The sequence below is a fragment of the Pectinophora gossypiella genome, chromosome 2 (assembly GCF_024362695.1).
Source record: "Pectinophora gossypiella chromosome 2, ilPecGoss1.1, whole genome shotgun sequence".
NCBI classification, from domain to species: Eukaryota; Metazoa; Arthropoda; class Insecta; order Lepidoptera; family Gelechiidae; genus Pectinophora; species Pectinophora gossypiella.
The window spans coordinates 16888152-16960240 of NC_065405.1; the positions used below are offsets into that span (position 1 = coordinate 16888152).

General features: G+C 38.7%; 1 protein-coding gene across 1 annotated transcript; it reads left to right on the top strand.

Moving 5' to 3' along the window:
* The first annotated feature begins 24529 nt into the window (after positions 1–24529).
* Positions 24530–25345, top strand: LOC126378857 (alpha-crystallin A chain-like). The gene has a single exon (XM_050027333.1). The coding sequence runs from the start codon at positions 24594–24596 to the stop codon at positions 25275–25277; it is 684 nt and encodes a 227-aa protein (XP_049883290.1). The 5' UTR covers positions 24530–24593; the 3' UTR covers positions 25278–25345.
* The last annotated feature ends 46744 nt before the right edge of the window (positions 25346–72089 follow it).

The window sequence follows — 72089 nt, forward strand, 5'->3', positions numbered from 1 at the left end:
TTCGTATAGAAACGTCTCTACAGACTGTCCTATTTAGCGTCCTAGCGATCGCGTGCTGCTGTGAACGTTTCCGCGCGTTTTTACACTAACTAGAAGAGTTTGATTTTTCCGCGTTCACATGTTAATGTGGTCGAAGCCTTAAGGCGCTTTCCCTGAGTCAAGACGCCAGGACGCCCCTTATCGTCGATGTTCACTAACCCATAAGCCGAACTTGAAAAGATCTTGTTACGAGTATTTCAATTTTCAAAAGCAACGACATTTCCGTGAAATACGATTTTTTTATGTACTCTTAGTTGGGATTTCGAGCAAGATACATAAGTAGAGGCACACATAAACTCACACTCGTAATCCCTAATGAGGTTGGCAGAGCTACAAATGAGCAAAGGAATTCCCGGGAATCATAATAATAATAAACCCTTGGGCCAATACAATGTAAAAACCATAACTTATGTATATCATTAAAAAAAATAGTCCCACATCTGGGCACAGGTCCCCCCTCGATATCGGAGGAGGTATCAAGCATACTCCATCACTAGGGACGTGCCTTTCAAAGCATGGAATTCATCTTCTTTTTTGGATAGTCAGGTATTCAGACTGCAATGTCCTAGCCAAATAAAAGACAATCTCACAAAGTAATTTTCGACGGTGTCCGCCACCGGGAAACGAGCTCTTTATCCATTAGACCACGAAAGCTGTTTAAAAAATGACATGAAAATCTAATTTATGTTGACACATTTTTTAACTGTATACTTAAATAAAAAAAAATGTGCCCCTTCGATGATACACAGTGGTCGCTCCCATTCCGCTTAGTTCAACTTCAGAGAAGACCATAAATTAATATCAGTTCAACGTAATGGTTAACTGGGATGAAAAAAAAACAAATTAAAAGTACAAACTTATTTTAATTAATAGGTACCCAAGGTTTATATTTCCACTAGTGACAAGTAGGTGTAGTACAAATTCCCTCTCTGCCATTTGAGAGATCCTCTTAAGCAACTTAAGTAGTCACGTCACTGTGCCCCTCTACGGGGTCACCATACCCCTGCATGACGTTACTGTGCCCCTAAATAACGTCACTATACCCCTCAATGACGTCACTATGCGATTGTTTTATATAACAGATTTTCAGATTCCACTTAGCAAAAGCCACATGGATCGATTACTAAAGTGGTTATATATTTTTTTTTTTTTGATGTAATTTATTGTAGATTTGCCGCAAACTTGAGCTCTGAGGGCTTTCACTCTATTAAAGTAGACATAATATAAAAATGTAAGAAGCTTAATTTTATTTTATCCTATTCTATTTTTAAACTCGGTATTATTCTTTATTTTATAATTATTTTCCTTATGTTGTTATAAGCATTTATGTACTGTGTCTAACGTAGAAAGGTTTCTTTTTTATTTATATTTTTATGCAAAAGAAACGAGAGACGTCATGGAGGGGCATTGTGACTATTTGTGACGTCACTTGCAATTTTTTTAATAATCATCACTTTTAACCGACTTCAAAAAGAAGGAGGTTATTTAATTACCAGTATCGGAGTATTTATCCAGCAATGTCGTATTCATCATCATCGTCAAAGACTACGCAGTGTCCTGTTCTGTACAGAACGTGAGACACATTGTTTATGTGTTCCATTTGGTTATTGTAACACATAAGGTAGCATTCGTTCATGAAAGTGATGTTGTTAGTCGCACATATAGGGAAGTACATCCTGGGGCAATACGTACAGCCCTCGACAAACGTATAGTTCATCAAGGGGAGGGGGTCGTACGAATTGGAGCTGTACATATTGAAGAAATCTTGATAAGTATAGTACGGTTCGTTGTAGGAATTCAAGAACTCGTCTACTACGTTTGTCGTCGAGTCCTCCCGTGTGATCACAATGTGTGATATAACTGAAAAAAAAATATAATTTATAAAAAAAGGAAGAAAAACATTCTATTAATATGCCTTTTTTGTAATTGTTTTGTGAAAAAAATAAATGATGTATTTTTTTTTGTTTTTGTGTGTGGCGGCGATTACTCTAGCCATAGAGGCAGCCAATCAGCGCGCGACACCAAACACTTCAGGACCCCGATACCGACCCCGCCGGCGTGGTCGACGATTTCCCTCAACCAGCGCTTATCGCTATCGACCCACGATTACATGTGACTCAGCCCACTAAGGGTTACGGGTGTGAGTTTATGTATGCACATATTAACATTTTTCTAATTTTAAAAAAATACCGCGAATTATTGATAATGAAGGTAAGGTTAATAAATAATAATAAACCCAAAAACAAAAACATTACTAAATTTATTCACAAAATAAAAAAATCCCAGTACACACCATCTAATTTTATAACATAACATAAAAAATACTAATATTTATTATTTTTTATTTTAAGTTATATCTGTCATTTTCTTATCCACCGAAAAGAAAAGGGACGGGTAATCGACAGGCATAAAATTTATCGAACACAATAATTTATTGGTGCCAATTCGGGCAGCCACCAACTTAACTAAAAACTAACTGCATCTCTTTCTTGCACGTATTGTAAGTGAAGGACGGCAACAATTGAAAAGCTGTCAAACTAAAATTAGGTTAAGTTTGTGTGCGCCCGAATAGGCACCATTATAATGTTACCAACTTACAAAAAATAACATGTATCAGCATCGCTAATCAATTAAAATTATCCCACGAATATATCAAACAACTGTTTTGCCAACATAAGTCGTACTAGTAGTGTGTACGTAAGTACTGATTGAATTTAAAAACCGGCCAAGTACGAGTCGGGCTCGCGCACGAAGGGTTCCGTTCCGAAATAAGTCAAAATTGGCGTTTTTTTTGTATGGGAGTCCTCCTTAAATATAGTAAAAATAATCTTGAGTATTTTGTGAATGTTCGAAGTGTCTACTTGTTGCCATTATTGATATCGAGCAAAAAGAGGCAAAAATATTGCGTTTGTTGTATGGGAGCCCTTCTTTAATATCAATCAGGCATGCAAAGGTCAATCAGGCAAGGCAAATAATCAGGCATGTTTGCGAGTGCGGGTGTGGATGATTTCTACGCCATCATGCGTAAAAAGAGCGCCTCGATAGTGCACAGGTTGCGGGGGAGCTCCAACGGGATCCTGAATATGATAGCGGACAGGATGGATGCGGCAGTTTTCAGGCGGTTCACTGACTTACATATACGTGTGTGAGCCGGTGGACTGCTTGGCTGCCGTTTCTGTTTAGGGTTCCGCATTGTATATTTTTAATTAGGTATTTTTATTTTATTTTTATTTAATTAATTAATTTTTCTGTCAAACTATGGACTTCTTCGTCTGATAATAAAGAATTTTTATTTTATTTTATTTTTTTATTTATTAGGCACATCAACAGTTAATATTTTACTCTCTTATAGTGCTAGTGCTTGCACCAATTACAGTCCTGCACAATTTGTGTAATTATAATTATCTTATTTTTAGTAAGTATTTATTTATTTATTTAATTGTACACAATAGAATAGACAAAATAAACTTATAAAGAAAATAGACAGTACAAGTAAGCTTATCTTATTAGGTATATTATTAAGAAAAAGATTTCTTCCAACTGACTTACGTGAGATAGTAGTATATAATACTGTAATAGGCAGTGTTAATAATTGTTATAGTGGCAACAGAAATACATCATTTGAACTGTCAAGATATCGCTGTTCTTGAGATACAGCCTGGAGACAGATGGACAGACAGACAGCGAAGTCTTAGTAATAGGGTCCTGTTTTTACCCTTTGGGTACGGAACCCTCAAAAGCAATTGAAACGCTAATGGTTCGTAAAATGTTACTAAAGGCTTCATAAATGAGAAATGGCATAAAGTAATAGAAGTCGATTGTTGGCGAACTATGCTCGGTCAAGGTTGAAACCAAAATACGGAATGTTCAGCTGGTTACAATATTGGAAACAGGGATTGGAAAACATCATTAATTTAAGAGCCATGCTCTTGCCGGTATTTTAGGGAAAAATAGAAGAAAGGAATAAAATATAACACTATGATATTGCAGTTAAACGCTGCGCCAAGGGTTATAGTGTAAAAATATACATACATAACATAAACAGCCTATATACGACCCACAGCTGGGCACAGGCCTCCCCTCAATCAACCGGAGGGGGTATGGAGCATACTCCACCACGCTGTTCCAATGCGGGTTGGTGGAGGTGTTTTTACGGCTAATAGCCGGGACCAACGGCTTAACGTATAAAAATATGACCGAAACAATATGTTTGTTTACTCAAATGGGGAATTGTCATTTAAGAACACTCAACAGTAACGAAGGGCTCACAAATTATGTCTTTACCCATAAACTGTGCATTTGGCTGTAAAATTAGCAATGACCTATTATGAAATATTTGCTATGTAATGAATAAAAGGCGCTCCGCCATTATGAGGATTCAATAGTATTGAATACAATCAGTTCAGCAATTTTGGCGCATTCAGATATTAGATGTGTGACTAGGCACATTTTAGTAGTTTATACTCATTGCTCTTTGCATCGAAGCGCACGTTAAGTAAGGTCAATAAGAGACCATAGGTCGGTTAAAATTCTGGCAAATGACTTGCAAACCCGTAATTATCCTACATTCAATGATTTCCTGGATGATATTGCTACCGTAGCAATAGGGCCGTTATTTGCACCTGATTTAAAAAAAAAAGAAATAAGTATTTATGTTTCGTTAGTGCAACAATGAGTTTTTATTATATTTCTATTTCTATTTATATTGCATTGTATGCGCAGTCTATTCAAAATAACTTATTTATTAAAAACATTCAATTTATCACATTCAGTCGACAAATTCTGCGGAAATCGTAAAATTCCATGCCAACAACTGGGTTTTTCATTTTTATAACCATAAGAGCATTTAAGTAATAAAACAAAATTGATTGCGCAAACGACGATTTCAATGAAAACTGTACTGACATGGAAAGATAAACATGGTGCTAGTGTTGCGAAGTCAACGATAGGTAGCCTATCGATAGTTTTATTTTTATTCTTAAAAAATACATAACATAGAAAGATTTAACATAGAGAAATTAAATATTAATTATTAAAAGGCGCCACAGTAATAATACCAAAACAAAAAATTAAAGAATAATTTTCACAAAATGACAATATAAAAAAAATAAAATCAATGAAGGACTTTCCAATATTACAATATAGATCGCGTTGTACGGATTGTTATAATTACCTATTTTTCCGTTGCTTGGTTACATAATTATCAAAAAATAATGGCAGAAACATTATATAAAAATAATTATTTGGCCGCCTCTATGGCTAGAGTAATCGGGTCGTCGGGATCGTATATTAAGTTCTTCTAGAGGAACTTAAACTAGGTAAATATGATCCACAAAGGATGCTTATTTTTATGAATATATATATATATATTTTAGGCATACGCAATAATAATAATAATGCACAAACACATAAACCCAGAACATGTACAGACGAATAGAATCAGTTCCACTGGGATTATACTACGTATATGACTTGTGGTATCGATTTTATCGATTGCATTACTATCGATATAAACAATCTATTTCCTCGCAGCACTAGACCAACTGATTATCATCATTACAGTTCACTGCATACGGTAATGATTGTGGAACAACAAAGGAATAATTTTTGACACCAATAATTTCAGTGCAAATGCTGCATTTAGATTAAACACGTATATATTGTAATTATTTATTACATTTCTGCTAAAAATAGTTATAATGATTTCAAAATACGAAACACAACATTTTACGAAAGTAATTTTTAATATGCGCACGTATATAATAATATTATGTGCACGTACTCTTTCACGCAATGTTTTTTTTTAAATACCTAAGAATTAAATTATACATACATACTTACTAAACTCACGCCCGTAATCCGCAATAGGTTAGGCAGAGCCACGAGTAATCAAACATAACTTGCAGCCAATGATGACAAGAGATCAGCCTATAATAACAAGCTACTTGATAACTTAGTCAAATGCGTCATTTTATTCGAAACGTCAAAATGAAATTTTTTTATGAAAATATTCTGTCATGTGACGTTATCAATAAAAGCGGTCAAACGTGGTACTCATTCTTACTTAATTTATAATAAAAAATAGAAATAAATCACAAAGAAGAATGACGTGATGACTGGCTTCTATTTCTGTATTAACATTTATAATTTAACCATAAACCCATTCAAATATCCGATTGGGTGATGTAGTAGGTTCAAAATAAATTATGAAATTCTGATAACTAAATAAAGACATGTCTAAAACTAACTAACAAAAGCAAGAACAAAGGAAGCAAGAGAATTGTGTCAGGATCGAAGCAAATGGAATTCTACAGTCTCTGCTTACCCCGGTGGGAAATAGGCGTGAGTTTATGTATGTATGTGTGTATGTAAAACTAACGAAAAACATTTTCTTCTTTCCATTTAACTTATCTTCTTCTTCTCGTGTGGGTTGTGACGTGGAATACCAACCAGGGTTATTTAACTTACTTATTTAAGAATTTTAATCATGTAACATGTAAAAATGATGGCGTGTGCTTTTTCATAAAATTTCCTTAGTAATTTCGTGTTTTGACGTTTAGTAAAAAGTAACTGATTTGTTGTTGGAAACTAGCCTATTTCCATCATGTTAGACAGGACACACCCTCTGTCGGATTTTACAACATGACTGGGAAGACAAGCGGTTGGAAGTGTTTTATGTTTTTTATTCTCTCGCAGCAGGAATTGAAGCTAAAAACAGAAGTATAAAAGGATCATTATTTATTTATTCAATCTTAATAATACTATATGTACTTATAAAAAATAAACATATAAACTGTTTTAACAATTTATCTGCAGAAAGACAATAAATATCTAATAAGGAATTGCAAAAATGTTTTCTTTTTATTATCTATGACTCATTAACAATTATCAATTATAAGTAAATACAAATAAACTTACAGCACAATAGACAATAATGTTTTAGTTTTTAAATACATTCTCGTCACAACATTAAAATAAATAAACATAAATCAATCGAGAAAGATTTTTTTTTCATCATTTTCCTACGTGGGGTCTGTCTGCCTAACAGGTCCGCGGAGGTCCGGTTTTTTAGAATAGAATAGAAACAGTTTATTATATAAGCTAAACACAAAACAGCCAATAAAATCATAACATTTCCACCAAACAATTACAAAAAAAGCAAGACGGATTTTTTTAAGAAGCGACTGCCTGTCTGACCATTCAACCCGCGAAGGGAATACCACCCCGATACAGGCTATGTCACATACCTCCGAACGCATTTCTCGGGAATGTGGGTTTCCTAAATCTTCAGGTTAGCTAAGCGGACCCTGTGGAAAACGGGATAATACTAGGGAGATGATGATAAGACTAAGTAAAAACAAATTCAAATTCAAATTCAAAAATATCTTTATTCAGTAGGTAACAACTTTGAATCGTCAATTTTACATAACGAACGTCTCATCCGCCTAAAACTACTGCAGCTTCTCACAACCTGTATAGCCGGGGAAAAGAAGCTGCAAGAAAAACCTCGGCACAGGGCCCTAGATGTTCTTTTTTGTTAAAAAATAAAAATAAAATATTTTTATACAATGGAGTAATTTAGCTGCCTAATATCAGTTCTCAAACAGTTAATCCCATGCATTCATATCTTCTAAATAATCACTAACTTTATAGTAACCTTTTTTGTAAAGATTTTGTTTAACTACTGTCTTAAAACAGTTGAATGGCAAATTCTGAATGTCAATGGGAATCTTATTGTAAAAACGTATAAATTGTCTCTCTTATGTAATCGACTGACTTGTACGTAAAACAAGTTTATTTTTATTCTGGGTATTAACAATGTGCCGATCGCAATTTTTTGCAAATTTTAGTATAACATAGAACATGATCAGCTGTTTATCTTCCCAAGCAGGTTGTGAAAGCCTCCCATCACATTGGACCATTGTATGGGCGTTCTGGGATGATCTCCACCCATCATTATGCTCAGTTATGACGATAACATACATAACATAAACAGCCTATATACGTCCCACTGCTGGGCATAGGCCTCCCCTCAATCAACCGGGAGGGGGTATCGAGCATACTCCACCACGCTGCTTCAGTGCGGGTTGGTGGAGGTGTTTTTACGGCTAATAGCCGGGATCAACGACTTAACGTGGCGACGACGTATGACGATAAGGTATCTCTTTATTACTTGCGGCTCTTCCCATCCTATTAGAGATTGTGAGTCCATGTATGTATGATTCAAATTGCAAAAATAACGACCTCAATCAGCTAACGGATGTCGCCGCGTCATTTGAAATTATTTTGCACGTTTTTGATGATTTCAAGGTAATGATTATTACTGGAAAATTAATCATTAGTCAGTACGCTATCTCTAAGGAGATGGTAATGATGATAAGGGGAATGTTGGCGGAACTTATGACGAAACTTCCGTTATTCATCTTGTTACTACGGATGTACGTATAAATATACGTAAGTACTTGTAACGCGACGTGTCCTAATTGGCTCGTGTACCAGGTTCAAGATAAATTATGAAATTCTGATTACTAAATAAAGGCAGATCTAAAAATAACGAAAAACATTTTCTTTTTTCTATTTAACTTATTTATGAATTTTAATAAAGAAAAAGTCCGACATTTTATCACGTTTTTCTATAGCGTCACAGAGTGCTTTTTCGTTTATTAAAATGTAACTGATTTGACAAGTTAGAAATTAGCCTATTTACGTATTTTCGCGAAAATAATGACTCTACAGACTTATTAACCGACTGCGGCGAAGCAAAAACGAGGGTTATTTGTTTGACCGCTATGTATGTGTGTATGCACGTCTATTCCAACCTTACTTCCAAACCGCATGTTAGAATTTAACAAATGAGATGTCACTTCAAGCGTTTTGGAAAGACGCGCATATATACATACATAGAGGTCAAATACTGAGGTAAACCTAACTTAGCAGTGGGGAGCGGAGAATTGCCGTTTAATACATAAACATGGTCACCCATCCTATGACCGGCCTTTGCGAAAGTTGCTTAACTTCAACAATCGCAGACCGAGCGCGTTTACCGCTGCGCCACCGAGCTACTCAAAAAAAAAAAGTTTTTATCTCGAGCTCCTCCGTGCTTCGGAAGGCACGTTAAGCCATTGGTCCCGGCTGCATTAGCAGTCGTTAATAACCTCCAATCCGCACTGGGCCAGCGTGGTGGTTTAAGGCCCGATCTTCCTATCCATCCATAGGGAAGGCCCGTGCCCCAGCAGTGGGGACGTTAATGGGCTGGTGATGACATAAACATAAAACATACATAAACAGCCTACATACGTCCCACTGCTAGGCACAGGCCTCCCCTCAATCAACCGGAGGGGGTATGGAGCATATTTCACCACGCTGCTCCAATGCGGGTTGGTGGAGATGTTTTTACGTGTAATAGCCAACGGCTTAACGTGCCCGAAGCACGGAATCATCATACTTTTTCGGACAATCAGGTGATTCAAGTCTGAAAAGTCCTTACCAAACAAAGGACAGTCTCACAAAGTATCAGGAATCGAACCCGGACCTCCAGATCGTAAGCCTCACGCTCGAACCACTAGACCACAGAGGCTGTTAAATACGTAGTATTATGCCTTATTCTATGACATAAGCCAAGTCAATAGCGAGTTATTGTTAACAAAAATTACATTCGAATTTGATTTTGAAAAACACATAAGTACCTTTACGCTTCTTTGCACCTTACATTTTCTTACTGACGTCGACGATATGTACAATTTGCATACAGTTTAAAATACCTTCCACAGAAATTAATGGTAAGTCAGCACGTTTGTATCCGTCGGAATGAGTCGGTCAGCGGCGACTTCGCTCGTCCTTATCTTTCTGACATTTGCGTCGACGTAGACCACAGAACGTAGACATACGCATCCGTTAGAATATCTAACTTAAGCTACGGTATTGTGTTTTGCACCCATTTTGCACCTATGTTGTTATATATATAAGCTAATGACCTCAATGGGATAGTCAGAAGTACATTTATCGCAAGACGAACTAAGTATCCACACATCACAGACCTATCTGTTAGGCCAATGTGATAAGTGGTGAGCCGTATTGCCGTCTATAATGGTCGAGCCAACTATGTTAGTCAAAACTGCACTTAAGATAAATTAATAACTACTAACCAGTTCACCCCGTTTGAGAAGCAAACTGGTGAACCATAGGACCACAAAGGTTATTGTTTTTTTATTGAAATTACATAACATACGTATTTACCTATAAACAAAACGGCCAAATACGTTCCGCTTCTGGGCACAGGCTACCTGTCCTTTGAGTCATTCCGGGCCGGAACGTCAACAGACGTTTGAATTTTCTAACATATACTTTCTTCTCCCTGCATTTATCCCACGATATCGCGGACATTAGTTCTGAAAGGAAAATATATATTACGTCCGATCCCATGACCCATGTGTGACCATTGCTCCACTGGACAATCAATTGCATTAAAATGCCAGCGACATGACGCTTCCAAATACATCACTGTCCAAAAAAGCGAACTCACTTTACAAATAGTGTCGCATATTAAAATGACAGATAAATCCCTTGTAAGTCGCGAGACCCTCACCAAAAACGCACTAAAACCTCAGATTAATCTCGTAAGGAAGTGATCAAAATCAAAAATCAAATCATTTATTCGCGTAGGATTCATGGTTTTGTATAACAGTTAATGGGTTTTATGTTCCAAGTATCACATGATCCGCTAGATATAAGCATGCGAAAATTTAGGAGGTAAGTAGGTGGGTACTTAATTATCTAATTAAATCTACTTACTAACTTAACTAACCTAACATAAATCTAATAAAAACCAAAAATAATTAAAGAAAACAAGCTTACAATAATTAACGAGAATAAATATATCCGGAAGCAATAATTAAATGGGGTTTGGATTTTAAAAGGACACTAATTGGTGTGCTAACAGTGCAGTCTAAAGTAAAAAAAATATATATATTGAAAACCCGGTCGAGTACTTTTTGACAGGGTACTGATCTGTTGCATAATCCACCAAGATCCAGGAGGTTATTTATCCTATTCTGATATAAGTATACTTATAGCAAATACGCTTGACGCTCCGCCGTGTAGATGAACACAAACAGAACTTCACGAACTAACCGGGTATTATTAGTTTGCACAGGGCAGTACTGTGGATGCTAAGGGTCTCTGTATTGACATGCTTTATACTCATAAAGCAAGGCACAGGAGTCTGTACCACCTGGAGACAAATGTCGTCATCATCATAATTAATGCAGCGCACTATGTTAGCCCAGTCAGGAACAGATGGGTTCCATGCAATTGTACGGAAGAAATCTCTCTTGGTGATGAACAGAGTTTGCGGCAGCCCGAACATAATCATCAGGTTGTCCCTTTGCTTCTTCTTCTACTATCATGTGGGTTGTGAGGTGAATTACCAACCCCATCAACCCTGGTGTCAGGGTTATTATTGAGCCGCCAAAGGCTCATGTAACGACTACATCAGTAAGTAGTAACCGGGAGCAACGGCCTAACGTGCCTTCCGAAGCACGGATCATCTTACTTTTTGAACAATCAGGTGATCAGCCTGTAATGTCCTAACCAAACTAGGGATCAAAAATGTCCTAAATGTCCTAAAAAAAAAAACATATAGGTTTATTTGCAAAAAATAGCGATCGGCACATTGTTAATACCCGGAATAAAAATAAACTTGCTTTACAAGTCAGTGGATTACATAAGATTACTAAATCTTTTAAGGGGCAATGTATACGTTTTTACAATAAGATTCCCATTGACATTCAGAATTTGCCTTTCAACTGCTTTAAGACAGTAGTTAAACAAAAACTTTACAAAAAAGGTTATTATAAAGTTAGTGATTATTTAGAAGATATGAATGCATGGGATTAACTGTCTGAGAACTGATATTAGGCAGCTAAATTACTCAATTGTATATCAATATTTTATGTTTATTTTTATTTTTTTAAAGAACGTCTAGGGCCCTGTGCCGAGGTTTTTCTTGCAGCTTCTTTTCCCCGGCTACACAGGTTGTGAGAAGCTGCAGTAGTTTTAGGCGGATGAGACGTTCGTTATGTAAAAATTGACGATTCAAAGTGTAACTATGTTACCTACTGAATAAAGATATTTTTGAATTTGAATTTGAATCACAAAGTGATTTTTGTGATGTGTCCCCACCGGAATTCGAACCCGGGACCTCCGTACCGTGAGACCAACGCTCAACCACTGGACCACAGAGGCCGTCTGAAACTTGACTCATAGCATAGAATAAAGAATAATACCACATATAATAGAACGAACACGCCGCCCCGTACCAAATCGTATCCGTAAGGCCAGGCGCGCACTACGAGATTTACGCCAGAAAAAAGCAGCGGCATAATGTCGCACTGTAATACTGAACCTTTTTTTTTGACGTGACTTATTGTAGATTTGCCGCAGATGGCATTAACTACTTGGCCGGACAAACGGGGAGCGCTGAAGGCTCTCACCCGGTACAACGTTTAAGACTACAGGCCTAAGGGTGCCCAGTTAGGCGCGAACCTCGGCTCAGGGCGTCGTCTGAAAATACTGTACCTTTTTTTTTTTTTGACGGCAGAGCCACGGCAGCGGCGCAGTATTACAGTGCGACATTATACCGCTGATCTTTTCCGCCGCGCGGCGAAAAACTCGTAGTGCGCGCCTGGCCTAAGGACGATAAAGAGCTTACTATTTCTGTTTGAAATACTAAGGGACGTTCCAATTGACGTTCCCCAAACACACGATAGTTGTTCACTTTTAACGTGATAATTAATTTCTTATTGCTTTAGTACATAATTATTAAATTAATAAAAATAAAAAATAAAATAAAATGCATTTATTTCAGGTAGGTACCCATATTGTAAGATATAATTATGTCCCTTTAAAATTAAAAGTTATAACAATGAAAAAAATAATAATGAAATAAAGTTAAAAATTATTAATTAATAAAAAAAATAATGTAATGGTAGAAGCACATACAATATACATATACATAAACAGCCTATATACGTCCCACTGCTGGGAACAGGCTTCCCCTCAATCAACCGGAGCATACTCCACCACGCTGCTCCAATGTGGGATGGTGGAGGTGTTTTTACGGAATCATCTTACTTTTTCGGACAATCAGGTGATTCAAGCCTAAAAACTTCTTACCAAACAAAGGACAGTCTCACAAAGTGATTTCGACAATGTCCCCATCTGAAATCGAACCCGGACCTCCAGATCGTGAGCCCAACGCTCTAGCAGGCTGTTTGAAGCTGCAAATAAAGTACTTAAAAGGTACAAAGTAAAACCTTACAAGTCGCTAAAAGCACACTATACCTTACTAACAGTACTATAATAATTATTGTTGCTTTCCTTACAATTTCAAGTTGATTACCATTTGCGGTTTGCGGTTTACCACAATTTATTAATCAGTAACACCTGTCATGAATAATAATTATTTCGTAGAATCATGTAATATAATAATGCACACACTGTTTCCGAGATCTGATTAAAGTCGTCATATTGTGACGAGTGTGGCGTGATAACTATATTAAATTATAATTCAAATTATTAAGGGCAGAGCCACCACATAATCAAAGGAAACTTGCAGCGACTGAAACCAAGTCCTAAGATGGAGCTGAAGAACATTATAGTGACAAGGGCCTATCGCCCATAACAAATGTTCATCATGTAAGCATGTGATCCCTCTGTCGGATTTTAAGACACGCCCGGGAAGATAAGCAGCTGAAAGTGTTCTACGCTTGATGTAGTTGTGAGCGTATCTTATGTTGTCTTGTCGCTGTTGTCTTGTTTGTTCGGGAATCGAAAAGCAAACGATGTGCACACTTAAAGGCTAATTTATTACTCAATTACAAAGCGTAAACGCGTCAGCGCCCGCACCGATACACCAACACAACTATGCATACATATCGGTATGACATACATTGTATTAATGATCGAAGGGTGCAGACTGAAGATGATTGATTTATTTTGCAAGTATCGAAGTGATCGGAGAAAAAACTGATCATGAAATTGATATTTATTATGAACTAAGCAAGCACAAAAACATTGGCAAAAAACTAACGCCTGGATCTGACACCCGCCGGGAAAGAGGCTAGTAAATATTAAATAAAGAATCCCTTCAATCAACCGGAGGGGGTATGGAGCATACTCCACCACGCTGCTCCACTGCGGGTTGGTGGAGGTGTTTTTACGGCTAATAGCCGGGACCAACGGCTTAACGTGCCCTCCGAAGCACGGAATATTCTTACTTTTTCGGACAATCAGGTGATTCAAGCCAGAAAGTCAATACCAAACAAAGGACAGTCTCACAAAGTGATTTCGACAATGTCCCCATCGGGAATCGAACCCGGACCTCCAGATCGTGAGCCTAACGCTCTAACCACTAGACCACGGAGGCTGTCCCAAAACAGCGTGGCTCTTAAATTAATGATGATGGTGTAGGATTCTCTCCACCTCACACCAATACGAGCTTGGAGCGAGCTTGATTTATGTTAAGCCGAATATTTTTTTCTTTTTTTTTCTTCCTCTTTCTTTCAACTATGTTACCTACTGTATAAATATATTTTTGTATTTGAATTTGGCTGTATCACTACATAGTATAAAACAAAGTCGCTTTTTCTGTCCCTATATCCCTATGTACGCTTAAATCTTTAAAACTACGCAACGGATTTTGATGCGGTTTATTTTAATAGATAGAGTGATTCAAGAGGAAGGTTTATATGTATCATCATCATCACCAGTCCATTAAAGTCCCCACTGCTGGGGCACGGGCCTTCCCTATGGATGGATAGGGAGATCGGGCCTTAAACCACCACGCGGGCCCAGTGCGGATTGGTGGTTATTAACGACTGCTGATGCAGCCGGGACCAACGGCTTAACGTGCCTTCCGAAGCACGGGGGAGCTCAAGATAAAAACTTTTTTTTGTGGTCACCCATCCTATGACCGGCCTTTGCGAAAGTTGCTTAACTTCAACAATCGCAGACCGAGCGCATTTACCGCTGCGCTACCGAGCTCCTTTATATGTATAATAACATCCATTAAATAGTGGAGAAATACTGTTTTGTTTTTTGAGGTTTTTAATGTGATGTCGTAAATGATTAATTTTTCCTCAGCATAGCACCCGAGTGAAGCCGGGGCGCGTCACTAGTATATTATATTCTATCAAGCGTAAGGCGGCGCTTGTGGGATTTTTGTATGTAGTGGTCATTACTATGCCATTATTATTATTGCGTATGGCAGACAAAAATAAAATATCCTGCGTGGATCATATATCCAGCTGAGGCTCCCCCAACCAAGTCTCTGCCGCATCCGTCACACAGCTCGGCCACACCACCCGGGAACCGGTGCAGAGGGCACTCGTTCACTATGTGAGATATGGTTTGATCCGGTTGACCACATTCACAGTATGGCGACTCCTTTAAGCCCCATTTATGTAGGTGATGGTTTGACTTTACGTGGTTGGTCCTACACCGGTTCAGTCGGGTCCAGATTTTTCGCTATGCCATTACTATACTCGTATCAGTAGTCAAACAGAAAGCCATAAGATATGATTGCGGCCTCTGTTGAACTTAGGTATAGCATACTTGTCTGTTTATTGTTGGAAACGGATTCGACCCCCAGGGGGGCCAACTTTATAATTGTTATTCAGAAATTAATTCCAACTTCTGCCCAATTTCGGAGTTTGATAAGCAAATATGCATTATTATCGTCTTGTTGTGTGTTGACTTGACTCGAGTGGGTTTGATTTTCTTGGTACAGTCACGAGCAATATACTGTACCCACTTTAGAACTCTGTCGCACTAACATATTCGACATTTAGTGAGACTTACAGTTCAATTTGTCAAAAAAGTTAATGTGACATGGTACCAAAGTGTATACATTATTAATGCTCGTGACCGTACATAATATAATTTTGTACCGAAATCAGAGTCCAATAACATAAAAACTTTTTGTTACGTGGCTTATAGTAGATTTTCCTCATATGGAATTAACTACTTGGCCAGACTTGCTTGGTGGAAATCTGCTATTCGAGTTCTTCAACCCAACATAACATAAAAAACATAAACAGCCTATATACGTCCCACTGCTGGGCACATGCCTCCCCTCAATCAACCGGAGGGGGTATGGAGCATACTCCACCACGCTGCTCCACTGCGGGTTGGTGGAGGTGTTTTTACGGCTAATAGCCGGGACCAACGGCTTAACGTGCCCTCCGAAGCACGGAATCATCTTACTTTTTCGGACAATTAAGTGATTCAAGCCTGAAAAGTCCTTACCAAACAAAGGACAGTCTCACAAAGTGATTTCGACAATGTCCCCATCGGGAATCGAACCCGGACCTCCAGATCGTGAGCCTAACGCTCGCTCAACCCAATAGGGGATAAAAGGATTAGAAGAAGACACTTGGCCAGACAAAGAGCGTTAATCCTTGCTCGTAATATGCCAACTTTTTATTACCTATTTGATTTCTTAACTCTACCATAAAATAAACAATAATAGGTAGGTACTACAATACATGTTGAAGAGCACGGCAGTGTAGAACAGAAGGGGTAAGTCACAGGGACTGTAACCTGGAACCTGACAGAGGGCAGCAGTAACTGTCGGTACTATTCAGAGGCGGAGGACAGGAGTCCTAGTACGGCTTTGAAATAGACTACTCTGGGCGCTATCCCATTCGCGTTAGACACAGTACTAAGCAGCGGAAGACAAGAGAGAAACCACTGCCCTATTTTTTTCTAAAAAAGTAGCATGGAGAATGCTACATAAGAGCGTGGGTCTTAAATTAATGATGATGATGTAGAAGGGGTCCCTTGAGAGTATTCTCCACCTGGCAACAATACGGGCTTGGAGCAAGTTGATTGACAAAAAAAAAAAAAATTAAATAAATTGATATCATTTATATTATTATTTTATTAACATTTCATTTTTAATTTAAGTTTTTTATTTTTATTTTTTTCAATTAAATGAGGGCTTTAGTCCATTTAAGTCGTAACCCATTAAGGAGTAAGAGAGCGCGCGTGGATTGTCTGTCACACTCACACATATTGCATTAGGCGGTACACGGTAAAATAAGATTTTTGAACGGAGTGTCTGGCCTGCGACTCTACCCAAAGTTACTTACCATGCCACAGAATAAATATTTATTTGACCTTTCCTTGTGTGATGAAGATGGTAATATAGGTATATTGTACACACCCGCTAATCAACCCTTTTCGTAGGCATACAGTTACATGCCAAGACTATCATATGACAAAGCGAGTGCCCAAAGCCCCAAGTTCCCAACTTCCGATCCTATAAAGACATGTTCACACATAGTTTAAAACATATCCTAGTCTCAGTTTCTCAGTGTGCTAAGTTTACGAGACTCTCGAATATCTAAAAACCCCTACCTGTTAGGGGTGGAATATCCTAAAACCCTTCCTTAGCACTTGTCTTGTTGTTGTAAAAGGGAACTATGTGTACTATGCAAACATTCTAGACCTTTCCATTACAGCCTTGCGCTGATCAGTCAGGTAGATTCTTCTTATACATTTTATGCTCACGGCTATATCCCGAATGGGGTGTTCCCAGGTACATCTAACACAAGATTCTAGATCTAACTAAGTACTATTAAACAGAACGACCAGTTCAGAACAATTATTGATTATATTTCAATAAGATAACATTTTACAATCGTCTCAAATGCGCGGTAAGTATTAGATCTGTCAAAGTACGTAAGCTAGTTCATTAGAATAGTGATCTCTCTCTCTATTTAAGAGCTGCGCTCTTGTCGGTGGAATAATCGCCATTCCTCTCTTCTTCCCGCCAAAACCTTCACCTCCCGATACGACACGACCTGCACCTTCTCTTTTATTTGTTTCATAAATGTTATCCTAGGTCTACCCCTTCCTCTCTTCCCTTCAATTGTTCCTTCTATAATGTTTGTTATAAATGAATCGTGTCGTATCAGGTGGCCAATCATATTTCCTCTCCGGTTCTCTATAGCCTTCAATATGGTTCTCTTTTCTTCAACTCTTTCCAGCACTTTTTCATTTGACACCATAGCATAGCATAGCATAGTGATGGTATCAGTCGATATTAGGTCGAGCGATTATTTTCTATTTAATAGTAAGTACCAACACCTCACTGAGCTTTCTTTTAGACAAACGTGATAGGTGGTGAGCCATATCTCCGTCTGGAACGGTCGAGCCCACTGTGTTAATGAAGAGAAATTAATAACTCATTGGTGCAAGTCCAGTACCGGTGTTCCAAACGCGCACCCCATTGGGAAGCATTTGCATGTTATAATTTTCATAACTAGAAATGTTGACCTAATGCTAAATGCTGACCATCTGCAAACTGTACCTACCATTTTTAAGGCGAATAAATGAATTATGAATTATGAAAAGCAAACCGGTGAATCACAGGACCACAGTGATTTTTTTGTTAGTTCTATTGTATACAGTCATGAGCACTGAACCCACTTTAAGACACTGTCGCACTAACATATTTGACATTTAGTGAGACTTACAGTTCAATTTGTCAAAAAAGTTAATGTGACATGGTACCAAAGTGGATACATATTTATGTTCGTGACCGTACTTAAATGGGGGTAGATATACTTAAAACCCAAACACGTGACATCATCAGGAATGAGATGAGCAGAGCTACACGTAGGCTACTAAACGGTCTGACCCCTCCCGACATTGGTCCCGATTCCTGTAGACCCCTCCTAATTTTATTTTAAGTTATACCCGTCATTTTCTTATCCGTCGAAAAAGAAAAGGACGCATGCCTGACATTTCTTAATTTGAATGCATCTCGCTGTTATACAACCCGTTTAACGTGTGCTGTCAACTTAATTATATCGGGTTATTGGCCAATATAAAATTTCGGAAGGGTTTTTAAATTTCGACCTAAAATTGCCTGTCGATTACCCGTCCCTTTATTTTTCGGCGGATAAGAAAATGACAGATATAACTTAAAATTAGATAGTGTCTACAGAAATTAGCACCAATGTTTAACATTATTATATCAGTTTCAATCTGTCACTGGGCAACGGGGTTCTATATAATACTTACTTGCTTTTCGCATAATAAGTTGTTTATGCTCGTAATGTTGGCGGTCACAATTGGCGGACGAGCAGGCATAAACTTCAGCGTTGGGAAAGAAAACAACAGTTCAACATTGTCTTCAAGATATTCAACAATGACCATCAGTTCCACGCCTAATAATCATTGACCCGTATCATAGAATAAAGAAAAACACTACAGGACTCTATTCTTACACGATGGACATTTGTTACGGGCGATAGAATAATCGCTTATCACATACATTTACTACTACCGTAGATTGAACATCAGCGCTCAAAAAATGGGACGCAAAGTTACTGTTAATATAGCGATGTTGATAGTATTTTACTTCAGTGCGCGAGTAGGCGCCGAACTGGCAACACAGAAAACGTGGTAAAAACTTGCAAAACTAGAAGCTGAAAGCGAGAAAAGAAGAATGAAACATCATATTCTAATAAGTAATGACATTGTGCATGTTAACACACTATAACCTAAAACCCACTTTTTTTTTGACGTGACTTATTGTAGATTTGCCGCAGATGGCATTAACTACTTGGCCGGACAAATAGGGAGCGCTGAAGGCTCGCACCCGGTACAACGTTTAAGACAACAGGCCTGAGGGTGCCCAGTTAAGCGCGAACCTCGGCGCAGGGCGTCGTCTGGGAGGAAAAATATTTGAAAGAATTAATCGACCCTAGTAGGTCGATAGTGATAAGCGCTGAATGAGGGAAATCGTGGACCACGCCGGCGGGGTCGGTATCGGGGCTAAAACCCACCAAAATTATTATTATAGTTCAGTTTATCTACTGTCCTTGTTTTTGCATCTTGTGCTAGGTACATAAAGTATTTATTTATCTATCTAGAACAGTAACAATCCGCCCCGCACCATTTCGTATCGGGTGCCGAGCTAGATTTACCTCACCCCCTCTCGGTCTAAATTTAGTCTAACAACCATATTTTACGATGTCAACTGGAAATTTCCTCCAATTGACTCGGCCTCAGCTTAGCATTTTGCTATTTAAGTTGGTTAAATATTATGATCTTCTTCTATCGTGTGGGTTGTGAGGTGAATTACCAACCTCATGAACCCTGGTGTCAGGGTTATTATTGAGCCTCCAAAGGCCCCTGACATGGGTCATGTAACGACTACTTACTGTAATATAATAAAAGAACAAGGTTAAAGAAGAAGAGAGGGAAGGTTAGTGAAAGAATTGGCCTTTGATAGACAAGAATGGAGAATGCTACACCGTCAAGAGCTCTTAAATCAGCGATGACGAAATATTATAATAAAGACAGTACATTATCCGTGGAAGTTTACCTGAATCTGTCCTTGAACTCAGTTGAAGTACTCGCGTCATTATTTGTATACGTAAGTAGGTATATTCTAGATATATTATATTATACTTGGGTATAATACGACAGCCTCCGTGGTCTAGTGGTTAGAGCGTTAGTCTCACGATCTGGAGGTCCGGGTTCGATTCCCGATGGGGACATTGTCGAAATCACTCTGTGAGACTGTCCTTTGTTTGGTAAGGACTTTTCAGGCTTGAATCACCTGATTGTCCGAAAAAGTAAGATGATTCCGTGCTTCGGAGGGCACGTTAAGCTGTTGGTCCCGGCTATTAGCCGTAAAAACACCTCCACCAACCCGCAGTGGAGCAGCGTGGTGGAGTATGCTCCATACCCCCTCCGGTTGATTGAGGGTAGGCCTGTGCCCAGCAGTGGGACGTATATAGGCAGTTTATATACTTGGGTATATTTATTGTACATACTTATTTGAGTTTTTTATTTAATTCCCAAAGTTGTTGACCTGTTGGTATTTGCATGCGCATGAACGATGTACCTTTATACAGTGTGATAGTGACCACGTAACGATAACTTTGAGGGATAATTCTTCCGTAATTCTGAGCTGACAGCAAGTAGAATTATCCGTCGTAAAAGTAAAGAACTGAAAATAATTTAAAACTAATTCTTGAATTTTCCGACAGGAATTTCCACTTGATATCAACTCATAATCATGGTCTGAATCATCCCCCTAAGTATTTGTTACGGTGTCACTAACACCTATACGTACCAGTATGGCTACCTGTATATACTTGTATGGGGTGTAAGTGACATCGCTAGTTTCAATCCAGGTAAAGTCTGTCGTCTGAGTTTTAACTCGGATAGAAATTAATTTGAAAAACATAGAGATTTTCTTAATAATAATCCTAAAAGACACTTGCGTGATTTTCACTATACGGGGACTAGGGAATTCAATCCCGACTCGAAATCGCAAATTCGAGATCTCGCGGGATTGATATTTCCAATCCCGCGTGATCTCGAATTTGCGATTCTCGAAAATTTTCCCGAAATTTTTGGGATCTCGTCTAGTTCATAAAATAATGTAAAGTTAAGATGCCTGAAAACTATGAAAACTGTCTGTTTAAGATAGTGAGGTTAATAAAAACAAAATATTTTTCAAAAATATTTTCAACAAAAACATTTATCTTTCAATATTAATAACTAAACAAATAAGTTTTCTTTGGAAATCAGCATAATCAAAACAAAAAGAATAACTCAAGGAGATTCGTCCAATCCCGTCAATATTGAACGGGATCTCGTCATAATTATGCTTCATATTATAATTGCATTCATAACTAGGACGATATAAAATATGGTATACACGCGCACAATCACTCTATCGATTTTTGTGACATGTCCGGACTAACAACTGAATTCAAAGTTGTTATTCGCTCCTAGTCCCCTATAGCATTTACCTAGTCGGCAAAAAACAAACAATTCGTACTGCACAACTTCCTGACGACGCATTTTAGTAACGTTCTAGAAAAAATACGCGCACGTACCTAGGTAAAAAGTTCTCTTCATTGCGAGGAAAGATCACGAATCATCGTTTACATTACTACACCTATCACCGCTGACTCAGTTTACAAATAACACGTATGACGAGCCATAATAACGAGGATTCACGAACAGTAAGAAAAATGAGCTAATTTTGCTGCATCGGATCACTCTAGAAGCCGGCCTTACAAGGTCGTACCTAGTTTGTCAAAGATTATCTTGTTATTGTAATTAGCGCAGAGTGGACACTTCATTTTATTTGATTAAAAGTCGTATATATTTTCTGTTAAGGATCATGACTAGTCTCTGATTAGGTGAAATTATCACAAAGATTATAATATTTAAGTTCGTACATACAACAATATAACAATAAGAAAATCGACAATAACATACATAATTCAAATAAAAAAAAAACAAATAAATTAGTAAGACAATGGTGCTAATTCCTATCCCTTTCGTTTTCAGTGGCTAAGAAAATGACAGGTATAACTTAAAATAAAATTAGGAAATGGCTGCAGGAATCGGAGCCAATTTATTAATAGAATATAATAATTAGATACACGACACTTATTTCTTCCTATCGAGGTAGAAAAATATGCATATTTCTTCTATTGAATGGGTTGTGAGTTTGTGTGGTGAACTACAAACTTTATCAACTCTGGTGTAAGGGTTATTATTAAGCCGCCAAAAGCCCACGTGGCTCATGTAACAATTACTCACTTACATCAGTAAGTAGTAACCGGGACCAACGGCTGAACGTGGCTTACGAAGCACGAATCATCTTACTTTCTGACAATCAGGTGATCAGCCTATAATGTCCTAACCGGGATTCGAAACCCAACACTGAATCACTGGGCCACAGAGGCTGTAATTTGTTCATAATTATTTACTCAAATTGTCGTCTTTAATGTTCAGCTGCTTAACTTTCCAGGTATGTTGTAAAATCCGACAGAGGGATTGTACCATTTGTATCTTACTATACAGGGTGTTAGTGAAATCGTAACGAATACTAAGAGGGATGATTCAGACCATGATTGTGAGGAATTTTCCGTTGCAAAATTCACATTTTTTTTATATTTTTAAATTATTTTCAGTTCCATACTTTTGCAACGGAAAATTCCACACGATATGAACTCAGAATTATGGTTTTAATCATTCCTCAAAGTTTTCGTTACGATGTCACCAACACCCTGTATACGTTTGAGACTGCCTACCACATACGTCAAACATCACCATCCCCCTAGCATTATCCTATTTTTACCCTAATATCCTTTATATATCCTTTACTAACAGCCTGTATATCCTTTATTATATATTATTTATATCCTTCTTACTATGTTCCACCTTAATTTATGTTTGTGACATGCAATAAATGAATATGAATATCACTAATGTTATAGGCTGATCCCTTGACGCCATAAAATTCGTCACATCCATCTTAAAACTTCGTATGAACAGTGACTACATGTTGTCTTTGATTACTTGTGGCCCTGTCTACCCTATTAGGGATTACACGCGTGAGTTTATATTATTTATGTCATCTACAATAATTATTTCCATCATTACCTAATTAGATTAATTAGTAGACTTGAAGAGAAAGTAAAGATAATTATACAATATGGTTGTTTCAAACTAGTCAAAACAGTTACTTTTTACTTAACGTCAAAACACGAAATTACTATTGAAAATTATTATTTATTCGTAGGGAAAATGTATGAAAAAGCAACCTGTGACGTCATAGAAAAATGTGACAAAATATCGTACTTATTATTATATTTTTCTTCTGTTAGTTAAGTATAATTATACCAAGGCCGTTATGTTTTTTTCAATATTATGTTATGATCAGCAGTTCTATTAAAAGTTAAATATTTTAAGAAAAAAAGAAATGTTTAAGTATTATTAAAGGTCGTTTACGAGAAAAATATTACCTTACGAAAGCCGGATCGAATAAATAATTTATTGCTTTTCAAATGAATCGGTGTGAGCCGTATTTAAAACTATTTGTGCTTCCATTTCAATCACATTACGGCAAAGGTTCGCAAGACACAAATATTCTCTAAAAGCGATTAAAAACGTCGAACCGTGACCAAAGAGTGAAAGATCAAAGGAAAGGTACTTACAAAACGAATTACAATGTTGTTAAAACTTCTGTGAAAATGTATTTAACTTGGTACTGAATTTGGTTTGATGTTTTATTAAATTTGTCTGCTCAATACTAAGTATTAATTTCATCGTCAAAATTTATTTCGTGTCTTAATTTGAAAAGAGAGTTAACATGATGGTAACATTTGAACAAGATGTCGAAGTGTAAAGGTTATTCAAATATTTTTTAAATGTAATCACTTAATAATTAGTTTAACATCTGTTTTAAAACTTTTTCGTCGTAAAATTTGTCTCGGTTCGCCAGTTATGGAAGCAATTGAGAGCCTCGGAGAGATCAAAACATTACCCGTCTCTATGTTTATATCTAACGCCGCGTCTGCGCACACGCAGTCTTGATGCCGTCAGCAAGTCCGGCGATGCGCCGGCCCCGCGCCCCCCTCTTCCTCTATATAGCCTTCTGCTCCGGCGCTGGCCTCAGTTAGTATAACATTACCGGTACGTTCACACGTGCATCGAGATCTACACACAAAATGTTCTCGCCGCGCCTACTAGCGGTCCTCGCGCTAATCGCAGCCGTCGGCGCCCTGCCGACAGACAAACCTGTACCACGCCCCGTCACCACCATCACCGAAGACGACGTCGACGACTCCCCCTGGTTCTCCTTCCCCCTCTTCGGAAACCTCTTCGCTCCCCTCTGGCGGCTGCTACCCAGTTTCGGCGAAATCGGCCCAAAGATAGTCGCCGACGACAATAAGTTCCAAGTCGTCGTCAACGTTAAGGACTACAAGAAGGATGATTTGAAGGTGAAGGTGAAGAACGACTTCATCTTTGTCCAGGGATCGCATGAAGCCAAGCACGACGACCACGACGTGTTTGCCAGCCAGTTCTTCCACACGTACACCCTGCCCGTGAACTCGAGCGGGTCGGACGTCACTGCGGAAATTAGCCCTGATGGATATTTGGTGGTGACAGCTCCGCTCAACGGTCCTAACGAGCGTGCTAAGGATCTTGACAGAGAGGTGCCCATTACGGAGTCTGCTACTCCGTACTTGAAGGAAGATAAGACTAAGGTGGAGAAACCTGAAGCCCCGCCCGTCTCAGTGCCAGTGTCAGCAGCCGAGGATGACCGGAAAGAGCCGACCACCCCATCCGACCGCGAAGATATAACCGAGAAGGATAACGACATTCCACACGGAAATGAGATTAACCCTTAAAAGTGATATACTAGATGTAAGTTTAATATAAAGCAGTATTTTAATAAATATTTTTTTATAAAAAGCCAGTGTTTTGTTTCCATGTTGGTATGCGTGTCGCGTGGTATCTAATGGCAGTAGCGGCGATGAATACGAATGTGGTGAGCCCGCGAAGACAATGGATGACTTGTTCTTTACAAACGTGTAGCTTTTATGAGTCATAATGAAGTCAGCGAGGGATGGAAATGTTTAGGGACAAAAAGGCGTCTAAAAAAATTACTTTGATGTTTTGTGGCGCAACGAAATAATTCTGGAATGCTTGATTGGATGTCAAATTGAGCGTAAATTTATTCGATTGTCGTAGGCTTGCTTAGTTTTTGCTGGTGAAGGTTTTTTATTACCGGCGGACGTAGATTGTTTTGCTTCGAACGCGTTTTGCGTGTCGATTCCATTTATAAAATTATATACCAATATTTATAAATATATATTATGTAATTATATTTATAAAGTATATAATATAATCTGACACCCATAAACCTTAATGAGGTGAACAGAGCCGCAAATAATTTTCAAAACAATTTTTCAGACAGTTTTTAAACGAAATGAGATAAGATGTATTATGATAAATCAATGTGCAAAACATTTCAAACGATGTATTTATTGGTTTTCATTCGCTATGTTACTTTTGCAGATAATAAATGGGTTGCAAAAATAATTAAAAAATATACCAAATTGAGAACGTTTCCCGTTTTGAAATCAATTAATAACAAACTTATATCAAAAATATTGCCTGTTTTTTTTTTCGTGACTAACGGCTATATCTCACAGGGAAAGCATGGTAGCGTCACCACGATCGCGCCACCAACAAAATGTAACAAGCAGTATGTTGTTTGTTGCGTAACCAACAATACACCAGTAGTAGAGTCAATAAAGCCGAAGCTTCCTAACTAACTTCTAATTTGCCAGTCCCAGTCCGATTTTGATGATGTTTTTCTTTTGTCTCTCTCTCTCTCTTGCGTCGGTCCCTCATATCTGAGGATCGTCGTCAGCATCAGGGTTGCGAGGACCCTTCATGCTGACTCTCTTGGGAACATAGAAGCAGTGGTTTCTCGTTGCCTTCTGCCCCAGACATTTTTGAAGTTATTTAAGCTCCAAGGGCGCTGTTGCCTCTACGGTCGGTTGCCCGACCGGTGGTATGGTTATACCGCCATTGCTCGGTCGCCAGAGCCTCGTCTGTTATTTAGCAGGGAGCACCGCGGCGCCCAGGGGACACCGCCGCCAGCGACTCATAACGAAGCACCGACGCGCGCAGGTGAGGTTGCCAGTTGGGCCGGATATAGGTGTTCTTTCCGTTCTCCCCTTATTCCCTTTTTCCTGTTGTAGGTGTAGTTTTTTATATTATTCAAAATCAGAAACATCAAAATAAAGTGTATTTGTATTGTATTGTATTGTATTGTAAACATTTTGAGTGGCGCAAATAAATATTTCGATTAAATAAAAATAAAAAATGTTAGATATTTTTTGAACCAATCTAATCTAATCTAATCTAGCTTACAAGATCCCACTGCTGGGCAAAGGTCTCCCCTTTCTCTTTCCATTTTTCGGTTTTTTTGAACCAAATGATAAATTATTTTTCTGATTCTGTACAGAGATCACTTCCGATTATATTGATCATCATCATCAATACTTCGAGCATTATTCACAGAAGGACTGTTGTAGGTCAGTTAGAAGAACGCTTGACTCTTATTCTCAGGAGTGTGAGTTTGCTGGGTCAATCACAGCACGGGCCTGGACCAATGATTTTCGAATATATTTTCGAATTCATATTGAGATCATAAATGATTATAACCTGCTCTGTGGTGAAGGAAAACATCGTGAGGAAACCTACATTCCCGAAAAATGCATTTTCGGAGGTATGTGACCTAACCTGTATTGAGTTGGTTGTCCCTTCGCGGGTTGGAAGTCGACACAAATTCGACAATCATTGGTTTAGACCTGTACTGGATTCGAACCTGCGACTTCAAAGTGAGAGGCAAGCGTTCTACCAACTGGACAACCACAGCTCGGTTCGAATAAATATAGGCAGGCAATCATTATAAATAATAACATCATGAAAACTAAATGAAAATGACACAATGTTATTCATATTATGCGCCGACGCACAAACCGAGGTACAAAGTGCAACACCCATGAAATTCTCTTTGTGGTTTTACAAATAGAAGCCATTACTGTACCTAATAGGTACCTACTACTTGTAATGCTACAATACTATTATGTTTGTTGCGTTTTGCTATAGGCTTTTCTGGTTAACAACTATGAACCGTTATTTCGTCATGTTTGTCCGTCCGTTTGTGTATGTCCCTTTTATGCTAACACCGTATGTTTACTACTACCGTAGATTAAACATCAGCGCTCGAAAAATGGGACGCAAAGTTACTGTTCATACAGCGACGTCGACAGTATTTTACCTCAGTGCGCGATTAGGCGTCGAACTGGCAACACAGGAAGTGCGTGGTAAAAACTTGCAAAACTAGAAGCTTAAAGCGAGAAAAGAAGGATGAAACATCATTATTATTTCATTGTGGATGTTATCATAGTAATATAAATAATACCAAAATTATTATTTCAGTTTTAAATAAACTAAAACAAGTACTCCCGGTCAATCTGAGTCGCAGTATAACCCGACCGCGTTACGAAGCATCACGCGCTAATATACGTAATAAGACGACGCGTACTTTCTTAATTTGACACGATTTTATTGAATGTAGGTACCGCTGTGTACGGATGCACAGCTAAACAAGCGCCAAGTTTTCGCCGCATTTTTGTCTCAAGCGCTGTATCTACGTTAGTAGTAAACCAATGGCTAACACAAACAATTAATAACCAAAATACACATACACATCATCATCATCACTGGCCTTATACGTCTGTTTCAGACGATTTATGACGTCATTGCCTCGAAGAAATGCACTTTCTTTCATGGCTGTGCAAGTCAATCCTAGAGCGGCAAACTCTACCGCACACTCTGCAGGAGAAGTCTCCAACTGGTGGATTGTTGTCGGTTTGATGGCGGTTTATTCTCCTGCTCGCCAGTGTGTCAAACCAGGTGTGGTCATGAGTGTCGCGTCCATCGAGCACACGCTTCTTCCACAGCTCTCGGTCATCGGCGACCTCCTCCCATGCCTCGTGGTAAATTCCAAATGAGCTCATGTCTCTTTTGATGCAATCTTTAAATCGAAGCAACATAGAGGTTAGTAATATAATGATGAATGATGCCGGTGAAATGCTTCTATGCTGTTCTGGGAGCGCATACAAAACATAGAACACCTCCAGCTGCTTGTCTTCCCGGGCATGTCGTAAAATCCGACAGAGGGATTGTGTCCTCTAACATGGTGGACTAATGTTATGGGCGATAGGCCCTTGTCACCATAAGGTTCATCATATCCAGCTTAGGACATCGTATCAACAGTGGCTGCAAGTTGTCTTTGATTACTTGTGGCTCTGTCCACCCCCTTAGGGGTTACGGGCGTGAGTTTATGTATGTATGTAATACTTGACAGGTTGTCATCCATTCTTGGTTGAGATACCCAAACTTCGCACCAAGGGCTTCGCTTCATCGGTGATAATACATACGACCAAGGAGTGGAAAGTGCATTCCCGTTTTTGGTGTTCGCTTCAACTCATAACTTGAGTTCCTTTAAAACAAGACTGATTTTTTTTTAAGGAAATTTAAAACAAGGCACCTTCTGAGTAAGCTCGTCAAGACTTTATTGACCCCTTTTACGAGCCAGAATGGTGTCTAGAGCAAACCCATTTGATAAAAAAAAAAAAAAAAAACTACTAGACCGCCATCAGTCAAATCAAAACAGATTGTCACTTTTATGAAAAAGGGCCCTGTTATGACAAATACCGAAAAACAATAGTTTCCAACTAGTCAAATCTAAACGTATTTTTTTGCGTGACTTATTGTAGATTTGCGGCAGATGGCATTAACTACTTGGCCGGACAAATAGGGAGCACTGAGGGGTCTCACCCGGTACAAAATTTAAGACAACAGGCCTGAGGGTGCTCAGTTGGCCGCGAACCTCGGCTCAGAGCGTCGTTGGAGAGGAAGAATATTTGAAAGAATTAATCGACCCTAGTGGGTCGATAGTGATAAGCGCTGATTGACGGAAATCGTCGACCACGCCGGCGGGGCCAATAACTAAACGTAAAACACTAAATTACTATATATCTACTTACTCTATTACTATATATTCTGTATATGCTGTCCTTATCTCTGTATTTTGTGTCCATTGTGCTCAATAAAGTATTTTATCTATCTATCTATCTATCTACTATGGAATTTGTATGAAAAAGTAACCTGTCATAGAAAAAGTGACAATATGTCGCACTTATTATTTTGTTTTTCTTTATTACATACATACATGCATAAAATCACGCCTCTTTCCCACCGGGTTAAGAGACTATAGAATTCCATTTGCTTCGATCCTGACACACTTCTCTTGCTTCCTCCACATTCATAAATGACTTAATTTACGCACGCTTGTTCAGAGTAGATCGTATTAAACCTTTTATAAGGACATCTCCAATTAAATTTGTTTCTTTATTAAAATTCATAAATAAGTTAGGTACTTACATAGAAAAAAAAACATTTTTGTCACCATTAAATGTATCTTTATTTAGTAATCAGAATTTAATAATTTATCTTTGACCTAGGAAACTACTGCCTAGGGTTAGACGGACATTGGCCCCGATTCCTGCAGACACCGCCTAATTTTATTTTAAGTTATATCCGTCATTTTCATATCCGTCGAAAAGGAAAGGGACGGATGACTCACAGCTCTTAATTTTAGGAAGAATGAGTAAATGAATGAATAACCCGGGCGAATCAAAAGGTACGTCCCTGGTATGTAATCCGTTTGACGTGCTGTCTACTTAACTGTGTCGGGTTATTGACTGATGTAAAATTTTTAGACGGTTGGTTTAGATTTGTGCTTAAAATTGACGTGTGTTCCATAAATTTTATGCTTGTTGATTACCCGTCCCTTACCTTTTCGGCGGATAAGAAAGTGACAGATATAACTTAAAATAAAATTAGATGGTATTTACAGGAATTAGCACCATTTTTTTATGGCGAGCGCTGAAGGCTCTCACAGAATGGCGTAATAGGCGAGAGTTTATGTATGTATGGTTTATGAAGACTTCCGTGTTGAAAGAAGATAATAAAGAAACGACACGTTACAAAATGGCTGAGGTTCGAAGCATAGGTGTGTAGTGCATTTGTGCACTTGCCGTGACGCATTCATCGCTTGCATGTTAACGGCATCGGTGAACGTTTCTAGAGGCAAACTGCAGCAATTTGCATCTATAACCGCTTGTGTGATTGTATGGATTATTATACTATTGTTGTGTTTAAACGGCAGCCTCCGTGGTCTAGTGTTTAGAGCGTTAGGCTCACGATCTGGAGGTCCGGGTTCGATTCCTGATGGGGACATTGTCGAAATCACTTTGTGAGACTGTCCTTTGTTTGGTAAGGACTTTTCAGGCTTGAATCACCGGATTGTCCGAAAAAGTAAGATGATTCCGTGCTTCCGAGAGCACGTTAAGCCGTTGGTCCCGGCTATTAGCCGTAAAAACACCTCCACCTACCCGCATTGGAGCAGCGTGGTGGAGTATGCTCCATACCCCCTCCGGTTGATTGAGGGGAGGCCTATGCCCAGCAGTGGGACGAATATAGGTAGTGGTACTCTGGCTTGTTTCTCGAACGGGGAACTCTAGTTCGAACCCCGGTACTGAAATCAACACATTTGACTGAATTAATATAGACGGCGATACGGCTCTACCTATCACGTTGGTCTAACAGAAAGCTCGGTGCGGTGTAGTCTCAATTATACCGGGAATCGAACCCAGGACCTAGTAAGCTAATGTTGTGACGTTTATGAGTATAGTTATGTATCAGTGGATACTAGATTATAAAATACAAACAAATATACTTAAAAAAATGGTACCAAGATATGTAAAAGTTAAATATGAAGGTAATGCGTATGGATTATTCAAGCATTGTAAAGTTATATCGGTCTTTGACAAAGTGAAAATGTCTATTGTCCTTGAGAATCATTACCGCATTCATTCTTTAACTAAAACTTCTAGACACGATAGGCTTCGTAACTTATGCAACCTGCCTACCTACAAACTACCTAAAACTAATAAAGCATATGGCATGAGGACGTGGAAATACTTATTACCCGATATATTGAATAAGTTACCTAAAGACAAACAAACGGACATACTTACTAACATAAAAACATGCAAACGTACTTTAAAGAATTTATACTTGGGTTCTAAAGATGTAACGTAATGTTATGATATTATTGTAACGAGCCAGCAATTTTCATTCGCTTTTCGCATAAGCCTTATTCAGGCTTTTAGATAAGCGTCTTATACTGTGTAAATAAATAATATGTAAAGTGTTTTGAACAAAATAAATAAAAAAAAAGATCGATCGATTCTTTTCTATCTAACAGTACGTATGTAAATTTACCTCGATGACTTTAATTCGTTTTGCAATGCATTCAGAATAAAATTCGGCCATCCCAGTTTTGCAATTTAGTAAATACTGAATACAGTAAATACAGAATACAGTAAATACTGTATTACGGAACTGCGAGGGCCGACTTGCCATTATGTAAAGCCGCTAATTCTAAAGATCTAATGAAGTGCATTCCTGGCTTGTTGCCAGCCTGGTCACTACTCCCGAAGATTAGGCAAATGAGGGTAGTTGAGGTATAAATTCTGCACTTAGAACGGGAAGTTTCAGTTTAAACTGTGCATACTTACCGCTGAGAAATCCCTAGGGAAGTAGAAAATTACAAAGTTGTACCTGTGTTTCTCAATCGGAGTGTGCCTGTTCGAACTCCGATACCGGAATTGCACCAAAGAGTTCTTATAATTTATCACAATTGGCTTGACCATTATAGATGGCGATACGGCTCAACATCTTTCACGTTTGTCTAACAGACAACTCGGTGAGGTGTTGGTACTACATTCGTCTTGCGATGGATCTCTGACTACCCCAATTGGGATATAGTTGAGAGCTGGTTATGTTATGTTTAACCTGTAAGTTTCATTGGTAAGGTTGCTTTCTATCTTTTATTTAACGGCTTCCGTAGTCCAGTGACTGAGCGATACGTTTTCGAAAGAAGAAGAAGAGAAGAAGAAAAGAAAAAGAAGAGAAAGAGAAAAGAAATAAAAAGAGAAAGAGTAGAAGAGAAGCTATCGAAAGTATCGACTATTGTTTTCTTAAACCTATCGATACTGGCCTGTCGATCTACGAATAAATAATTATTTATTCGTATAATTATAATTAATATATAATTTATAATACTAATTAATTATTCGTATTCGAATATATAATTATTTATTCGTAGCTGTCGATACGACACTACTTTGTACACATATGTAGGTACTCGTATTATCACAAAAATCATGTTGTTATCTCTAGTTTGTATACCAATGAGAAGGATGTCTGTAAATAGGTCTTTTGAAAATATGAAAGTTATTTTACAAAGTTAAAGCTAGTTTTCCACAAAGTAACATTGTATATTTAGAAATTTTGTACATAGTAGCCAAAACAAAAGGCCCACATCTAGTCTCAGAGATAGAACCCGCATTTAGTGTGGATATACAATGAAAACACGAAAATCAATACCTGTACAGTACTTTGTAAATTCAATCTTAAAAATAGGTAATGACAATCTTGAATACTTGTGTATTGAAAACCCGAAAGATGATAATGTGAAAAAAAAAACATAGCAGCATGTCTGTACCCCCAAAGGGGCAGGTAGAGGTGTATAGAGTATATACACCCACTGCTCCAGGCGAAAATCCTGGAAAATTAAACGTGAATTTAAACTTATAAAAGTCGAATTTAGGTGGGTTATATTGAAATCAGTTTAAATTATTTTTTCATTTAATTAATTCATATTAAGCATGAAAAATAGCATAAAAAATAATGACATGGAAAATGCTGCACCGACAAGAACGTAGCTCTTAAATTGATGATGATGAATTCATATTCATTAATTTACCAAACTCAGCAATCCTGGTGTCAGGGTTATTATTGAGTCGCCAAAGCCCCTGATATTGCTCATGTAACGAATACGTATTTACCAACAGAAAGTTCATTTAAGAAATCTCAACCTATCAAGTCAATGATTTATTTATTTATTTGTAAAATATTTTATCGCAATAAAACAGACACAAGGAACATACAAAGAAAACAGTCAGTACAGGTAAGCTTATCTCTAAACAAAGAGATTTCTTCTAGCTGACCTAAGTGACGAGACAGATATTCAACGTATTATATAAACAGACATACTATACCGTGTACACATTATTTACATGTTAAATGAATATTAATTATAATATAACAAAGTATATATTACCTAAACCTACAATCCAAATTTGAATAAAAAATATATATACTACGTATTCTATAACTATGTATACTTTCAATATGGTGCGTACTTATATCAGGATCAATTAGTTTGGCCTAGCCTAAACTAGTCTATCCTATCGGGCTTAGAACAAATTATTTTGGACTAGGCTATACTAGTTAATCCTATCGCGTATAGGAAGAACTAGTTGAGCCTAGGCAAAACTGGTTTGTCCTAAAATCGGGTTCGGCCGGTAACATTATACATATTTATATACAAACACATATACCAAAATAAGCAAGTGTATACAAATACAACTACTTAATGCAACTCTCTCAATGACCACACTGAGATTGATTCTCATTCGTTTTGGAAATAGTAAAGTATAAAAAAGTATCCAGCAACTATACGTGAGTAAGTACATGTACCGAATACAGGAACATAACATAACATAAACTGCCTATATACGTCCCACTGCTGGGCACAGGCCTCCCCTCAATCAACCGGAGGGGGTATGGAGCATACTCCACCACGCTGCTCCACTGCGGGTTGGTGAAGGTGTTTTTACGGCTAATAGCCGGGACCGACGGCTTAACGTGCCCTCCGAAGCACGGAATCATCTTACTTTTTCGGACAATCAGGTGATTTAAGCCTGAAAAGTCCTTACCAAACAAAGGACAGTCTCACAAAGTGATTTCGACAATGTCCCCATCGGGAATCGAACCCGGACCTCCAGATCGTGAGCCTAACGCTCTAACCACTAGACCATAGAGGCTGTTGTATACAGGTATGTGGAATTCAATTCGCTATAGATTATCAGTGCGATGGGACGTGACTAAATCGATTACATTGTAGGCCACTCGAGTACCAGCAAGGACCTTACGTCATTCATGGACGACAATTGATTTTCTACTGCTATCAAACAGATTTATTATATGCAAGTGGTAGAGTCGGAAAAGAAAAACCTAGGCAAACATACAGCGGTCAAATTCAGGATATTTTAAAGAGTGTGTTTAACCCATCAAAGTCTGTTTTGGAAGGCACGTTGAGCCGTTGGTCCCTGTTACTTACTCATGTAAATACGTAGTTATTACATGGGGTAGTCGTTACATGAGCAATGTCAAGGGCTTTGGCGACTCAATAATAACTCTGACACCAGGATTGCTAAGTTTGGTAATCCACCTGATAACCTACACGATAGAAGGAGCAAATGCCTTTCCGAAAATAAAGTCATCAAGTACCATATCACAAAAATACCTGACGCACTTAACACATTAAGTTCCACAATTCAAACGAGTTTCAGTTTGCAACGACGTGTTAAAAGGGTCAGAATTCTAATCAACAGACCGGTTTTTCCTCTGCTGTTAAAGAAGGTACTTCGATATGCACGCCCATTGTCAAGTTCATTGACCGATTATTCTCTTGTAGCTACCTATAAATAGATATTCCTTACACGGCTTTATTACTTGCCTGGATGCAGTATGCAGTGTTTTGAACGCGGCGTAAAGCCACTCGCTGTAAAGAGACTCACCGTAGCGGGATTCGAGATTCGAGGACTCGCTGTCTACGCTTCCGGCCAAGTAATTAATGCCATCTGCGGCAAATCTACAATAAGTCACGTCAAACAAAAAATGCTGTCTACGCCATAATTCATTGAAAGTGCAGCGTTACCATATATGACCATGTTCAGAGGTCGAACTGTTGATACATGTGGTCATAGGTACTATTATAATAATACACTTTGATACCACGTCACATTAACTTTTTTGACAAATTAAACCGTATTTCGTTACTTCCACTCTCATCAAAGGCTGCATGCATGCACTGGTTTAAAGTACTCTTGACCTGGGCTTTATTTAAATCATTCTGGATCTGATCGCGGATCAAGAAGACCTAAGAAGCACCAAAATTGCGAAACTTTGATAGTGGTAGAGCGGACCGTAGCAAACCCTACGTTATGGACTACCACAATGGGACCAGTTTATAGTTGTCACTGTTTGAATAGGCTTTCGAAAAAATAGGGTTGCTTCACCTAATCCTGGAGCATTTTGTGTAGAAGGCAATTTTAATGTGTATTTTTTTAAATTTACGCCACCGTATACCACCTGGAGACCTAGCCCATTCGGTAACGGTTATCAAGATGTGCAAATTTTATTTTATTTTATTTTATTCGGGTAGCTTACAGCCTCTTTTACAAAGTAGATATTTGTATGTGTAAGCAAACGCCAATTACAAAGCTACCACAGGTGAAATTAAAACATTTTACATGTCAAAAAAGGATATGTCACGGACCACTCTCGTACCCCTATAATGATAGAATGGTGTAATCGACCATATCTAGGTTTAATTACGTGTTATTCAAGTTGCGTGAACGAAGAGTAACGAAGCGTGATGTCGTGAAGTCGATACAGACATTTTGCGATAAGCAAAGACTATTTTCCTGCTTAATAAGAGAAAGGCACGGAACAATATACCTTCAAATACCTTATGGCGGAACAATATGGCTACTTGATACATACAAAAGTCTCATTTTTATCTTATACAGCCTAACGCTTAAGTGCGAGCGGGACACAGTAGTCCTCTTACTCTTTACCGCCTTACGGCCATGTAAGACTAAAGTATAGAATAAGGAATTATACTCGCTCCTTGTTTGAGACGGTTAACAATGTAGTCTACGTCTTATGCTCCAGCATCGTCAAAATTTTCAAAGCTATTATCCAAAGCAAAAAAAAAAGATTCATTTCCCGATTCCTGAACGTACCTGTCAACTAATATATACGTAATTATGTTTAAATCATGTTTCATGGACAACTCCATCACCTGGAGACTTTAGGGCGGGATATTAAAACTGAAGGGAGGGAGTCCCGTCTCGAACAAGGAGCTTTGTATAATTGAGATAGAACTTCACTTTCCTGTAAGTTCGTCGAATCTCTTAATAATACTACGTAAGGCAACTCTTCCCTGCCTGCCAGCGGCTGAACTAGGGTTACCTTACCTTGTCGCGGTCCTACTTTAGTCCTCAATCGTATGGGCGTCAGACGTCACACACACAGATGCGCGCGTACCGTCTGTGTAAAACGAGGTGTTATTTAAGAAGTGTCCGGAGTGTGACTAAAGTAAGACCAGGGGGGGGGGGGGTCTGCACGTTATTAGTCCGGGGCGGAGAGTAACCGTTCTATAAGCAGTGTTATTCTTTATTCTATGGTGATAGTCATGGCTCAATGAGAATGAATCGGAAGTAATCTCTGCACGTAAAAGAACATTGATTTTTAATTAGTCGGTTTGCTTTTTTACGGCGTAATATTTAAAACGTGTGACTGAATAACATGTTTGTGATTGTAATGGAATACATTTAAGTATAATAATACTTTCAATTAACACCAGCTCGCCTAAAAACCTACTAAATTTGATTTGTACTCGTCCTCGCTCTCTGGATCTTACGTTCGATTCGCATGCCCTGTAAGATTCATATGTAAGCTGCTAAGAATTAAAGGGGACAGCGCACGGACTGTTCGTACCGCTCACATTTTCACGAGCAGCACACGATATGAATGAGATATTGGTTTGAAGTGAAACGTTTGAAATTTAGCCAGGCCCCTGAGATGCTTCATAGACTTGTGTGTGTGTGTGTGTGTGAGTGTGTGTGTGTGTGTGTGTGTGTGTGTGTGTGTGTGTGAGTGTGTGTGTGTGTGTGTGTGTGTGTGTGTGTGTGTGTGTGTGTGTGTGTGTGTGAGTGTGTGTGTGTGTGTGTGTGTGTGTGTGTGTGTGTGTGTGTGTGTGTGTGAGTGTGTGTGTGTGTTCCGTAATTCCGTAAGGATTCAAAATTGATGTTTAATCTGTGTACGTATTCCCTATGCACGGAATGTTTCCAAGATATCCCTTAGACAACACGGCAGAATTACTGTGACGCTTATAAACAATACCTCGTAAATGGAATTCTATTGTATTGTTATTAATTATTTGTTATAACTTGCTAGAATCTTCGCACTTGCATAATGTGACTATGAATGGTACTTGTAGTGATTGTGAATAAATTGTTTCATTCTATTCTAGAAAAACAAATGTCATTAGGTAAAATGTGTTTCTTAATATCTCTTAATTATCTACTGCACTTGTTGAAGGAAAACATCGTGCGGAAACCCATAAGCCCAAGAAATGCGTTTCGAAGGCATGTGACCTAACATATATTGGACTGGTTTTGCCTCCGCGAGCAGAAAGTTAGACAGGCAGTCGCTTCTGTAAAAAACCGGACCTGTCAAATTTTCAGGTTAGGTAAGCGGACCCTGTGAAAAACGGGATAATGCTTAGATAATGATTATGATCTTTCTCATTATTATAATCAGTTTATTAATTGAACCTACCTGTATCCCTAAAGGTATCTTTCTACGCCAATACCACAAGACGTGGTACCTAACAAATTAGTACAAAAGTGGCCATAATTCGTCTTCTCTTGCCAATCTCTCTCTCTTTCAGCCAACTCCGATAAGTTTAAAGGTAGTTATTCATATCACAGGCCAGACAGGCAGCTTCTTCTGTAAAAAGTTGGACCTGTCAAATCTTTAGGTTAGGTAAACGGACCCCATGACAGACGGATAACGCTAACGAGATGATGATTTATTTATTGATGTGGTTGAGCGTTGGACTCCCGATCCATAGATCCCGGGTTCGAATCCCGGTGGGGACGTATAACGAGAATCGCTTTACGATCTCTAGTTTGATTACCCGATTGTCCGAAATTAACATGATTTGTGCTTCTGAGGCAGTTGGTCCTGGCTACTATTTACTTTATGTAGAAAATATGTGGTTGTTTCATGAGTCAAGTAAGGCCTTTTGGGGGCTCAATAGTAACCCTGAAACCAGGGTTGATAAGTTCGATCATTTCTTTCACAGACAGAGAAAAAAACAAGACGGGTTAAATAAGTTTACTAGTTTTAACTTCCGGTTGTCTTCAAAGATAGTTAACTATTTAACAGTCGGTAATTAAAAAGTCATTTGTAAGGTGTCACGGCCATTTGGTTTGGTTAAGTTAAGCCTCGGTTAGTGACCTTGTTTACTAGTGAACCTGACAGTTAATTTACTTGTTTTTTTAATTATTCTTTTTTGAAGTAACTTTCTGTAGTAAAAATACGAAAGAACGGTAATCACACTTGTTTATTCTGGTATCAAGAAAATAACACTTAACTTGGTAAACACGTCCGATGTCGACAAGGTCCCCAACGCAAGAGAGCGTGTATCAATCCGTCCGATTTGACAACCCCATTCTTGTGTTGCCATTTATACGTTTAGAAAAATGTCTTATAACTGTCAACGAACTATTCAGCTTAACATTTCAATAGGATCGTGTACTAGGTTCAAGATAAATTATGTGATTAATAAATAAAGCCAAATCTAGAACTAACGAAAAACATTTTTATTTTTTCTATTTAACTTATTTAAGAATTTTAATCAAGAAAAACATAATAATGAGTCCGACAGTGTGCTTTTTCACATAATTTTCAAAGTAATTTCGCGTTTTGACGTTTGATGTTGTTGGACCCCGATACCGACCCCGCCGGCGTGGTCGACGATTTCCCCCATTCAGCGCTTATCGCTATTGACCCACTAGGGTCGATTAACTCTTTCAAATATTTTTCCTCTCAGACGACGCCCTGAGCCGAGGTTCGCGCCCAACTGGGCACCCTCAGGCCTGTTGTCTTTTGGTAGCGCAATCGTACAACCACGATAAGAAAAGGCCCTAAGTGCAGAGAAAAATATAGAGTTATTAACTACTCGTAGAGTTACTCGAAAAATGATAACTTCAGGTATTTAATGTGTCGTAAAGATAAATCGTTCATGGTATAGATACAAATAACATACACTTAGTGTTGGTATCGATTATAACTCGAATACAATGGTAATAATCGGTCAATTACATCAGCAATCTAGCTGTCAATTAAATGCCTATTACGGATTCATTAAATACACTTATTGGCTTGTTTGTATCCGTAAGTATTATGTATTCATCGCTTGCATTTGTATTTGTTCTCACGTTTTTTTTTTTGTTTTTTCATCGATTGATTGATGTGTGGAACTTTTTGTTTTTAAAACGTGATACTAGATTTGCAGACTGATACAATTCAAGTTCGTTATTTCTATCGGGGCGGGACGGGACGAGAGATATCTCAGTTGGTAAAACGCTTGCGTCTTACTTTGAGGTCGCGGTTTTGAATCCAGCACAGGCCTAACCAATGATTGTCGAATTTGGTTTCGAATTTATGTTTGGATTATGAATGATTATCACGTGATCAGCAGTGAAGTAAAATATCGCGAGGAAACCAGCATTCCCGAGAAATGCATTTTCGGAGGTATGTGACCTAACCTACATTGGGCTGGTTTTCCTGTATTGGCTTCTGTAAAACCGGACCTGTCAAATCTTCAGGTTAGGTAAACGGACCCTGACAAAAACGGTATAATACTAGGGAGATGATGATGATAAGAATTTATTGAATAACATAAATAAATAAATAAATAAATAAATAAATAAATAAATAAATAAATAAATAAATAAATAAATAAATAAATAAATAAATAAATAAATAAATATTTAAATTAATATTTGAGATGAGAGCCATGGGTGCGGCAATGCAGGACGGAAGACGCAAGTCACAGATACTGTTAACTGGAACTTAACAGAGGGCAGCAGTAACTGTCAGTACTATTCAGAGGCGGAGGACAGGACCTAGTACGGCTTTGAAATAGACTAAACTGGGCGCCATCCCACTCGCGTCAGACAGAGTACTGCGGGGCGGACGGCAAGAGGAAATCCACTGCTCTGTTTTTCCCCAAACAAGTACCATGGAAAATTATATACCGACGTAAGCGTGGCTCTTAAATTAGTGATGATGAATTACGAGTATTACTTCCATGGGAATTGACCAATCAAGTTGTCGAAATGGCCCTTGTCACGAGAAGTAATCATTATCGTGGTAAACATTAATATTTACTCGACTATTCACATAAGCTAAGCAATACACATAACATGCAATAAATAAAATAAATAAATAAATACGTGTTTTGAGGATAGTGACGAAGTAAGTATGCGGTGGTAATGTCATCATCTTCATAGTAATAAACAGAACGACTAGTCCAGTACAATTATTGATTATATTTCAATAAGATAACATTTTACAACTGTCTCAAATGCGCGGTAACAATTAGAACTGTCAAAGTACGTAAGCTAGTGTTGTGACGTTAATTAGCATAGTGACGTATCAGTCGAAATTTGGTCGAACGATTCTTTTCTATCTAACACTAGCGTTATTCAGTTTTCACAGGGTCCGCTTACCTAACCTGAAGATTTGACAGGTCCGGTTTTTTACGGAAGGGACCGCCTGTCTGACATTCTAACCCGCGAAGGGAAAACCAGCTCCATACAGGTTAGGTCACATACCTCCGAAAACGCATTTCTCGGGTATGTGGGTTTCCTTATGATGTTTGCCTTCACCGCTGACCACGTGAAAATCATTTATGATTCAAACAACAATTCGAAAAATAATTTCTATAATCATAGGTTTAGGCCCATGCTGGATTGAACCTGCTATCTTACAGTGAGAGTCAGGCGTTCTACCACTTAGGCTACCAGTCTCCATGCGGTGCGAATGTAATTAAGTAAATTAATTAAGGAATTAGTTTAAGGACAGTGTAAGCCCTTTGTGTTGTAAGACAAACATGTGCGTTCATTAATATACTAGAACTCGGTTCCGTTAAATTCGAGTCTCATTTAATGTTTGTATTATATTATGTGGCAAAGGAAGGTAAAGGTAAATAAATAAGAATCCCATCAACACAACAATTTTGAAAATGTCAGCCCCGTTCCCGATGGCTTTTTTGACATAAAAACTATTGAAATCGAATCTAATTTATTTATTTATATAGACATTTGCAAGCTACTGACAAGTTTAAGTGCACTTTTTCTGTACAAGAAACTTTAAATACGAGTAGGTAGATGAAATTGCTATGGTTGTGAATAAAATATTTGGGTTTGGTTTTTATTTGTATTACCATCTTTTAAATTTGAACTGCAGGTTTCATTTCATTTCATTTTTATTTCTTAATTTTAGCATAATATTATTAAGTGGTTATTAGATTTGAATATTTGCAAAAGTCAGTTTGCTAAGTGGGCCAACAGTGGCTCGTAACCGTTCGTGCAAATAGTGCACGACGTGTGTACGGCCGGTTGCGGGAACTTGGGCGGTGCACTGTACGCGCTAAGATACTAACAAACAAATAAATACATAATGGCCCCGATTCCTGCAGACACCGCCTAATTTTATTTTAAGTTATATCCGTCATTTTCATATCCGTCGAAAAGGAAAGGGACGGATGATTCACAGCTCTTAATTTTAGGAAGAATGAGTAAATGAATGAATAACCCGGGCGAATCAAAAAGGTACGTCGCTGGTATGCAATCCGTTTGACGTGCTGTCTACTTAACTGTGTCGGGTTTTTGACTGATGTAAAATTTTTAGACGGTTGTTTTAGATTTGTGCTTAAAATTGACGTGTGTTCCATAAACTCTATACCTGTCGATTACCCGTCTCTTTCCTTTTCGGCGGATAAGAAAATGACAGATATAACTTAAAATAAAATTAGATGGTATTTACAGGAATTAGCACCAATGTATTACTTAAGTCATGTAGGGCTTCTTTACATCGAGCAGCACTTGCTGGCGACATAGCCAACTGCAGCTGAATCTGTCTAAAGTATGGCCTAATGTGGTGTAATGTGTGGCAGGTCACTTGGCGACGAAGCCATATCAATAGGCTACTTGGCATAATAGTCAAATGAGATACTTTTTTTCGAAAAGTGAAAACGAAAGTTTTCTTTGGAGTTTGTATGGAAATGCTGTCTTGTGACGTCATCAATAAAAGCGGTCAAAACTCGTACTCATTGTTAGTTAATTTGTAAATAAAAATCGAAAATAAGTCGAAAAGTCAAATGAGATTGATTTTTGTTAATGTCAGACTGGCTTCTATTTCTAGATAATTTATTAAGTAGTAAATTTCTTAAACAGTAAAACTATTTAAAACATATTGAAATCATATACATATTGTATAAATAATCCGCACAAGTTTCGTCTAAATACAAAAACAAAACCACAACAGGCTTCGTCCAAAACTAGATTTCTAGATTAGAATTTTATATTTTTTCTTTGACCCAGTCAAATGCCCTGTTATAAATTATTTGGCGACTTAGCCAACGATATGGCTAGGCGCCCGAGAAATATTACAGTCCGAGGCTAAAAAAATGTTTTCGAGGAAACATTATCGCTACACACATTAAAAACTGTCAAGTGTTTTGGTTTAGTCGGTCGCACTAATCAACTGTTATGCTGTGTGACGACATGTTTTAATCTTTCGCGTAAATCGCTGCGTCGCGCGTACGGTACTTGATTAGGCCAGAAGATCTGCGGGAATCAATTAATTTTATTTATTCTTTATTTTACTAAAACATATTACACAGAAATATAACCGAAAAAGTTATATAACAAGGCGAGCTTAACTCAACAGTTGAGTTTTCTTCCGGCAAATCTCGGAAAAAGTAAAAATAAAATAAATAAATTGGTAAGTAAGGTTTTACGTTGTTTCTAAAATATAATAAACCATCGTATCCTAAGCTAAGTTCTTACTTGAGACTTGTGTTATGGGATACGAAGGTAAAAACAAATCAAGAGAGTAGGTAAGAAAATGGCACAATATAAAAAATGTTGTAAGAAAGTAAATGATAATAAAATAACAATATAATACGTAGACGCATGCTTATATGCTTAAATATATACATATCTATAAATATACATTAAAAAACAAATGTAAACTAGTTTTTCTTGTATCGTGTGAGATGTGAGGTGGCCTCTCGGGAAACGGCTTTTCATGCCTTCCGAAGCACGGATAATCCTACGGATATATGGGCAATCGGGTGATCACCAAACTAGGGACCACAAAGTGATTTTCGTAGTATGTCCCTACCAGGAGTCGAACCCGTGATCTCCGGATCATGAGCCTAACGCTCAACTATGGGACCATAAGGGCCATCCATATATTATTATATAAAAAAAAATCCAGGGTCGTAGTAACTGGAATTTCGTGTCTGTACCTGGGTAGGTAGAGACACGTGGGGTTCCACGGGATATAAGCGTAATCTTATGTAAGATATAAATGCATAACTACATTAAGTTAGGAGTTTAATTCTCAATTAAAATTATGTTTAGCAACTGGTTGCGAAAATTAGTTGCTATGATGGAGAATGGATTCCACATTCGTAACTGGTTGCGTATTAAGACAAAAAATTCACAACTAGTTGCCAACAAAGGAGTAAAATTCTTCCTTTGCAACTGGTTGCGAAACGTGGTTGCGATGGCGGCCGAAAGGGTCCTTTGTGAAATAAAGTGTTCCAAATTTGATTTTTTTCATACAAGATTTTACTATTACATAAATAATTTATTGAAAATTCAGCTAGTTTAAGTACCTACTTAAATAATGTATTTACAAAACTGTTCGCTGATTTCATAGCCACACACGTCTTCACATACCTATACCGTTCTTTCTAGAAATGCGTGATAGAATGTTATGCATACAAAATGAATCAATTTCATTTACGCATTACTTACATAGTACACACATAAAGTTACGCCCTCAATCACTAAGAAGTAATCAGATTACTTGCATCGCTGACTCTGCTGCTTTTTTGATACGAAGTTTTAAAATGAATATTGTACTTACTAATGTAAGCACGTAGTCGTTACATGAGTCATGTCAGGGGCCTTTCTCTCTCTCTTTATTTAAGAGCTGCGCTCTTGTCGGTGGAGTAATCGCCATTACTCCATAGATAGGACGTGTAGAACGGTGGTTGCCCCAATCGCCTTCGGTTCAGCAGTACACCGACCAATTTCTCAATCGGTGATGTTCTAGCTAGAGCCCTACCAGGATCCATTTCCTCGGCCTCCAACCAGTACTGATACCGCTGCTGCCCGGCATCAGGGGTGCGCTTTTGAAGTAGCGGCGTCAGGGGCCTTTAGCGGCTCAATAATATCCTTAACTTCAGGTGCATCCCGGATACTTCATACAAAACACCTAGTTTTACAGAGACGTTATCGTACTCTTATTTATTAATATTAAATAACCTTAGCAGCCTCTGTGGTCTAGTGGTTAGAGCGTCAGGCTCACGATCTGGAGGTCCGGGTTCGATTCCCGATGGGGACGTGGTCGAAATCACTTTGTGAGACTGTCCTTTGTTTGGTAAGGACTTTTCAGGCTTGAATCACCTGATTGTCTGAAAAAGTAAGATGATTCCGTGCTTCGGAGGGCACGTTAAGCTGTTGGTCCCGGCTATTAGCCGTAAAAACACCTTCACCAACCCGCAGTGGAGCAGCGTGGTGGAGTATGCTCCATACCCCCTTCGGTTGATTGAGGGGAGGCCTGTGCCCAGCAGTGGGACGTATATAGGCTGTTTATGTTTATGTAACCTTAGCAATCCAGACCATAGAGAACTTGTTGAGCATGGCCAGAGTACGCGGATGATGTCGACGGGCAGGTACGTTGTACCGCGAGTCAACACTACTTCGGTGACAGAACACTCCGTAAACGAATACCGTATCTGTACAACATGCTGCCGGTCGACATACGTCAGGAGTGCAATATAAATAAATTCAGTAAATCTTTATTTAAACATCTTATGCAAAAGATCTCTTAGCTGTAGGTTAACTGTAAGTATTTTAAAATAGCGTAGTATTTTAAAGGCCGGTCATAGGATGGGTGATCACAAAAAAAAAAATTTTTCATCTCGAGCTCTTCCGTGCTTCGGAAGGCACGTTAAGCCGTTGGTCGCGGCTGCATTAGCAGTCGTTAATAACCGTCAATACGCACTGGGCGCGCGTGATGCGGTACCAAAGTGCGGTCCAGTGGTTGAGCGTTGGACTCACGATCCGGACGCCCCGGGTACGAATCCCGTTGGGGACTATCACAAAAATCACTTAGTAATCCGTAGTTTGGTTAGAACATTACAAGTTGATCACCTGATTGTCCGAAAGTAAACTGATCCGTGCTTCGGAAGGCAGGATAAACCATTGGTACTGGCTATTATTTACTGATGTAAGTGAGTAATCGTTACATGAGTCAAATCAGGAGCGTTTGGCGGCACAATCATAGCTGTGACACCAGGGTTGACGAGGCTAGTATTCCACCTCACAACCTACACGATAAGAAGAAGATAGTGTGCAAGCAGATCTGCTTCCTGAGGCGCAGGGTTTGGCTGCCCTTAAGAAGTGCGGCACGACGGGTGGAAGTCGAGGCCCGGAGTCCTGATGTGCCAGCAGAGTAGTACGACAGGAGTCAAACAGTAAACAGTTTTTTAATTGGCACTTTACAAACAGGAACTTAGTCACAGTTGAATGATAATAAACAGGGTGTTAGTGACATCGTAACGAATACTGAGGGGGATGATTCAGACCATGATTCTGAGTTGATATCAAGTGGAATTTTCCGTCGCAAAATTCATGATTTTTTTTTAGTTTTTTTAAATTATTTTCAATTCTATACATTTGCGATGAAAAATTCCACTTGATATTAACTCAGAATAATCAGCTTTTTCATCCCCCTCAGTATTCGTTACGATGTCACTTACACCCCGCACAAGTACATACTGTACCCATACAAGTAGGTATGGGTGTTAGTGACACCGTAACGAATACTGAGGGGGATGATTCAGACCATGATTCTGAGTTGATATCAAGTGGAATTTTCAGTCGGAAAATTCATGAAAATTTTTGTTTTTCTGTTTATTATTTTCTGTTCCATACTTTTGCGACGGAAAATTCCACTTCATATCATCTCAGAATCATGGTCTCAATCATCCCTCAAAGTTTTTGTTACGACGTCACTAACACCCTGTATAGAATTCAATAATTATACTTAAAGGAAATAAGATGGAATGGAGACGTAGATCACAGCTAATGATAATGGACACGGCCACAGTTAAGCAATTTAGATGTTACTCTTATCAACGTCGAGGATGTAATGAGGGAGAGCAGAATATAAGGAATTGTAAAATGGAATGAGAATTTCGAAATTTAAAAATGTAAATAGGATATGCCAGTGTTTGCACTCTGCTACAGACCTGAATGTGACAAAAAACGTATTCTGTTTTTTTATTAAACTTAACTTTTTTATTAATTATAATAAAGAAAAATATAATAATAAGTGCCACATTTTGTCATGTTTTTCTATGACGTCTCAGGTTGCTTTTCATACAAGTTCCATAGTAATTTCGTGTTTTGACGTTTAGGTTTCCCGACGACTCGATGACTCTAGCCATAGAGGCAGCCAATCAGCTCGCGACACCAAACACTTCAGGACCCCGATACCGACCCCGCCGGCGTGGTCGACGATTTCCCTCATTCAGCGCTTATCGCTATCGACCCACTAGGGTCGATTAATTCTTTCAAATATTTTTCCTCTCAGACGACGCCCTGAGCCGAGGTTCGCGCCCAACTGGGCACCCTCAGGCCTGTTGTCTTAAACGTTGTACCGGGTGAGAGCCTTCCGCGCTCCCCATTTGTCCGGCCAAGTAGTTAATGCCATCTGCGGCAAATCTACAATAAGTCACGTCAAAAAAAAAAAAAGACGTTTAGTGAAAAGTAACTGATTTGACTAGTTGGAAACTACTCTATTACGATGACAATTTGTCCTTAGATTTTGCTTACCACAGCATACTACCACGGCTGTCTCCTAAACATCACTATTCGGAAGATTTTCTAGAGAAATATATCTATTGCGGCCTCTGTGGTCCAGTGGTTGAGCGTTGGACTCACGATCCGGAGGCCCCGGGTTCGAATCCCGGTGGGGACATATATCACAAATTTCACTTTGTGATCCCTAGTTTGGTTAGGACATTACAGGCTGATCACCTGATTGTCCGAAAGTAAGATGATCCGTGCTTAGGAAGGCACGTTAAGCTGTTGGTCCCGGTTACTACTTACTGATGTAAGTAAGTAGTCGTTACATGAGCCATGTCAGGGGCCTTTGGCGCCTCAATAGTAACCCTGACACCAGTGTTGATGAGGCTAGTATTCCACCTCACAACACGATAAGAAGAAGAAGATATATCTATTTTCTTGTTTCATACTTTTTAGAGCGTGATTTTTTCGTAGTCGGGTTTTAGTTTTTGAACTTATATTTTTTTAGTAAGCAGAAAATTTATGATAAGACAAAACAAAGGGAGCAAACTTCCTGTGGTGGTACGTGTAAAAGGGATACACTGCCACGAACTAATACGAGCTTTATTTTTTTTTATCACTTTCACTATTATTTTCATCGTTTGCAAGTCTGAAGGTTTCAGGTCGTCTTGTCTTTATATTCAACAGTTTATGTACGAAATAAACTTTCAGCAATAATATAAATTTCGCCACACACATTTCAATCTCAATTTTAAATGAACCTTTTTAATTACATAAATAATGTATTACTTTCCGAATTTAAGAGATTTTTCAATAAGGTAACATTTACGTATATAATTGACGTTGGAAAAATGTTGATTGATGCTGGTTTCAGATTTTTAAGCTTTAAAGGAGTATTGTCTGACGTATGGAATTAAAATATTTCAGGAGTATCTAATAAAAAAAATACTTAAACGAAACTGAAATATCGAGTTCGATTTTCGAAAATTAGTTTAGTAGGGCTAATATGCGCAACGTGATCAAATTTTGTCACGGTCATTTCATCGATTCTGACGATGTAATTATGGCGTTTTGTCAATTGGTGCTAATATGTGAACCCAAATAAGTCAAGTAGTTCTGTCAAAATATAAACAAAATCACGTGGCACGCATGTTAGGGACAAAAAACAAACTTATCGATTTCGTCAAAATTTATTGAATCATCGATTATTTTATCGCGTTGCATGTTATCCCTACTGGTGTGGGTTTTTCCAGCAACTGGCAGTAGGGACAGGGCCAGAGAATACCAGGAACGTTGGTACCCTGCAGTTTATGCTGAGTGACGTAATTTTACTTAGGAACGCCTCCACAAGCTCACTCTGTATATGTTAATTCTGTATATGTGTCCACATTCCCGAGAAATGCATTTTCGGAGGTATGTTTTCCCTTCGCGAGTAGAAAGGTCAGACAGGCAGTCGCTTCTGTACAAAACCAGACTTGTCAAATCTTCAGGTTAGGTGAGCGGACCCTGTGAAAAACGGGATAATGCTAGGGAGATGATGATGTTAATTCTGTAAGTTTTGACCTCGCGTCCTGAAATAATCAATGCCTCTTCCTATAGAATCATTATAATACCTAACCCTACAAATAAAGGACTGAAATTTAAACTGTCTTGCTTGCACTGACATCTCTCTGCTGTCTGTGTCTGCTGTGTGTGTCTACTGTTTTGCTGTCTTGTCTCGGTGTATATGAGATTTCCGTAATATCATATCCGACATAATAATATATGCCATCAAATCATGTCAAATATAATTTATTGCACAAAACTAAATTTTAACAATCAGACATAACTACTTATATATTGGGGTATTTTTTTCCAAGAACGTACCTAAATAACCTATTAGTATTGTGGTGACTAATACAATGATAATAAAACCAAACTAGTTCTGTGTATATGGACGTGTCTGCATTTATAAACTAGATAAGTACCTAACACAGTAAATGTTGACCTGAATTTATTAGCATTAATCTATTTTCACATTAGTAGGTAGGTATAATTTGCACTTTTATGTCAAGGGGATAACCCTGAATCATATTTTTAGTAACATAATATTTTACCTACTGTTCTTCTTCTTCTATCGTGTGGGTTGTGAGGTGGAGTACCAACCTCATCAACCCTGGTGTCAGGGTTACTATTGAGCTGCCAAAGGCCCCTGACATGTCTCATGTAACGACTACTTACTTACATCAGTAAGTAGTAACCGGGACCAACGGTTATGGCGGAACCTACTGTTGTATCATCATCATCACTAATTTAAGAGCTCTTGTCGGTGTAGCATTCTCCATGCTACTTTTTAGGGAAAATAGGGCAGTGGTTTCCCTCTTGCCTTCCGCACCGTACTACCCGTCCCGTTCCGTCGTGTCGGTTGTTACTGTTGTACATAAAAGGTAAATTATGTAATTGTTTACTTATGCTTAGACGTGTTCCGGAAAGGTTTCATCTCCAAATCTTGTATAACACACTTATCAACAGAACGTCTAGGGTCGATTAATTCTTTGAAATATTTTTCCTCTCAGGCGACGCTCTGAGCCGAGGTTCGCGCCCGACTGGGCACTTTCAGGCCTGTTGTCTTAAACGTTGTACCGGGTAAGAGCCTTCAGCACTCCCCATTTGTCCGGCCAAGTAGATAATGTCATCTGCGGCAAATTTACAATAAATCACTTCAAAAAAAAAACAGCATAAAAAAACCAATAAGTCAGAAAGCAGGCATCAACCGTCCCGAGCAGAATCCGAGGGTATATTCTCAAACTCCGAATATTGGTTCACTCTATGCTTCAACAGCGAAATGGCAAGCAAAACTCAATTGTGAATCGAATTGTCAAAGGACAGGGCACATTTTGTTAGATTTTCTCTAACATAATTTCGATGACGTCGCGCGTTTAAAGGAGGGATCCGAGTTAAGTGGGGTCGATTCTACAGTCAACAGGTGAAATGCTTAGTTTTATTGCTTCATTTAAATCGACGACGATTTTCGCAAAAACTGACGGATACTCTAATGAATATGAGCTTTTTATCACGTTTTTATGACGATAAGTTGTGAGTCGCGTTTTCATTCCGTAGTATCAAACAGAACTAGTTCATTACAAGTGATTAGATTCATCATCATCATAATCATCAGCCCATTAACGTCCCCACTGCTGGGGCACGGGCCTTCCCTATGGATGGATAGGGAGATCGGCCCTTAAACCATCACGCGGGCCCAGTGCGGATTGATGGTTATTAACGACTGCTAATGCAGCCGGGACCATCGGCTTAACGTGCCTTTCGAAGCACGGAGGAGCTCGAGATGAAAACTTTTTTTTGTGGTCACCCATCCTATGACCGGCCTTTGCGAAAGTTGCTTTACTTCAACAATCGCAGACCGAGCGCGTTTACCGCTGCGCCACCGAGCTCCTCAATAATTTTTTTTTTAATAAATTCGTCTTGTCTTACTAAGTAAGTGCATCTTGCCTCTTCTGCCCTTAATAACTCTCAATATTTGCCTGTTTTCCCTTGCTCGATGTACTACTTGAAGAAGTTTTTATGTAGGAAGGGTTTAGTCACTAAACCGCTCGGTCTGCGATTGATCAATACACTAAACTTTAGTCTCAATTTTTCAATAAAAAATAACATTTTACAATAACTTCATTGTGCAGTAAGAATTAGATCTGTCAAAGTACCTACTACCATGTAACACTTAACTACTTGTGACTTTGCAATGAATAAATGATTATGAAATCCGTAACTCAGCGTTGTGACGTTTATTAGCATAGTGATGTGTCAGTCGAGATTAGACTGATCGATTCCCCTCCGGCGCCAAGGGTCTACTTCTCAAACTGTCTATTTCGCATAATTACCCACTTCTCTCTTTTCTATTTACACATACATACATAAACTCACGCCTATTTCCCACCGGGGTAAGCAGAGACTATAGAATTCCATTTGCTTCGATCCTGACACACTTCTCTTGCTTCCTCCACATTCATCAATCGTTTCACGCACGCCGGTTCAGAGAAGATCGTATTAAACCTTTTCTAAGGACATCTCCAATTTGGTCATCGTAAGTCCTTCTCGGTCTTCCTCTGCCAGCCCTACCATCAACTCATCTTTTCTATTTAACATTAGTAATTTATTTTTTGTCGTTTATCAGGAAGTAAAGTTAGTTCCCATTTTTCAGTTACCCAGTGACTGATCTGAGTGTTTGTAATCCCTGGTTTTTTTCGAACATTGCAAACTGATCACCTGAGTGTCCGAAAGTAAGATGATCCGTTCTTCGGAAGGCACGTTAAGCGGTTGGTCCCGGTTACTATTTACTGATGTAAGTGAGTAATCGTTACATGAGCCATGTCAGGGGCCTTTGGCGGCTCAAACACCAACTTTGGGTTTGGGGTTTATATTTTTTTGTAACATCTGTCACACTGCATTTATGGCAAATAAAGAATCTTATCTTATCTTATCTTATCAATAATAACCCTGACACCAGGTTTGATGAGGTTGCTCATCCACCTCACAACCGACACGATAGAAGAAGTTACACAGTTAGCTCGATCGTTATAGATAGCGATACGGCTCACCAACTATTACGTTAGTCTAACAGAAAGCTCCGTGAAGCGTGAATACTCATTTCAATTTGCAAGGGATATGCTGATTAGCCCAATTGGGAATATACTCGTGAGCTTAATAATGTTACCATAGAAAAAGGAACAGTATAGAATGACAACTCTTCGCTCCCCACCAGCGGCTGAGCTAGGTTTACCTCACCCCTCCTCGGTCTTACTAAAGTCTTCAATCGTACGGGCGTCAGAAGTCACACACAGATGCGCGTGTACGACAAATTCAATGTGTGGTGTCTTTTTGTATGAAGTGTCCGGGGTGTGATATTACTTAACAAAAAGTAGCCGATTTAGATAGAAGTGATTTATGTACTAATGTGGTACATACATACACTCACGCCTTTTTGCCACTTCCTTCGATCCTGACACACTTATCTAGCCTCCACATTCATCAATTGTTTCACGCACGCCGGTTCAAAGTAGATCGTATTGGTCAATGTACCTTCTAGGTTACAAATTTTGATGTGGTGTTATAAAAAATACATTCAGTACTTATTATTATAGTATCAACATGGACTCGGTTGTTGTATAGTCTGAAATATAATAGGGCAACACTGTGCCGCCAATTAATAAATAGATGGAATACGCTCATGTACGTTTTCCCGCCTTTTTGAAATAAATATACGACTCTAATATAATAATATTTTGTTTGTATTAATTAATTACACCAGATATAACATTGGCGACGAGCAAGAAACGAATCAAAAGCGTGTGTGATAGTAACAAAAATAATAAATAAGTGTGTTCTATTGGTAAAGCCATAAATAAACAATTGTGCGAAAATTATAACCTAACATTTTCTTTTCTGAAAACAGAAAAGGTTAATGGATTTAATTGACCAATTAATTAAACAAGGGAAAAAGTCGTGGATACAAGAGAAAACACCGGTGAAGGCACTGCAGTTGGTAGAGAGGAAAACATTAATGATACTGTCTTCTCTTCTATCGTGTGTGTTGTAAGGTTGATTACCCACCTCATCAACCTCGGTGTCTGGGTTATTATTTAGCCGCCAAAGGCCCCTGGCATTGCTCATGTAACTACGTACTTATATCAGTAGGTAGTAAACACCAACGGGTAAACATACCTTCTGAAGCACGGACCATCTTACTTTCGGAGAATCAGGTGATCAGCCTGTGATGTCCTAACCAAACTACGGATCCCTTTTTTTTGTGATATATCTCCATCGGGATTCGAACCTGGGACCTCTGGATCGTGAGCCCATAGCCACACCACCACTGGATACCACTAGAGTACAGAGGCTGTTATTATTCAGACAGTGATATTTTTTAAATTATAATGCTCAGTGATTTAACTAGTAGGCTGTATATTCATGTCTTCTTTGCTTTATCGCTAGTTCAACTGTTTATGAAGCTAAAATCAACACTGGACAGTGTTCAGCTGGTATCGACATTACATAACATGGTACATGACACCTTTATAGTATGTACATCCTATAAACCACGATTGTTGTTGCAGGCCGAGGCAAATCCGTCGGACAGAATTGACATAACTCACACGGTTGTAAAGGATCTGTTACACATTAGCATTTGAGAGCCTTCAGCGCTCCCCATTTGTCCGGCCAAGTAGTTAATGCCATCTGCGGCAAATCTACAATAAGTCACGTCAAAAAAAAAAAAAAAGAAAAAAAAAGCATAGAATAAGGAAACCGTGTTTAAGGATATTTAATGGTGCTGTTTCCAGTACACACCATTTAAGTTTATTTTAAGTTATACCCGAAATTTTCTTATCCCGTTATATATATTAACCTCATCATCATCATCATCAGCCCATTAACGTCCCCACTGCTGGGCACGGGCCTTCCCTATGGATGGATAGGGAGATCGGGCCTTAAACCATCACGCGAGCCCAGTGCGGATAGATGGTTATTAACGACTGCTAATGCAGCCGGGACCAACGGCTTAACGTGCCTTCCGAAGCACGGAGGAGCTCGAGATGAAAACTTCTTTTTTGTGGTCACCCATCCTATGACCGGCCTTTGCGAAAGTTGCTTAACTTCAGCAATCGAAGACCGAGCGCGTTTACCGTTGCGCCATCGCGCTCCTCAATATATTAACCTAAATAAACTTTTTTATTATTATTATTTGTATGTCGTTTCCATATCTCGGGCCTACGGTGTCCTGGACTTTTGGAAGGCGTGCGTGGGGCCGAAGCCAACACGTAGGGGCCCCTTAAGACAATTTAATCTAAATGTTGTGTGACACCAACCGGCGATTATCCCTGTATGCACTATGGGAGTGCACCCAAAGACAATCCCCGGTTCGTGTAGGACTATTGCAGATTATGGGAACAAAGGGAACTGGGCTATTGGGTTGGGGGTTAGTGGACCGGGATACTGGAGCTATGGGGGACTATGGCGCCTGCTCGACCAATGTTGGTAACATGGATACAATGAGCAGGCGGTGACTCGCCACTCACTGGATGGGCCACCTATCTAGCCGACGCGACTGGACGGCAAGGCAGCAACATGGTTGTGAGCAGCTCAGGGTGTCGAGAGGTGTACACCGCTTTCTGCGAGGCGGTTTACCCGCCTCACCAACTCGCGACTTATGCATCTTTCACTTCCACCCTGCGAGCGTATAGCTCTAACTCCCCACTCTGGCCGGCCAATGAAGGCAAGCCAGAGTTGAGAGTCCTGCGGCCCCCGCTGGGGTCCACTCCGGCCGGCCAGTGAAGGCAAGCCGGAGACGGAGGGCCTGACCGACTCTCGGGGGATCTCAGCTCCGTCACTCACCAAAAGCTCGTCACAAGCTGCTTATTAAAGGGACGGGTACCTAATCATCGTCATCATCGATTTAAGAGCCACCCTCGTGTCGGTGCAGCGTCTTTCATGCTACTTTTTTAAGGAAAAATAGGGCAGTGGTTTCCCTCTTGCCCAAGTGGTATGGGGCCCAGATTAGTCTATTACAAAGCCATAACAGGACTCCTGTCCTCCGCGTCTGAATAGTACTGACAGTTACTGCTGCCCTCTGTCAGGTGTGAGTTGCCCCTTCCATCCTGCATTGCCGTACCGATGGCTCCCATCTTCGCCTCTGCAACCGTTGAGGTCTTCACCCTAACCTAATTAACAGGCATAAAATTGACACACTATCTGGTGTTATCTGCTAACCTGACCTACAATACAACAATACAAAAAAATTATTGCACTAAAATCACATTAAAAAAAAATAGTAAGCTAACCTAGCCTTTAGGTAATAAAGCTCTTTTATAAAGTTTTGCGCCCTTTTATTACCGGGAATAATTCCGGGAACAGCACATAATGTATAAGTACATCATTCACAGGCCTTTACATCTTTATCAGATGATTCAAACAGCGTTTCTGTGGCAGCTTTTAAAATGGCTGTAAAGTCCAACAGACGCTGCATCGCTGCATCGCTGCATAAGAACATCAGGTGGTTGCGATTTCGCCAAAGATTTAAATATCTACCTGATAACACGACGCATTGCGGCCGACGCCTCGCGCAGTGTAACAGTGCCTTTAGCTCGAAGTTGACATAACCTTGGCGGAATAGACTAAGATTTACGATCCACATTAGTATACAATTTGCTATACTTACTTGGCGGTAAGTATATGCGCATAGAAACACGAATATCAGAGGGTATTGTGCAAACAATTTGATTCTACTATACGTTGAATTATGTAATAAGATTAATTATTTCGGTAAGTAGAGAGCGTAGTTTTAACTCTGAACATTCACGTATGTTGTGGTAGTCCACTTTGAGGTTGCAGGTTCAAATCCAGCACAGAATTTGTTTTCGATTTCATGTTTGGATCATAAATTATTATTACCTGGAAAAGGATCCACATACGTTATCATTGACCTAGGAAGAGTCTCAAAGGTATAGAATACATGATTTTATTGACATCGTAAGGAAAAGTTTAAAGATTGATTCAGATCATGATTCTGAGTAATTATTAAGTGGACGTTTTTGTCACAAAGGTATGGAACTGACAATTTTTCCGCACAAAATTCAATTTGATATCAATTTAGAAGAGAGGAGCTCATTACTCTTAGTTAATGTCAAGTGGAATTTTCCATCCAAAAGTATAGAATTGAAAATGATTATATAAAAAAACCACAAATAAAATCATGAATTTTGCGACGGAAAATTCCACTTAATATTAGCTCGGAATCATGGTCTGAATCATCCCCCTAAGTATTCGTTACGATGTCACTAACACCTTTTATACAAATACGTGTATAATTCGCAAACGATTACGAAAATAGGTGTCATAACAATCCCATACACTTTAGGGTTTTGTAGCCAAATGGCAAAAACGATTCGTCATGTCTTTCTGTCCTTCCGTAAGTCACAGCCATAGCAGTCACAGTCGATTGTCGTAATCGTTTTTACTTTTTTGTTTGACCTGACTTATTGTAGATTTGTCGCAGATGGCATTAACTACTTGGTCGGACAAATGGGGAGCGCTGAAGGCTCTCACCCGGTACAACGTTTAAGACAACAGGTCTGAGGGTGCCCAGTTGGGCGATACCCGAAAGCGAAGCCATGCTATGGACTCTGAATTGATGGTCGAGGCGTCTAGCAACATCATAAAGGTCGACGTAGTAATAAGGATATGCCGTAATACTAAAGAAAATAAGCAACTAGAAGTCTTCGAAGTTTTTGATATTTTTATACTAAGTAGCTATAAATAACTATAAAATAGTTGCAGCATTAATACCTACTTTGAACACCTGCAGGCAAGCTCATATTAATTAATTGCAGATGTCAGAAACCAGTAAATCAAAGTTTACATTAAAATAATACTATAAAAACAATAAAAATAAATTGAATTAGATATTAGATTTTGTCCTTCACGTGGCTTGTCGACGATTTGCCGTAAGCATATGGCATTGACTACTTGGCCGAACAGCCGCCAACGGCCTCCGTGGTCCAGTGGTAGAGCGTTAGGCTCACGATCCGGAGGTCCAGGGTTCGAATCCCGGTGGGGACATATCACAAAAAATACTTTGCGATCCCTAGTTTGATTAGGACATTACAGGCCGATCACCTGATTTTTCAGAAGTAAGATAATCTTCTACTACTTCAGAAGGCACGTTAAGCCGTTGGTCCCGGTTACTACTTACTGATGTAAGTAGTCGTTAGCCGGCTGAATAGTAGTCCTGACACCAGGGTTGATGAGGTTGGTAATCCACCTCACAACCCACACGAGAGAAGAAGGCTTGGCCGAAAAAATGGAGAGCGCTTGGCTCTCACGTGTACAACATTTAAGACAACAGGCCTGATGATGCCCAGTTGGGCGCGAACCACATAGGTATTAGAAGTTGTTATGGGTAGGCTGATCTCTTATCACCATCATCATCATCATCAGCCCACTGCTGGGCATAGGCCTCCCCCAAGGATCTCCACGACGATCGGTCCTGCGCTGCCCGCATCCAGCGGGTCATGATATCCATCTTAGGACTTCGTATCAACAGTGGCTGTAAGTTGCCTCCAGATTACTTGTGGCTCTGTCCACCCCATTAGGAATTGCAGGCGTGATGATGTGACATGCGTATGTGGCAAGTAGTGATACGCAGAATAGGTGCTATTAAGCAATATTTGGAGAGTCTAGACAAAACATTGAACCGCTTAGGCAATAAGTTAAGTTCCACTTATGTAACTTAAATTACTTAGATTCATTTGTTCAATTTAAAAGTAAAATGTTAAAACTGGAATGGAAAATGTTATCCCACACTACATTTTTTTTGTAATTTTATAATTTTATGTACTTACCCACCTATCTCTAAGTTTTATTTTGCAATAAGTAGGTTTATTTTTCTTTTTCTTTTTTTCATACCATAAATAAAATAATAAATTGTTGTTGAAATAATGCTTACACAATCTGTCTTTTCTTTTTTAAATTTTATTTTCAATTATTATTGTTCTTTGTAATTTGATAACTTTAGTTTCTACTTTTTATTATAAGTGTTGTGTGCGTCTATAATTTTCCTATGTGTATTTTATTTTGTGTGTTTGTGTATATTGCTGTACCATAATAAATAAATAAATAAATGAAACTCAAGTTTAAGGACATTTCTCTTTTTTTAAGTTGTAAGTTACTTATACAATTACGTTGTCAATATGCGATGCTCTACAAAGGCCATGTACTGTTCAAACCTTTTGTATAACGTACATGATGCAAATAAATTAAGTCTTCCTTGAGTTGCATTAGTCGTATTTGTATGCATTTACTTATTTATTTAGGTATATGTATTGTATATAATTTGTATACATTGTTTTAAGTTTACGCGGTTATTATCATAATTAAAACACATAATAACGGGTTCTTACCGCGTTTAAATGGGGATATATTATCGACAGAACGTCATTACATCCCCAGACTCGTAAAAGAGGCTATTGAAATCAAAAAACATAAAAATTTCAACAGGGAAGACGGGTTCAAATTATCGACCATGTGGAATCCAGTAATAGGTGTTGTAAAAAGCTTGAAACGGCCTAATGTGGTGAAAAAACGTGAGGACACAGTGAGTGCGGTTTGTCGTAGTGAGTTTGGTGCGAGTTCAGATGGTTCCGAACATTCCGATATCAAAAACATAAACAAGCGGCAAAGAAAGAGGGTAGACAGATATGTCTGCCCGTAGAAAATTATGGATCTACGTACTCCACTCCAATCTCATCAGTCATCCCGTGATCATGGCACTTGCAACAGTGTCGAAATATCGGGAGTCTCATATCCCCATTTAAACGCGGTAAGAACCCGTTATTATGTGTTTTAATTATAATGTGTATATTTATAAACCAATATAGAAAGTATATATTAATATGTTTATATATTTATGGAATATATATTATATATAATTTATTTAAATGTGGTTTGTATTTTCAGGTTAATATTTTGTTGTATAAGCAATTTCTAAATAATTTGTACGCGTATGTATGTCTATCTATATAATATTATACGTTGAATATCTCCCTTGTCACGTAGGTCAGCTGGAAGAAATCTCTTTGTTTAGAGATAAGCTTACCTGTACTATCTGTTTTCTTTGTATGTTTCTTGTGTCTGTTTTATTGTGTACAAATAAATAAATAAATAAAAATAAATAAACATGTAATGATGCTCATAAAACTTCACACAAAAAAGGTTAAAACCACGACCAAACAAAAAAGAAAAGAAAATAAAAACGTTAACGGCGTTATGTAAGTTAGTGAGAATAACTTGCGCACAAAAAATATCCTTTAAGCGTCAGGAAAAACCCCATGTGTAATCCTCTTTATCCTCAAACGGTTAACATCACGACGTTATCGGATAAAATCGAAAAAAACTTGCCAAGTGCGAGTTGGCAAAAAAGGAAAAAGTTGGTTGTGCAAAAACGGGTTCTTTATTGTAACTTTCTTACCAGTACCACATCCCGGACACTTCATACAGACAACCTCGTTTTTCACAAACACTACACATTGACGTTATCGTACACGCGCATCTGTGTGCGTGATATCTGACGCCCATACTATGTATGGAGTGTCTGCGCTTCTTTTCCTATCGTGTGGGTTGTTAGGTGGATTACCAAAGTCATCAACCCTGGTGTCAAGGTTACTATTGAACTGCCAACGGCCCCTGACATGTAACGACTACGTACTTACATCATCATCATCACCAGCCCATTAACGTCCCCACTGCTGGGGCACGGGCCTTCCCTATGGATGGATAAGGAGATCGGGCCTTAAACCACCACGCGGGCCCAGTGCGGATTAGTGGTTATTAACGACTGCTAATGCAGCCGGGACCAACGGCTTAACGTGCCTTCCGAAGCACGGAGGAGCTCGAGATGAAAACTTTTTTTGGTCACCCATCCTATGACCGGCGTTTACCGCTGCGCCACCGAGCTCCTCGAGCGTACTCACATCAGTAAGTAGTAATCGGGATCAACGGCTTAACGTGCCTTCCGAAGCACGGATCGTCTTACTTTCGGTTGTGCTAGTACCTAATTTGGCTAGCACAAAAGTGGGCCAGTGATCAGAAGACAAATCAAAATTAATTTGCAGACGTTTTGACATATCTGTCAAGGCGTTTGATTTGAAAGCGTTTGTTTGAAGCGAGAGAAAGCTCTCGCGATGATTTCGCTTTCGACGTGCAGAACCCTAAAAAACCGGACGAAACAAGTTCAAGGCGGTGCGGGTCGTAAATGATTAGGATGTCAAACATTCGCTTTCAATGTTTTAAAATAAGAATCATTAATGTGTCTGTTTTCCCTCGTCCTTTTATTTTATGGGCCTTGTTCATTTAAAATACATTGGCCTTGTAGTGGATTTACGTTTTTTAATGTGGTTTAGTTAATGTAGATTTGCTATGGGTGGCATGATTCATTATTAGTGAGACGAATGGATACAATAATAGGTATTATAACACTAATGGCTCTCTACGTATTACCGTAGTTACGTATAATCATAGAATAAGGTATAATACTACGTATAGAACGGCAACTCTCGGTTCCGACCCCACCGGCGTGGTCTACGATTTCCCTTAATCAGCGCTTATCGCTATCGACCCCCTTGGGTCGATTAATTCTTTCAAATATTTTTCCTCTCAGACGACACGCCCTGAGCCGAGGTACGCGCCCAACTGGGCACCCTCAGGCCTGTTGTCTTAAACGTTGTACCGGGTGAGAGCCTTCAGCGCTCCCCATTTGTCCGGCCAAGTAGTTAATGCCATCTGCGGAAAATCTACAATAAGTCACATAAAATAAGATCTCCGTCCTCACCAGCGTCTGAGCTAGGTTTACCTCGACTCTCCGCGAACATAGTACATACATACATACATAAACTCACATACATAAATTTCCCACCGGGGTAAGCAGAGACTATAGAATTCGATTTGCTTCGATCCTGACACACTTCTCTTGCTTCCTCCACATTCATCAATCGCTTCATACACGCACGCCGGTTCAGAGTAGATCGTATTGAACCTTTTCTAAGGACATTTCCAATTTGGTCATCGTAAGTCCAAGATACGGTATAGTTTAGACTTGAATCGTGGCGGAAAAGGCTGCGCGCGGACCGTTGTTTTTATTTTTACCGACTTCAAAAAAATTTCTCAATTCGACCGTACATATATTTTTATTTATCAGTTTAGTTTATATGTTCGAATTTTGAAATTGGACGCATCGAATATTTTATCTCACAGTTATTGCCCCGCGCTGGGTACGCCTGCGCGGCGCCTATAAATGTTTATATTTCATGGAGATTGTTCATTAAAACATGCTTATAATTTGCATTAAAATTAACACCTAAGTGCTTTATGTAAAAATAATGTGAATGCAATTAATTAGTTCAGGGTTATTTTTACATTACTTATTCGTTATTTGTGTGATAAATAAAGAAATCAATATTAACTGATTATTATAAAAGCGAGGAGTTCGGTGGCGCAGCGGTAAACGCTCGGTCTGCAATTGTTGAAGTTAAGCAACTTTCGCAAAGGCCGGTCATAGGACGGGTCACCACAAAAAAAAAGTTTTCATCTCGAGCTCCTCCGTGCTTCGGAAGGCACGTTAAGCCGTTGGTCCCGGCTGCATTAGCAGTCGTTAATAACCATCAATCCGCACTGGGCCCGCGTGATGGTTTAAGGCCCGATCTCCCTATTCATCCATAGGGAACGCCCGTGCCCCAGCAGTGGGGATATAAATGGGCTGATGATGATGATTATATTGATTATAAAAGCATCTTTCGTTAATAGTACTACTTACCTAAGTAAGTGAAAACGGTGGATATTATAATTGGCAGCCCTAATAATGTCAATGTGTAGTGTCTGTGTAAAACGAGGTTGTTTGTATGAAGTGATTGGGGTAGTAAATGTAACTAATTATAATATTACCTTACTGCGAAAACCACGAAAGCGCCTCTTTGAACATTTATATCTATACTTATAATAAATCTGTAGAGAGGTCAATTCTGTACATTAAATATTTTTTCAAAATAACTATCAGGGGGTGATAAGTGGTCAATACTGATGCCAAAACTGCAATCAGTAAAATTTTTGTCTGTCTGTCTGTCTGTCTGTCTGTCTGTCTGTCTGTCTGTCTGTCTGTATGTTCCTTATAGAAACAAAAACTACTGGACGGATTTTAATGAAACTTGGTACAATTATTCTTCACACTCCTGGACAGGTTATAGTATACTTTTCATCACGCTACAATCAATAGGAGCAGAGTAGTGAAGGGAAATTCTTTTGTATGAAAAATCTAAACCACTCAAGTTAGACGTTTGAAATTTGGCATGCAGGTACCTTAGATACCGTAGAGGTATACTAAGAAAGGAATTCCCGAAAATCCTACGGGAACGGGAATTAGCGGGAAAATCCTTTTGTATGAAAAATCTAAACCACTCAAGTTAGACAATTGAAATTTGGCATGCAGGTACCTTAGATACCGTAGAGGTGTACTAAGAAAGGAATTCCCGAAATTCCCACGAGAACGGGAATTAGCGGGAAAATCCTTTTGTATGAAAAATCTAAACCACTCAAGTTAGACAATTGAAATTTGGCATGCAGGTACCTTAAGTACCGTAGAGGTGCACTAAGAAAGGAATTCCCAAAATTCTCACGGGAACGGGAATTAGCGGGAAAATCCTTTTGTATGAAAAATCTAAACCACTCAAGCTAGACCTTTGAAATTTGTCATGCAGGTACCTTAGGTACCGTGGAGGTGCACTAAGAAAGGAATTCCCGAAATTCCCACGGGAACGCGAATTAACGCGAAAATCCTTTTGTATGAAAAATCTAAACCACTCAAGTTAGACGTTTGAAATTTGGCATGCAGGTACTTTAGTAAACTTAAAGCTTAGTTGCAACAGGATATTACAAAATTCCCACGGGAACGGTAGTTAGCGGGAAAATCCTTTTGTATGAAAAATCTAAACCACTCAAGTTAGACAATTGAAATTTGGCATGCAAGTACCTTAAGTACCGTAGAGGTGCACTAAGAAAGGAATTCCCAAAATTCTCACGGGAACGGGAATTAGCGGGAAAATCCTTTTGTATGAAAAATCTAAACCACTCAAGTTAGACAATTGAAATTTGGCATGCAAGTACCTTAAGTACCGTAGTGGTGCACTAAGAAAGGAATTCCCGAAATTCCCACGAGAACGGGAATTAGCGGGAAAATCCTTTTGTATGAAAAATCTAAACCACTCAAGTTAGACCTTTGAAATTTGTCATGCAGGTACCTTAGGTACCGTGGAGGTGCACTAAGAAAGGAATTCCCAAATTCCCACGGGAACGCGAATTAACGGGAAAATCCTTTTGTATGAAAAATCTAAACCACTCAAGTTAGACGTTTGAAATTTGGCATGCAGGTACTTTAGTAAACTTATAGCTTAGTTGCAACAGGATATTACAAAATTCCCACGGGAACGGTAGTTAGCGGGAAAAAACATTTGTATGAAAAAAACAAATCTAAATAAAAGGAGAAACTGACTGACTCAGTGACTGACATATATCAACGCATAGCCTGAACGGCTAAACGTAGGCATTTGAAATTTGGAAGGGACATAGCTTAGGTACCGTAGAGGTGCACTAAGAAAGGAATTCCCGGAATTCCCACGGGAACGGAAATTAGCGGGAAAATCTTTTTGTATGAAAAATCTAAACCGCTTAAGTTAGACGCTTGAAATTTGGCATGCAGGTACCTTAGTTAACTTAAAGCTTAGTTGCAACAGGATATTGCAAAATTCCCACGGAAACCGGAGTTAGTGGGAAAAAAACATTTGTATGAAAAAATCGAAACCGCGTAAGATAGATATTTTCAATTCAATTAAATTATTTATTGCATTCCATGTAGTACAATAGGGTGTTACATAGGCATAGGAACTAAAACATGGACCCTATAGGGCACAGCAACGTTGAAGGGAAGAGAGGAAGTGTGTATTAAAATTAAAATTTCAATGAACAATCAATTTAAAAAAAAAACAATTCAATCAATTGATTCAATCTAGCACGCATGTATACCTTAGTAAATATAAAGTTTATTTTTGGCTGTATTTTGAAAAATGGGAGTTATTGGGAAAAAAAAATGTACTTATGAAAAAATCTAAACTGCATAAGTATGCACTCCCACACACACAAAGATCTCTCTCTTATATAACACGCCACGCGGACGAAGTCGCGGGCAAAAGCTAGTTCTTCAATAAAACCTCGATTTCTTTCAATTAGTTTTATTTATAAAACTATACCCCAAATTTACACTTAGATTGAGACTATCTTGTCTATTGTGGGGTTTTATAAAAAAAGTCACATGCGAATGCGATTTTAAAAAAGGTGTGTCGACAATACAGATGCAGCAGAGACTTGGTTAAGGGAGCTTAAGCTGGATATTTGATCCAAGCAGGATATTTGTCTGCCATACGCAATAATAATAATGGCGCTCTACAGATTTTCCTTCGTTTAACCTTTTAATTTCATGGATAATGAGCTTTTACACATAAAGTAAGCTTCACATGAGCTTTAAATTTATTTTCTGACAAATTTAAAATATTATCTGGTACTTTATCAAACTGCTACTCGTATTACAAGATATTAAAGTGAAGGGTACTGTAATAGCGAGGCAGAATAGTAAATCTGCCATTGTCATTCCTTGTGAAAGTTTATAGGCACTAAAATAGAGTGCGATATGGGCATAAAATTATTGTTCTGTTTACACGGTGGCTTAGGGATATTTCCATTGTTTGTGTACCAAATATTATTTATTATACCATTTTAATGGATAGTTGTAACTAAAAACAAAATGCACAATTAGTTTTATTTGAGCACTTAAAAAAACACCTCCACCAACCCGCAGTGGAGCAGCGTCAAAATTCAAAATTCAAAAATATTTATTTTTTAAAATTGGCTTGCAAAGTTACTGCTTTTTGAACGTCAAAAAAATGATTACATATTATGTAACTAGCTGTTAAACTACTACCACATCGGAATCTGTAACGCCGAGGGAAAGACGTGGTCAGAAAACCTCCCAGCACAGTGCCCTAGTCCTGCTGTTTCATGTTTTCCTTTCTATTCTTTTTTTTTAAATCCATTTTGTATTACATAATTTATAGAGTTAAATACAATGGTATTCCAATTACAGTCGGTGGAAGGAAAGTGAAAAATAAAGAGTTTATTTTTCACTTTCCGTTTAGCGTGGTGGAGTATGCTCCATACCTCCTCCGGGTGATTGAGAGGAGGCCTGTTCCCAGCAGTGGGATATATATAAGCTGTTTATGTTATTTATGTTAAAGTTATGTACTTAAAAAAGTATAATCTCGCATTATCATATCCCGTTTTTCACAGGGTCCGCTTACCTAACCTGACGGCCTCCGTGGTCCAGTGGTTTGAGCGTTAGGCGCACAATCCGGAGGTCCCGGTTTGGAATCCCGGTGGGGACATATCACAAAAATCATTTTTTGATCCCTAGTTTGGTTAAGATAATGCAGGCTGATCACCCGATTGTCCGAAAGTAAGATGATCCGTGCCGTGGTCCCGGTTACTACTTTCTGATGTGATGTGCGTGTGTTGAAATGAAATGAAATGAAAATTTATTGTCATAAATGTGGTAAGTATATCGATGGAAGTAAAGCTTATAGCGCTCAGCACATTTAGTCATATTGTAACGTACAATAATAACTACTTACATAAATTACTGGAAAATATTACAAAAACACTTATCTATATAATAAAAGAAAGAAAAAAAAACCTATTTATAAACTGAGAAACTCACTTAAGCTATAAAACTGCTTCCCCTTTAACCACTTTTTGAGTTGGGATCGAAACTTTAGATGGGGTAGCTCTTTAATATGGGACGGAATGGCGTTATATTTTTATTTTTTTGTTGATTGTAGTCGTTATGTGTGCCATGTCAGGGGCCTTTGGCGGCTCAATAGAAACCCTGACACTAGGGTTGATGGGGTTAGAAATTCACCTCACAACCCACACGACAGAAGAAGGCCTAACCGGAATATTTGACAGGTCCGGTTTTTCATAAAGCGACTGTCAGCCTGACCTTCCAACCCGCGAAGGGAAAACCAGCTCTAATCAAATTGGATCACACTTGACTAGACCTTTCTTTTTTTTTTTTTGACGTGACTTGTTGTAGATTTGCCGCAGATGGCATTAACTACTTGGCCGGACAAATGGGGAGCGCTGAAGGCTCTCACCGAAATCTCGCGTTTAATCCACGCATGTAATGTCTAAGGGGGTGAGACTTTCTGCGACTTTTGATACGATGTGCCAAGAAGCGGATGATGACAGGTGATTAGCCGGCCAAGACAAGCCGGTTGTGGTCAAGACATTAAAATGCACGGACTGATTCGATTAAATGATTTTACAATAGGTTGATAACTTTTACTAGCTCCCGGTGACGTCAGAGCCTCAAAGGTCTGTCATGCTTCCTCAATGAGGATTTTCAAGGCAAATGTGAGTAGGCACTATTTGAGTTTACGTTTTAGCGTTTTCTCCGTTCATGGAGACGGTGGGTCAAGGGGCCTGTTAAGCAGTGTGTCAAGCTGGGCGTCGAGTAGCGCATTGAGCAGCGTCCAGCAGCCTGTCGAGCAGCGCGTCCACTAGCCCGTCGAGTAGCGCGTCCACCAGCCCGTCGAGCAGCGCATCCACCAGCCCGTCGAGCAGCGCGTCCACTAGCCCGTCGAGCAGCGCGTCCACCAGCCCGTCGAGCAGCGCATCCACCAGCCCGTCGAGCAGCGCGCCCACCAGCCCGTCGAGCAGCGCGTCAAGCAACGCGACAAGGGGCGCATCAAACGGAGCTGTCCAGTGACATATCGTGACCGTCCCCTGCCTCGTCGCCCACTACGTCAAAAACGTTTCTCCGTGAACGCTCAGTACATTATCATACGTTTGTTCTTCCGGCACACTGCGCCGCGCCGCTCATTGAATAAAAAAAAAATTAAAAATCGTTTATTTCAGACAAAGTCCATAAAATAGACTGTTTAAGCGCCGCACACATTTAGACGTGGCAGACTAGTTAAGTTTTTCCTTCCAGAAAAATCTACCAATCCCCAATAAATCAAAATATACCTGTATATTTTATGAAGGAAAAGAGATTCTCAGAGTATCCACGTAAAACTCTGTTTGATTTATAAAGGTAACGTTACAGCTATAAAACTGTTTTTCACGACTTACATTTTCTATTTTCCCATTACGTATTCACATAAAAGTGATCGAATGTTTGTTTGTAAATAATTCACGCGTTTACAAGTTGTTTTGAGAATTAAGTCTTTTTTTAAAAAAACATATAAGCGGGCAGATAATGTTTTCCCATTTATGTAGTCTGCAAAAGTACCTACCCGTAAAGAGCAAATTATAAGCTTAAACTAATATACTATTTTTGTGTGTCTTTTACCCCTTATATCTGTTATTGTAACTTAAAAAAATAAGGGATAGGCTCTTGTCGGGGGAACTTACGGAATAGAAGAAAGAGGTAGAAAAGGCCAACTGGGCGCGAATGGAATTACCGACCATGAAATAAACAAAGCTATTTTGTACGGAGTAGGTACTTACGTAAAGGCCAATTCCTTGACTTCCCTATAAGACACGACGTTAACCTTTTCTTTAATCTGTTCCATGTAAGCTCTTCTTGGTCTTCCCCTTCCTCTCTTTCCTTCTAGCTTTCCTTCTATGATGTTTTTAATGAATTCGTCGTGTCTTATCTTGGAATTGGCCTTTGATAGACTGGAATGGAAAATGCTACACCGACAAGAGCGTGGCTCTTAAATTGATGATGATGACTTACGTAAAGGTGTTTAAAAGAGAGAGGGACGAGTGAGCGAGAGAGAAGAGAGGATTGCAGAATGACAGGGAAATGGCGGGTTGTTTTTAAAAGGGCAAATGTATTAAATTAATAAAACGTTATTAATAAACATGGGTTGAAAAAATATAATCGAATATGAGTAGATACAGGTTGTTAGTGGCAACGTAACGAAAACTTTGAGGGGTGATTCAGACCATGATTCTGAGTTGATATCAAGTGGAATTTTCCGTCGCAATAGTATGGAACTGAAATAAATTAAAAAAAAACACAAAAAAATTCCCTACCCCTATATCTATCCATCCACATTCACACTCATAACTTTCCTCGTTATATGCCTTTCATTTCCCCTCATTATATACCGACACGATGCTAATCAGTAAGTAATTACTTACATAAAAATATTAAAAAATTAATGGTCAAAACATTTACTTACATACATAACATAAACAGTCTACCTATATACGTCCCATTGCTGGGCACAGGCCTCTCCTCAATCAACCGGAGTGGGTATGAAGCATACTCCACCACGCTGCTCCAATGCGGGTTGGTGGAAGTGTTTTTACGGCTAATAGCCGGGACCAACGGCTTAACGTGCCCTCCGAAGCACGGATGCGTTTGATAAAAATGTTGACGTAGTAAGCCCGCTAACGGTAGTTTTTCTTTTTTTACTCCGGCCAAACCAGTTTGGGTTGCAACGTATACTACGTTCTTTCGTTCAAATCCGCACGCACACTAACTTGAAACACATTCTAACATTTCTAACTTTATTTATTTGTTTATTTTATCGTTTTATATGTATTGTTTTGTAAGTATTATAGTATTTCTTTCATGTATTTGTAGATACACTGCACACACACACGCTTTTAATTATGTTTTTGTAAACTACTTTGTTTTCATAGTATAAGTAAATATTATTATGTATTCATTCAAGTTGTATTTGTGGGGGACACGGCTTCCGTGCCTCACTTAGCAGGGTCCACAGAATACTAGCGTCGTGGCTCGCGCCGCGGCTTATGCTGAGTGAGGCCCTTTTATAAAGGACACCACCACCATCGTTGACCAGTCCATACACTCAATTATTTGTATTTCTCGTGTATGTTGTTTTTATTATGTGTTTTGTTTGATTGTAAGTTGTGTGTTACTCCGTGTTTTAAATTATATATTTGTTTTGTATTTGTTACTGTGGTGTCCCTTTATAATAAACGTTTCTTTCTTTCTTTCTTTCTTTCGAATCATCTTACTTTTTCCGACAATCAGGTGATTCAAGCCCGAAAAGTCCTTACCAAACAAAGGACAGTCTCACAAAGTGATTTCGACTACGTCCCCATCGGGAATCGAACCCGAACCTCCAGATCGTGAGCCTAACGCTACACTACACCACGGAGGCTGTTAAAAGATAAATAAACTCAATGATGTATTTTCTATGTACAAAATGTTTACCTCATCGTGAATCAAACTTGAAACCATTTCAACTAAAGTCAGCACTATCAATTGTACAACTCGCATTTTTTCACACAATTTATTCCCTTAACTGCAGGGTTGTAAAAACAGTCTTTTAAATGATAAATAGTATACTAAAAGAGACCTTCATACAACTACTTACATTATATTTTATTTTTATAGCCTTCTCTTTCCGCTTACATTCCCATAACTTTAATGTACTGTGAAAGGACAACAGCCACCGTGGTCTAGTCGTTAGAGCGTTGGGCTCACGATCTGGAGGTCCGGGTTCGATTCCCGATGGGGATATTGTCGAAATCACTTTGTGAGACTATCCTTTGTTTGGTAAGGACAATGCTTGAATCACCAGATTGTCCGAAAAAGTAAGGTGATTCCGTGCTTCGTAGGGCACGTTAAGCTGTTGGTCACGACTATTAGCCGTAAAACAGCTCCACGAACCGGCAGTGGAGCAGCGTGGTGGAGTATGCTCCATACCCCCTCCGATTAATTGAAGGGAAGGCTGTGCGCAGCAGTAGGACGTATATAGGCTGTTTATGTTTTTATGTATGAAAGGACATTTAGGGCTATTCTTCTCTTATGTAAATTGTGAGGTCAATGATCGACCTTATCATCGGACCTTATAATCCATTCAAGACTAAGACACAGAGGGGGTGAGGTCGGCGCCCGTTACGCATTGGTGCGGGCGGGGAGTTACCGTTCTATACGCAGTGTTATTCTTTATGCTTAGACAAGATAAGATTCTTTATTTGCCATAAATGCAGTGTGACAGATGTTACAAGAAAAAATACCATGTATTTAAATTACATAAATCATGCAAAATTTATAAAATTTAAAATATAAAAGTGTCAATTCATACAAAGGACAATGAAATTAATTGTTGTATAGATTTAAATAAATATCATTAAACCAAATTCAAATAAATAAAATTCAATAAAAGTTATAGAAAATAATTATTATATTATATTTTTTTATTCATAATAATTAATTATATTATTTTAGTAATTTTATTTAATTATATAAAATTTACGGTGAATATCTATAGGCTATTTTTTACTTTTAATTTAATTTTATTTACGTCTTATATAAAAAAAAATACGTGAACAACATAAATATTCTTAATTATAATCCTCTTCTTGACTCAAATGAAATAAATAATTGACTAAGATATTAGATATTATTATTACTTAGTTTATAATATTATATTATAATATATTATATTTATCTCGATAATTATATATGTGTATGTTACTTTGATAAAAAATACGTACGAAAATTGCCATAATTGTAATTTAAAGTTGTTATTTATAATATTAATTAATAAAGTAATGATGCTAATTCCTGCAGACGCCATATAATTTTATGTTATACCTGTCATTTTCTTATCCGTCGAAAAAGAAAAGGACGGGTAATCGACAGACATACAATTTATGGAATACACGTAAATTTCAAGCAGAAATCTAAAACAACCCTCTAAAAATTTTACATCGGCCAATAACCTGACAGAATTAAGCAGAATTATCCGATCCTAGTGGATCGATAGCGATAAGCGCTGAATGAGGGAAGTTGTCGACCACGCCGGCGGGGTCGGTATCGGGGTTCTGAAGTGTTTGGTTTCGCGAGCTGATTGGCCGTCTCTATGGCTAGAGAAATCGGGTCAACAGGACCGTATATTACGTCTTTCGGGCGCCATACTTTTCAGTACCGTCCTTGCCGAAAAATCGCCTGAGGTGACAAAAACAATATTTTTGTATGAAGTTGCCTGTGTCCGGGCCATGTTTTTTATATTCATGCGATCATGTTATAACTAGGACAAAACCACGGAATAGAAAAAAAAAGGTAAGAAGGACCCAGTGAGCGCGAAACGCGCGCCATACAAGTATGAGTAAATAGTTTATACTTCAACTTTGCGCTCCACTCGGCCGCAAACTTTACCCATGAAGCCCCGCGATAGTACTTATATCAAAAGGTCTTTTTATATATTATAACCTGCTGGGCAAAAAATCAAAATGAATGAATGAATGAAATATTTATTTTCAGATATTTGTCCATATTTTGTTAGTAATAGAAGATTATATCTAAGTTAGTAAAATTTATAATTTTCATTGGATGTCACATGCATGTACATCCAGTGAGTGAGGATGGGACTGTCCATCCTTTGTGAGACCACCTTCAGGAGACTGTTGCTGCTGCCCCGCACTCGCTCCCACAGAGAAGCCACACGCTTGCGTAGAACAGCCTGGAAGCCATCAGTGCTCCAAAATACCTATGCAAGGAGATTTACATACAGGAAAGCTAAAAACCTTAGTATGACCGGCTATTTATCAAAAATTACCTTTCTGTGCAGAAAAGTAATGATAAAATTACAACATAAAACGTTGACAGTAAAATGATATGGAATTTGAGGAGCAGTAGAGCTATCGTAGTTATCTGTTTGCAGGAGTAGTAAAAGAAAGATGGGTAGAACCGGCGACAGCGGTTCTCATACAAAATGCGCGTTAGGCCTTTTCCAAATTCTTTCTTCTATTCCGTGGTGGAACTCTTTCCAGATTTGTCGATCCTATCTAAGTTGCTTAGTATCGTCGGCTATTTATCAAAAAAAATACTAATGTATGCAGTATCTTACTAAAAGTAACATATTATTATCTTTTTCTTTCGTGTCGATGACATGTCAAACAAGGTAATTTATATTTTATCAGCCCAATATGAAGCAACATATTTTCTAATCTAATCTAATCTAGCCTACAAGATCCCACTGCTGGGCAAAGGCCTCCCCCTCCTCCTTCCATTTTTCGCGGTGAACGCGCTGGTTGGCGGTTCATGTACTTCAT

Bases quoted from the DNA above. Each gene is read 5' to 3' on its own strand.
- LOC126378857 (XM_050027333.1), top strand. From the start codon at position 24,594: ATGTTCTCGCCGCGCCTACTAGCGGTCCTCGCGCTAATCGCAGCCGTC.